This window comes from Macrosteles quadrilineatus, unplaced genomic scaffold, assembly GCF_028750875.1.
Source record: "Macrosteles quadrilineatus isolate MER2022 unplaced genomic scaffold, UCM_ALF_1.0 Scaffold_5__1_contigs__length_97177068, whole genome shotgun sequence".
NCBI lineage: Eukaryota > Metazoa > Arthropoda > Insecta > Hemiptera > Cicadellidae > Macrosteles > Macrosteles quadrilineatus.
In genome coordinates, this window is record NW_026542598.1 from 3,469,580 (window position 1) to 3,541,668 (window position 72,089).

General features: G+C 34.6%; 2 protein-coding genes across 2 annotated transcripts; both read right to left on the reverse strand.

The window, feature by feature from the left end:
- Positions 1-24,119: 24,119 nt before the first annotated feature.
- On the reverse strand, positions 24,120-32,122 carry LOC128994604 (probable malonyl-CoA-acyl carrier protein transacylase, mitochondrial). Its single transcript, XM_054419264.1, has 4 exons — positions 31,193-32,122; positions 30,411-30,628; positions 29,644-29,826; positions 24,120-24,403 (listed from the first exon to the last, which is right to left on the reverse strand). Exons 1-4 carry the CDS (start codon positions 31,893-31,895, stop codon positions 24,179-24,181), a joined length of 1,329 nt encoding a protein of 442 aa, XP_054275239.1. The 5' UTR covers positions 31,896-32,122; the 3' UTR covers positions 24,120-24,178.
- A 964-nt stretch (positions 32,123-33,086) lies between these two features.
- On the reverse strand, positions 33,087-37,217 carry LOC128994210 (uncharacterized protein K02A2.6-like). Its single transcript, XM_054418592.1, has one exon. The coding sequence runs from the start codon at positions 37,215-37,217 to the stop codon at positions 33,087-33,089; it is 4,131 nt and encodes a 1,376-aa protein (XP_054274567.1).
- Positions 37,218-72,089: the final 34,872 nt, after the last annotated feature.

Consider the following 72,089-nt stretch of genomic DNA (forward strand, 5'->3'; position numbering starts at 1 on the left):
GGAGGTTGTGCTATCTTGATTAAAAGTCATATCAAGCACCATGAATTGCCAAAATATCAGTTCGATTTCATCCAAAGTTCATCTGTTGTAGTGGAGTTTGAGACAGGCCCACTTACTATAAGTTCTATTTACTGCCCACCTAGACACAACATTACACACCAACAGTTTAATGATTTCTTCTGCACTTTAGGCTGTAAATTTTTGTCGTGAGGAGACTACAATGCCAAACATCCTACATGGGGCTCCCGTCTGGCAACTCCTAGGGGTCGACAACTATTGCAGTCAATCCAAGAACGGAACCTTGATACTCTATCGACAGGTGAACCGACATATTGGCCCTCTGATCGTCAAAAAATACCAGACCTTCTTGATTTTTTTGTTACAAAAGGTGTATCCCGAGATTTTGTGACAATCGAGCAATCTCTGGACCTTTCCTCAGACCACTCACCTGTAATTTTAACGATCGCTTCAAATGTTATATTTAAACCTATTCCACCACATTTGTGCAACAAAAATACAGATTGGAATTATTTTCGTGAATTAATGGATCAAAATTTAAAGATTTCTGTGTGTTTGAAGAGCGAAGAAGATTTAAATCTTGCTGTTGAACATTTCAACAAAACAGTTCAAGACTCCGCTTGGAGAGCAACTCCAGACCAGAATAAACATAATTTAAAATCAGGAATACACTATCCAATTGAAACTAATAGGAAAATAGCCGAAAAACGCCGACTCCGTAGAATATGGCAAAACTCTAGAGACCAGACGGATAAAAGAAATCTAAACAGGGCCACTCAACAACTGAAAAGGTTACTGTTTAAATTAAACAATGACAGATTTCAAGATTTCACATCAAACCTTTCTCCATCTGAAGCTAGTGACTACTCCCTTTGGAAAGTTACAAAAAACTTAAAACGTCCACAAATTTGCATTCCACCTATTCTAAAAGAAGACGGTTCTTGGGCCAAAAATAACATCGAGAAAGCAGATGTATTTGCTTCATACTTCAAGGAAGTGTTCAAGCCATATAATATTAATTCAAATGTTGAGCAAGAAATTTTGGAATTCCTCGATTCTCCAAATCAACTTGATTTACCAATAAAATTGTTCACACCATCTGAAGTAGCTAAAGTAATAAAAGACGATTTAAACGGCAAAAAAGCCCCCGGTTATGATCTGATAACAGGTAAAGTGTTGAAAGAGCTTCCTAGAAAAGGAATAGTTTTCCTTACAGTACTTTTCAATGCAGTTTTACGCCTTGAATACTTCCCAATACAGTGGAAGGTTTCACAAATTGTTGTTATTCCGAAACCTGGTAAACCTTTAAATCAAGCATCCTCGTATCGGCCTATATCCCTTCTTCCTGTGGTTTCCAAAGTTTTTGAAAAACTTTTCTTAAAAAGACTCCAAATTATAATTGATGAAAAAGAATTGTTGCCTTCCCATCAGTTTGGATTCCGCCGAAGGCATTCTACCATTGAGCAAGTGCATAGAATAGTGAATGTAATCAAGGAAGATCTTGAAAATAAACGTTTTTGTTCATCTGCTTTTTTGGACGTAGCCCAGGCGTTTGATAAAGTCTGGCACACAGGATTATTGTTCAAAATTAAAACTTTGTTGCCCCATACATACTATGGAGTGTTGAAATCGTATTTGTCCAAACGCTTTTTTCAAATTAAATATCAAGATATAGTTACAGATGTGCATGAAATTGAATCAGGTGTACCACAAGGCAGTGTTCTTGGACCTATTTTGTATATTTTGTTCACTTATGACCTTCCAAGTACTCAGGGTATTACGGTTGCAACATTTGCAGACGACACTGCTTTTTTATCATCAAATCAGGATCCTATTCTGGCATCATCAAACCTTCAGGCTGCATTAGACGATTTGTCTCAGTGGCTACAGAATTGGAAAATTAAAGTAAATGAAACCAAATCCGTTCAAGTTACATTTACTATGTCTACAAGAACTTGTCCCCCAGTAACATTGAATAATGTCATGCTTCCACAATCCAACGAAGTTAAGTACCTTGGTATGCATCTCGACAGACGGCTTACATGGCATTCACACATTTGGAACAAACGACTTCATTTAAATTTAAAAACAAACAAACTAAATTGGCTCATTGGTCGAAATTCAAAATTATCTGTTGAAAATAAATTACTTTTATACAAAATTATATTGAAACCTATTTGGACCTACGGTATCCAACTCTGGGGAACCACTTCCAACTCAAACATAGAAATAGTTCAAAGGTTTCAATCGAAAACACTGAGAAAAATTTTACAAGCACCTTGGTTTGTCACAAATAAAGTAATTCATCAAGATACGAAATTACCCTATGTTAAAGAAGAAATAAAGAAACGAAGTGAAAAATACCAAAGCAAATTAGAAACCCATCCAAATTCCCTGGCTGTTAACCTCCTCGACAATAGTGAAGCTACATATAGGCTCAAAAGAGTTAATCCAATAGACCTTCCAAATCGTTTTTAGTTAAACTTTTTAAAAGTTTTTGTATGTTAGTGCACTTGATGGAGTGTAACTAACCCATGTTAAAACGGTTATTGAATTTACTTATTATTCTAGTATTGAATAGATTGTAAATAAATACTTGTTAAAAAAAAAAAAAAAGCTTCCAGTCCGGGCCGACTTCCTCTCCCCTCAATTTTTTCAACAGCTGTACTGCATAGACGAGTATTTAGCACATTTTTATCAGTTTATATAACTTGATGTAGTATAAAACAATCACTTTACCACAATAATACTAGTTACTCTGAATGTTTTTTTTCTTATGACCCATGTATCTCGTTAAGTGTTGATTTTAGGAACACGATGTAATGAACATTATTGTTGGAAATTTAATGCTCTTCATTTTTGTATAAGTACATTTTACCGCTAGAGGGCACCGTTTTCGAGATAATTACAGAAAACCGAAAAATTGTGCATTTACACCCCCCTCCCCCCCATAGCTCACACCCCATCAATCAGAACTTTTAGTATGTTGTTCAGGAGGGTATCCCATACAACTGTGCAAAAATCCGGGACTACACCATTTTTTCCGTTTTTTGCGACCGTGCGACGAGACGAAGTAGAATCCAAATCATTCCAGTAAAATTATCATAGAATCAAACCAGCTACCTTCTAATTACAAGGCGAGTAAAGCAGTACTATAATCACTCAACCACCAAGCTGACATAAAAACTTTTACTCATACCAGTACTCATAACGTTTTTAATGTCGTCGTCGTCGTCGTCGTCGTCGTCGTCGTCGTCTACATTTTTACATTTTACATATTTACATGTTACATTTTAACATTTTTTATGATCAAGTCTTTCCCTTGCAACTGACCTGGTAGCCTCGTCTAGTATGAGGATGGATGGGATTTTCAGTAGAGCGCGGGCGATAGCTATCCTCTGTTTCTGGCCCCCAGACACGGTAACTCCTCTCTCCCCCAGAATGGTACTGTAGCCATCAGGGAACTGTCGGATAAAACTGTCAGCATTGGCCAGCCCAGCAGCCTCGTACACCTGTGACAAAGATTAATTAAATTAGTAATACCAAACTAGTGACGGGTAATACAAACAAAGTAACATAGAATCAAACTAGCTACCTTCTGAATACAGCAGTACTATAATCACTCAACCACCAAGCTGACATAAAAAACTTTTACTCATACCAGTACTCATAACGTTTTTAATATGTTACATTTTAACAAGTTACCTTTAAGCATGTTACATTTTAAAACGTTACAATTTTACATGTTACATTTTTACATGTTACATTTTAATATGTTACATTTTAACACGTTACATTTAAGCATGTTACATTTTAAAATGTTACATTTTAACACGTTACATTTTAACATGTTACATTTTAACTTCTTATATTTCCACATGTTACATTTTTACATGTTACATTTTAACATGTTTTACGATCAAGTCATTCCCTTGCAACTGACCTGGTAGCCTCGTCTAGTATGAGGATGGATGGGATTTTCAGTAGAGCGCGGGCGATAGCTATCCTCTGATTCTGGCCCCCAGACACGGTAACTCCTCTCTCCCCCAGAATGGTACTGTAGCCATCAGGTAACTGTCGGATAAAACTGTCAGCATTGGCCAGCCCAGCAGCCTCGTACACCTGTGACAAAGATTAATTAAATTAGTAATACCAAACTAGTGACAGGTAATACAAACAAAGTAACATAGAATCAAACCAGCTACCTTCTAATTACAAGGCGAGTAAAGCAGTACTATAATCACTCAACCACCAAGCTGACATAAAAACTTTTACTCATACCAGTACTCATAACGTTTTTAATGTCGTCGTCGTCGTCGTCGTCGTCGTCGTCGTCGTCGTCGTCGTCGTCGTCGTCGTCGTCTACATTTTTACATTTTACATATTTACATGTTACATTTTAACATTTTTTATGATCAAGTCTTTCCCTTGCAACTGACCTGGTAGCCTCGTCTAGTATGAGGATGGATGGGATTTTCAGTAGAGCGCGGGCGATAGCTATCCTCTGTTTCTGGCCCCCAGACACGGTAACTCCTCTCTCCCCCAGAATGGTACTGTAGCCATCAGGGAACTGTCGGATAAAACTGTCAGCATTGGCCAGCCCAGCAGCCTCGTACACCTGTGACAAAGATTAATTAAATTAGTAATACCAAACTAGTGACGGGTAATACAAACAAAGTAACATAGAATCAGTAAGATTGAATGGTAAGTAAATGGTTAGGGGAACTTTAACCTATTTTCCACCACTTTTATTTTGTTACAACATATGTACACTTTTAGATTACATGTACCTCTACTAATTTCAGCAATAAAAAGTTTGGGAATTGATATGTAACATAATTTTATTATCCGTCGAATGTTTTCTCGATTTTCCAGAGTGAGCGGTATATAAATGATTAGGGTAACTTTAACCTATTTTCCACCACTTTTATTTTGTTATAACATATGTACACTTTTAGGTTACATGTACCTCAACTAATTTCAGCAATAAAAAGTTTGGGAATTGATAAGGAACATTATTTTATTACCCGTCAAAAGTTGAGTGAGTTCTACAGATTGAATGGTAAGTAAATGGTTAGGGGAACTTTAACCTATTTTCCACCACTTTTATTTTGTTACAACATATGTACACTTTTAGATTACATGTACCTCTACTAATTTCAGCAATAAAAAGTTTGGGAATTGATAAGGAACATAATTTTATTATCCGTCGAAAGTTGACTGGATTTTTCAGCGTACGCGGTATGGAAATGATTAGGTGAACTTTAACCGATTTTCCACCACTTTTATTTTCTTTTAACATATGTCCACTTTTAGGTTACATGTACCTCAACTAATTTCAGCAATAAAAAGTTTGGGAATTGATAAGGAACATTATTTTATTACCCGTCGAAAGTTGAGTGAGTTCTACAGATTGAATGGTAAGTAAATGGTTAGGGGAACTTTAACCTATTTTCCACCACTTTTATTTTTTTATAACATATGTACACGTTTAGATTACATGTAACTCAACTAATTTCAGCAATAAAAAGTTTGGGAATTGATAAGAAACATAATTTTATTACCCGTCGAAAGTTGACTGGATTTTTCAGCGTACGCGGTATGGAAATGGTTAGGAGAACTTTAACCTATTTTCCACCACTTTTATTGTCTTATCACATATGTCCACATTAAGGTTACATGTACTTTGACTAATTTCAACAATAAAACGTTTGGGAATTGATAAGGAACATAATTTTATTATCCGTCGAAGGTTGACTGGATTTTTCAGCGTACGCAGTATGAAAATAGTTAGGGTAACTTTAACCTATTTTCCACCACTTTTATTTTGTTATAACATATGTACACTTTTAGGTTACATGTACCTCAACTAATTTCAGCAATAAAAAGTTTGGGAATTGATATGTAACATAATTTTATTATCCGTTGAAAGTTGACTAGATTTTTCAGCGTACGTGGTATGGAAATGGTTAGGGCAACTTTAACCTATTTTCCACCAATTTTAATTTGTTATAACATATGTACACTTTTAGATTACATGTAACTCAACTAATTTCAGCAATAAAAAGTTTGGGAATTGATATGTAACATAATTTTATTATCCGTCGAAAGTTTTCTCGTTTTTCCAGAGTGAGCGGTATATAAATGATTAGGGTAACTTTAACCTATTTTCCACCACTTTTATTTTGTTATAACATATGTACACTTTTAGGTTACATGTACCTCAACTAATTTCAGCAATAAAAAGTTTGGGAATTGATAAGGAAGATTATTTTATTACCCGTCGAAAGTTGAGTGAGTTCTACAGATTGAATGGTAAGTAAATGGTTAGGGGAACTTTAACCTATTTTCCACCACTTTTATTTTGTTATAACATATGTACACTTTTAGGTTACATGTACCTAAACTAATTTCAGCAATAAAAAGTTTGGGTATTGATAAGGAACATAATTTCATAACCCGTCGAAAGTTGACTGGATTTTTCAGAGTACGCGGTATGGAAATGGTTAGGAGAACTTTAACCTATTTTCCACCACTTTTATTGTCTTATCACATATGTCCACCTTAAGGTTACATGTAATTTAACTAATTTCAGCAATAAAAAGTTTGGGAATTGTTAAGGAACATAATTGTATAACCCGTCGAAGGCTGACTGGATTTTTCAGCATAAGCGGTATGGAAGAGATTAGGGGAACTTTGACCTATTTTCCACCACTTTTTATTTTGTTATAACATATGTACACTTTTAGGTTATAATTTACATATTTACAATTAAAGCTTACATATAGACCTACCTCTATATATATGTATATAATTAATGTATATAATTAATATAATTATAATATATAATAATATAGTGTATATTGAGATTTTGAAATAAAAAATTTATTTATACTGAGTTTTTATAGTTACTTTTATATTTCAAACAGTAGCTTTAGATAGAAACGAGTTTATACATTATTTAGGTAATATATGTATATTGCGATAAAAGTAAATAACTATATAATTTTCCACTAGTATACTTTGTCGTAATACATATATTATTTAAGTATATTCACTACTTAATAAATAAGTATAGCGAATTAGTTTTGGTTTGGAAATCTGTAAATTATCCGTAGTAGGTAGTTGCATATGCGAGGTCTCTTTTTTGAACATCGACTGTACTACTCTAAGCTAGGCGGTATCTGATTGGTCGAGAGGGAGAAGAGGGGAAGTCGTTGTGGGAGGGGAAAAAATGTAGGATCGACAGCTGGCGATAGCTGTCTTCACGGTCGTCCTACGCCAGGGTAATGCAAAGCCTAGCCAAGGCCTAAGTTATTTAAATGTTAGTTAGTTAGCCTAGCCTACACATTTAATTGGCTTAAGGACCATATTTAGTCTACGACATAGACTTTTTTCCAAACAGATAATGGTTTACAGGCTATAGGTTTAAATGTGTCAACCTAAAGATTAGTAGGCCTTTATACAACTCACCCAAGGGTTTCTAATACAAAAGTTACACCGCTTGGTAACTTATTTTTAAGTGCCTTTTACCACACAGCCTAGACAGTTATATAATTATAAGATTTGTCCTTTTGCAATGTTTATGGGAAATGTCGGTACTGTAGTCCTAACTGTGTGACCCTACAGGGGTACAACAGTTTCTTAACTGGGCTACGCTAATATCGATTGGAACTATCGAATTGAAATCTTGATTAATAATCGATATCTTAAAATATAATGTCTATTATAAAATTAATCTGTCATAACCTAACCTAACTTGTTGATGGTGAAAAAATCGCAGTTTACTAATCGAATCGATAGTTTCAATCGTTATTAGTGTAGCCCAGTTAAGAAACTGTATCCTTGTTTTATTTGGACAACACTTGGAACAAAACACAACAAACACTTTTAAAGACTAGGCCTACAGTATAAAAACTAACTTTAACTTACAAGGGTGCACGGGGATGGCACGGTAGAACGCATAACAATAAACACTCTTTTATACACTTAAATCTTAAATCCGACTTCAAAACATATACGATACTTCGATAAAACCTCAAATTATTAAAAAAAAAAAAAACACAGCTTAAAGACTTTGAAAACTACAATCGCTGGGGCACGGCAGGGGCAGAGAGATGATGACAGAACGACAGAACGAGAACAGTAAACAACTCTTTTGCTTCAATTGTGTGAGAGTCGTTCATTTGAGATCAGCTCAATTTTACGGTTTGCGCATGCGCAGTAGGCTAGTCCAATTCCTGCCCCGAAACGCTCGCTTCAATTCCATCCACTAAACATGGGTTTGGACCGCTTTTATTTAAAAGGGTTTACAAGATTTACTTCGTTATACAAAATGTCATTGGTAAACGAATCTAACACAATCCCCTTTATAGCCCAGTCAACAAAGCTCAAAATATGCCCCTCAGCGGGAAAAAATGGTGTAGTCCCGGATTTTTGCACAGTTGTAGGGGATACCCTCCTGAACGACATACTAAAAGTCCTGACTGATGGGGTGTGAGCCAGCGAGCACATAATAATAATAATAATAGAGAGGACAAGGCGTTTAACCAAATGCACTGAAACTGAAAGTGTGGCCAAATCCGCCATCTTGGTCCGTCATACAGCCTGAATCCAAGACCCGCGAGCACAGTTCACATTAAAAACCCCGCGACAAATACACGATCATAAACAACATTATTAGTTGACAAAAAATTCTGAAATTTTGCACACTTGTAGATATGATACTGAGGAAAACTATGGTGTTAATATAAAACTATTAGTTACGATAGTAATTGAGTTATAAATATGTTTAATACTTATGTAGTTTAATTTTTCAATTTCAGACATGAAAAAGTTGTATTGCGAGGAAATTTTTTATTTTTTGGTCAGAGAAATTTCGTCAGCGGGAAAGTTGTGGATAAATAACCAAATTTAACTATACGATTCACCAACAATTTTTATCATGTTCGGTTTTCTAAAAAATCAGGTACAAAAGGGATCCATTGCCGCTGCTCCGCGCCACGCCCGCTGCGCCGCCGGCCCTCTTCTATACATTTAGCGTGCAGTGTTTAAATGTTTTATACTGTTGTACTGTAATATTGTATATATTAAAGAAATTTTCAAATATATTGTCTATGTAGAATTTTCAACCGTTTAGCACAACTTTTTAAGGACGAATTAGCTTTCAATATCATTCAAGATAAACTAAAGATAATTCTGTAAGTTAAATTAAACTTCCTAAATATATTTGTAAAATTACACTCAATTTATTGTCCCAGAAAAATTACAGTTTTATTGAGATTTTGCCTGATTTTATTTTTGTGAAGACTTTCGTTACTTATTTTACAGTAGTAGCGAACTCTAACATTGGAATATTTTTTAGCAATAATTTTAATTAGGTACCTACGAAACAAAAATGATTTTTGTCCATATTGTTTCATATCTGAGAAATGTGTACTATTTGGAAACAAATTTACACCTACACATTGTCCAAGTACTTTGTTCGTCAAGTCCTCAATTACATTGTTTTCCTTTACACTAAAATCATTTAACTTTATATCTTCACTATTCTCATCAAGCATAGCAGACGACTAGCGCGCTGCACACGCCGGGACTACTGTCGGAGAATTAAATATGTGCACTCGAGTTTCAGCCTAAATCTCTTGAGATGAATTATCAGATTTTGTTGAGACAAAAATTAAATATAATCTGGGTTAAATACATTTTACGTGGTAACAATTTAAAAAAATTCCGTTTACCAGAAAAATTTATATAGTTGAAAGATCCTAAAAAGTACCGATTTTTAAGAAACTCTGCACTAACACTGAAGTTTAAAATTTAATTGTAAACAAACTACTCAGCCAATCTTTCTGAAATTGTTATGGCTTATTGGTAGGTTTATTGTTAACAGTTCCATGCATTTTAAAATTTTTACTCACAATAGTCTTTATGGTAATGTTTTTTTTTTTTAAACGTATGCTAACATCGTTAATAAGACGCTAAAAATGTGTCGTGACACAAGAAATAAAATAACACTAATATGACAGATTTATAATGTGAACAAAGATGTTTTTTAAACAGATATGAATTTGTAATCAAAAATTTCTCCCGCGATAAAAAGATCGATTTACTACGGTAAAAACAATCGATTTACTTGACATTTCCAACAATATACTAATACGACAATGTACTTCCAGAAAAACCTAAGTAATTTTTATACAAAAGTATTTTTACATTTCAACAAAGCCTATGTAAACAATCCTGACTCGAAGCATAGCAGACGACCAGCGCGTTGCAGACGCCGGGACAAGGCTAGCGCCGCCATCTTTGTCCGTTTCGTCGGCTAGTCAGACTGCCACGCTCCTGCGCTTCGAGTAGCGCTTCTATTTTGTTATGTGTTCGCTGGTGTGAGCTATGGGCGGGAGGGGGGTGTAAATGCACAATTTTTCGGTTTTCTGTAAATATCTCGAAAACGGTGCCCTCTAGCGGTAAAATGTACTGATACAAAAATGAAGAGCATTAAATTTCCAACAATAATGTTCATTACATGGTGTTCCTAAAATCAACACTTAACGAGATACATGGGTCATAAGAGAAAAAAAACATTCAGAGTAACTAGTATTATTGTGGTAAAGTGATTCTTTTATACTACATCAAGTTATATAAACTGATAAAAACGTGCTAAATACTCGTCTATGCAGTACAGCTGTTGAACAAATTGAGGGGAGAGGAAGTCGGGCCGGACTGGAAGCTGAGAGACCAAACAGTGGTAACTAACTATACAGGGTGACAAAAAAGTCTGGAAACGGCTTAATATCTTTTTAACTAAATTCATTAGAAAATTCAAACCTTTCACATCAACTTATATGTATGAAAACTACTTTTTGCAAGCATTGCCATTTTTGTACCTTCACCAGGGGACGGCCCATGAGGAGTAGGTACATAATCTTTAATGTAAGCATAGGTTGATATGCACATCATTTTAAAGGTCTGATCAAGTGGAGTTCATTGCCGAAAACCACGTTAAAAAAAGGTTCATCCGTTACAAAATGATGGCATTTCAAAGTCCTTGCGGAATATATACCTGCACAGGCCTTAGTAGTGGTAAATACTCATAGTCAAAATTAGCCGGGAAATATGAAACCCGGTTAAATTTGTTTTGAAGATTGAATACACATAGTCTATGGGCTAGTTTACTTTAAAATAGAATTTCAGCTCTCAAGATAATGTTTAATACGAGTATTTACCAATAAGGCCTGTAAAGGTATAATCCACAAGAACTTTGAACAGCCGCCATTTTGTAAAGGATGAACCTTTTGAGACGCGGTTTCCGGTAATGAACTCCACTTGACCAGACCTTTAAAATGATGTGCATATCAACCTATGCTTACATTAAAGATTTTGTACCTACATGGGTCGTTCCCTGAGGTAAAAACATGAAAACGCTTGGAGGTAGTAGTACATGTAAGTTGATGTGAAAGGTTTGGCTTTTCTAACGGATTTAGTTAAAAAGATATAAAGCCGTTTCCATACTTTTTTGTTACCCTGTATATACACTATTATTAAATCAATGAGATTATAAGTTCGTTAATTTAACCAAATAATAAACAATAAATCAACAGCATTTTGATGGTTGTTTGTGAAATCTAAGTTTTTTTTTTACATAGTTTTATTTACAATCTGTTTTGCATTAAACAATAAGTAAATATGATGGCATTTTTAACAATAAAATAAAAATTGGAATGCATGAGTTAGCAGCTAAACAGCTTTAGCACTAACAAAAAATAAAAAAATAAATAAATAAAATAAATTTAAGAGCTGCTGTACAAATCGAGTCGGAAGGTCTAAAACATTTTCTCTTTTTAGTCTGTAGACATGTTGACTGTTGTCTAGCAGGTTGAGGGCCAAATGGTTCGGATGATACTCAAGCTTTGAGATGTATTTTTTACTGCAGCTCGTAGCTTCTTCAGTAACAAATGGAATTTTGCAATCATTGTGAATGGTGACGTTGGATACATACCAAGGGGCTTTCAGGATGGTTCTTAGTAATTTTGACTGAAATTTTTATAATATATCCAAGTTTGATTTTGAAGCTGTTCCCCACAAAGAAATGCCATATGTCCAAATTGGTTTGAAGACAACCTTGTCCAACAATACAAAGGCAGTTATTTCAGAAAATTGCCAACAGAATTAAAGTGTCAAATAAACAGTTCAAAATTTAAACTAAAACTAAAAACTTACTTGGTTTGCAAAGTATTATATTCCATAGAAGAGTATATGAATAATTAAGCAAATGTTAATTTAAATAGCTAAGTTGACACTATTCAGATGTACTAACATGTACTTGTCTTGTACGAATAAAGATATTTTGATTTGATTTGATTTGTAAAGCAATAATTTATTTTCTATTGACAGTTTTGAATTTTTATTCATGAGCCAGGCCATTTGTCGAAACTTTGAATTTAGATGTTGCCGTTTGTTCCAAATATGGCTTCGCCAGGTAAGTTTTCTGTCGAGGTGGATGCCCAAATATTTTACTTCATTGTGGTGAGGCAGAAGTACGTTGTTTAAGTGGACTGGGGGACAGTTTGTTCTGGTGGTGAATGTTATATGTGCAGACTTGCTTTCGTTCACTTTGATTCTCCATTTTTGTAGCCACGTGGAAAGTCTGTTTAGGGCAATGCGTAGTGTTTGAGAAGCTAAAAATGGGTCTTCATGGGATGTTATGAGTGCTGTGTCGTCTGCAAATGTAGATAAAAATAAATTTGGATTTTCAGGTATGCCTGACGTATTTATGAGATAGAGAATTGGTCCCAGGACACTGTCCTGCGGTACACTAAAGAAATCTAAGTTGTTTACTAAAAAATGTAAGCATTAACCTATCAGCTGTTCATATATTATTATTATTATACAGTACAATAGGGATCCCAAAAGACAGGTGTAATAACATTTTCTGCAAGTTTATTTTAGTTTTAATATTACAGTATTTTATTATGGTTACCAGTGTTTGGTCTCTCAGCTTCCAGTCCATGTCAGCTGTGTATTGTTTTATACCATAGTTGTAAATTATTTTTCTCTTGATTATTTTTCAAAAAAAGCTCGGTTTTTATAGTTAGTTTTTGTTTTTATAGTCATAAATGAATGTGCGTTAGTATTCCGTTATGCTCAGTTACTTTCAGACTTGATTTGATGTGTAACGTGGTAACTATTTAGACTTTTGAAATTTCATAACCTGTACCGTGTGATTTGTTTACGTTTATCTATCATTTCTCTTTTGAAATGGCCGACGAAGGTGTGAATTACACCAACTCGCACCTCTCTGACCACAACTACTCCAATACCGAGGGTTCTCTTTCATCTGAAATCATCGATGCTATGATTGATTCTCCTAGCAAGACAAACACGTCAGAAGACGATACAGACAACTGGCAAACGATTCCCAAACGCAGAAACGTTGGAGAAGTTTCTAATAGAAACCAAAAAGGCCAAACAAGACATGAACACGCCTATTGAAGTTAGCAACAGTTTTGAAGTATTAAATGTAGATAATGAAGACATGGACTCTAACATCCAAACAGTTTCTAAAAAATCATCAGAACCTAAGCCTCCACCTATTTTTATTCCTGGTGTGGGTAATGTGAAGGCAATGATTCAAACATTTGAATCTGTCGTTGACACTACTGCTTTTGCCTACAAATGCATAAATAACAATTCAGTTAAGATTCTTCCAACATCTGCTAATATTTATAGAAAAATAGTGAGAAAACTTAACGAGAGTAATGTTAGCTTCCATACATTTCAGCTTAAACAAGATCGAGCATACAGAGTTGTATTGAAGAATATGCACTATTCAGTTGATACAGAAGAACTAAAAGAAGCACTACGACAGATGGGTCATGAGGTAAGAAATATTTCTAATGTACTTCATTCAACCACCAAACAGCCACTGTCAATGTTCTTTGTTGATTTAGAGCCGAGTTCAAATAACAAAGACATCTTCAATATTCAGTATTTGTTACATGCTAAGATAACTTTTGAACCCCCTTATAGGAAAAGGGAAATTGTTCAATGTAAAAGATGTCAACAATATGGTCACACAAAAACCTACTGTAGGCATCCATTTAGATGTGTTAAATGTGGAAAAGAACACGATACAATCAAATGCACTAAAGACAATTCTACTCCTGCAATATGCGCCTTGTGTGGAGGAGATCATCCAGCAAATTACAGGGGATGCATGGTGTTCAAAAATATCCAGAGTCGAACACATCCCCAGGCTCGAGGAAGAACTACCGTACCAAACCAAGCTGAAGTTACTCAATCATCACATTCTGCCTCTTCTGACAATCTAACACGTCCTGACACTTCGTATGCGGAGGCAGTTAGCAACTCACGAGTAAGTAACAAAACTAAACCCAGCACAAGTTCTGATAATGTGAATGCACGCACGCCAAGTAATGCTTCTAGTGATGCATCCACAGAAAAGTTAACAAATACAATAACTTCATTCTTTGATCGGTTTGAAAAACTGTTTATGCAACAATCTCAACAAATAGGTTCCTTACTTGACCTACTTACAACTGTTCTTAAAAAGCTCAATTAATGGTGAAAACCTTGAAAATAGCCTTGTGGAATGCTAACGGCTTGGCACAGCGATGCCAAGAATTAAAACTGTTCATTGCTAAACATAAGTTGGACATTATTCTTATTTCTGAAACTCACTTTACTGATTTAAACTTTTGTAAAATTCCAAATTTCAGTCTATACAACACTAACCATCCTAGCAATAGAGCTCATGGAGGTTGTGCTATCTTGATTAAAAGTCATATCAAGCACCATGAATTGCCAAAATATCAGTTCGATTTCATCCAAAGTTCATCTGTTGTAGTGGAGTTTGAGACAGGCCCACTTACTATAAGTTCTATTTACTGCCCACCTAGACACAACATTACACACCAACAGTTTAATGATTTCTTCTGCACTTTAGGCTGTAAATTTTTGTCGTGAGGAGACTACAATGCCAAACATCCTACATGGGGCTCCCGTCTGGCAACTCCTAGGGGTCGACAACTATTGCAGTCAATCCAAGAACGGAACCTTGATACTCTATCGACAGGTGAACCGACATATTGGCCCTCTGATCGTCAAAAAATACCAGACCTTCTTGATTTTTTTGTTACAAAAGGTGTATCCCGAGATTTTGTGACAATCGAGCAATCTCTGGACCTTTCCTCAGACCACTCACCTGTAATTTTAACGATCGCTTCAAATGTTATATTTAAACCTATTCCACCACATTTGTGCAACAAAAATACAGATTGGAATTATTTTCGTGAATTAATGGATCAAAATTTAAAGATTTCTGTGTGTTTGAAGAGCGAAGAAGATTTAAATCTTGCTGTTGAACATTTCAACAAAACAGTTCAAGACTCCGCTTGGAGAGCAACTCCAGACCAGAATAAACATAATTTAAAATCAGGAATACACTATCCAATTGAAACTAATAGGAAAATAGCCGAAAAACGCCGACTCCGTAGAATATGGCAAAACTCTAGAGACCAGACGGATAAAAGAAATCTAAACAGGGCCACTCAACAACTGAAAAGGTTACTGTTTAAATTAAACAATGACAGATTTCAAGATTTCACATCAAACCTTTCTCCATCTGAAGCTAGTGACTACTCCCTTTGGAAAGTTACAAAAAACTTAAAACGTCCACAAATTTGCATTCCACCTATTCTAAAAGAAGACGGTTCTTGGGCCAAAAATAACATCGAGAAAGCAGATGTATTTGCTTCATACTTCAAGGAAGTGTTCAAGCCATATAATATTAATTCAAATGTTGAGCAAGAAATTTTGGAATTCCTCGATTCTCCAAATCAACTTGATTTACCAATAAAATTGTTCACACCATCTGAAGTAGCTAAAGTAATAAAAGACGATTTAAACGGCAAAAAAGCCCCCGGTTATGATCTGATAACAGGTAAAGTGTTGAAAGAGCTTCCTAGAAAAGGAATAGTTTTCCTTACAGTACTTTTCAATGCAGTTTTACGCCTTGAATACTTCCCAATACAGTGGAAGGTTTCACAAATTGTTGTTATTCCGAAACCTGGTAAACCTTTAAATCAAGCATCCTCGTATCGGCCTATATCCCTTCTTCCTGTGGTTTCCAAAGTTTTTGAAAAACTTTTCTTAAAAAGACTCCAAATTATAATTGATGAAAAAGAATTGTTGCCTTCCCATCAGTTTGGATTCCGCCGAAGGCATTCTACCATTGAGCAAGTGCATAGAATAGTGAATGTAATCAAGGAAGATCTTGAAAATAAACGTTTTTGTTCATCTGCTTTTTTGGACGTAGCCCAGGCGTTTGATAAAGTCTGGCACACAGGATTATTGTTCAAAATTAAAACTTTGTTGCCCCATACATACTATGGAGTGTTGAAATCGTATTTGTCCAAACGCTTTTTTCAAATTAAATATCAAGATATAGTTACAGATGTGCATGAAATTGAATCAGGTGTACCACAAGGCAGTGTTCTTGGACCTATTTTGTATATTTTGTTCACTTATGACCTTCCAAGTACTCAGGGTATTACGGTTGCAACATTTGCAGACGACACTGCTTTTTTATCATCAAATCAGGATCCTATTCTGGCATCATCAAACCTTCAGGCTGCATTAGACGATTTGTCTCAGTGGCTACAGAATTGGAAAATTAAAGTAAATGAAACCAAATCCGTTCAAGTTACATTTACTATGTCTACAAGAACTTGTCCCCCAGTAACATTGAATAATGTCATGCTTCCACAATCCAACGAAGTTAAGTACCTTGGTATGCATCTCGACAGACGGCTTACATGGCATTCACACATTTGGAACAAACGACTTCATTTAAATTTAAAAACAAACAAACTAAATTGGCTCATTGGTCGAAATTCAAAATTATCTGTTGAAAATAAATTACTTTTATACAAAATTATATTGAAACCTATTTGGACCTACGGTATCCAACTCTGGGGAACCACTTCCAACTCAAACATAGAAATAGTTCAAAGGTTTCAATCGAAAACACTGAGAAAAATTTTACAAGCACCTTGGTTTGTCACAAATAAAGTAATTCATCAAGATACGAAATTACCCTATGTTAAAGAAGAAATAAAGAAACGAAGTGAAAAATACCAAAGCAAATTAGAAACCCATCCAAATTCCCTGGTTGTTAACCTCCTCGACAATAGTGAAGCTACATATAGGCTCAAAAGAGTTAATCCAATAGACCTTCCAAATCGTTTTTAGTTAAACTTTTTAAAAGTTTTTGTATGTTAGTGCACTTGATGGAGTGTAACTAACCCATGTTAAAACGGTTATTGAATTTACTTATTATTCTAGTATTGAATAGATTGTAAATAAATACTTGTTAAAAAAAAAAAAAAAAGCTTCCAGTCCGGGCCGACTTCCTCTCCCCTCAATTTTTTCAACAGCTGTACTGCATAGACGAGTATTTAGCACATTTTTATCAGTTTATATAACTTGATGTAGTATAAAACAATCACTTTACCACAATAATACTAGTTACTCTGAATGTTTTTTTTCTTATGACCCATGTATCTCGTTAAGTGTTGATTTTAGGAACACGATGTAATGAACATTATTGTTGGAAATTTAATGCTCTTCATTTTTGTATAAGTACATTTTACCGCTAGAGGGCACCGTTTTCGAGATAATTACAGAAAACCGAAAAATTGTGCATTTACACCCCCCTCCCCCCCATAGCTCACACCCCATCAATCAGAACTTTTAGTATGTTGTTCAGGAGGGTATCCCATACAACTGTGCAAAAATCCGGGACTACACCATTTTTTCCGTTTTTTGCGACCGTGCGACGAGACGAAGTAGAATCCAAATCATTCCAGTAAAATTATCGTCCGAAGGGGGAGGATACCATAATATGTTTTACATACGTTGTTTGTGTTTGTTATTGGTTTATATTATTCAAAGCTTACAATTAAAAGGTTCAGGTTTCTTTCTACCAGGGCCGGCTAAAGGGTGGGGCCCGATCAAGTGTAACTTTTCTGGACAAAGTAAACTTGCTATAATAGTCAAACATTTTAGCATGGTTTTCCAGTTCACTTAGTAATTTTTGAATGGAATTAAGTTGTAACTGTGGGCACGAGAATTAATCAAACTACCATGCATTCTTAATATGTAATGTTATATGTGTAACAAAACGGCACGGAGGCGGCTGGTCACTACATCAGGAAAATAGGGGGCCCGGGATAGCTCAGCCCACTGCCTAGGGGCCCGTGACGGCTCTCACCAGCCCTGCTTTCTACTAACGTTTTTATAATTTTTTTCATAATATTACAAACTCCTCTTTAAAAACTGTTGGAGTGCACTCCCATTGCCATAGGAATTCTGATTCTAATTCGTTCCACTAATTATTTTAATGCTTGCTTTTATGTTCATTTTGAATGAATTTTGGAGTTAAGTTGTTGAGGTAGGCCAGACCATAGATAAAACATACTCCGCCAGACCTTTTTTATTTTATGGTTGTCTTTGTTCTTGATGTTATTGTTCAAGTAGGTGTAGATGGTATACCGTAGTTACACTTGTTGGTAACAAACAACCAAATATAAAAAAATGACTTAAGTATAATACGTTTTTGAAAAGGGCTATGCACATTTTGGAGATAAATCAGATGAATGGATAGACTCTGAGCAAGGATACCAGGATACCTATATATCACAGTTTGCACAACAACAGTATATTGTTACAGTCCAGCTGTTTTGGTGTGTGTGAGTGAAAATTTTGAAACGTACGTTTTCAGGAAAAGCACTTTTAAAATTTGTTGTTTCGTTTTTTGAAACTTTTATTATTATTTTTATTTTGCATTAACATTTGAAGTTAAGGTAAGGCAATGTCTTTGGTGATTTTTTATTAATAGAGCATTTTTGATGGAAAAACACGAAATCCGGTCACGACCATCACGGACATAAAACTGATTAAAAATAGTTAATATTAATTTTATAACTATGTTTTGCTATAAATTAATTTACTTTTAGGGCCATTATACAATAAACAGCTCACTAAGCTTTTAATATATTTGATCTTTCTAGAAAAAAAGAAAAAAAACTCAAAAAATTGGAAACAAAACCAATAAAATCTTATTAAGTTTGTAACTCCGAAAAAACTTACCTGAGACCCGAAAAATCGTTATGTTTTTATAGAGTTGTGCTATACTTTTGTGTATAAAACATTGAAATACAATATTTTAATTTTTGAAATGTGTATGATAGAAATCATAAACGTGATGGTCAGGGACAAGCGGTACGGTAGTGAATTGTCTGGAATAATCTAAATCTTTCTAAACAGTCCTTCAATTATACTGTTAGTTATAATAAAAATAGTTATATTCAGTATCTACGAAGTAAATTGCCATGGACATAAAAACGTATGTTTCAAAATTTTCACTCATGCCTATTCTTCCACTAATGCATGAATAAATAAATGCCTTTAATAATGAGTTGGCACATCAATCAATAGCTCAGACTGATGAATCCTTTTCAAATTTTCAACCTGTCTGGTCCTGGTGTGCTTTTGGAGACAGTTTCGATCGTTATTAAGGCAGTAAATTATTTACCTGGGATCTGGGACTATAAGCTCTATATGTATATATATATATGTTATAGATGGTGTAGTGTCCCAGGGCCAGGGTTAAAAGATGGATCTACATTGGGTCATTCATCTCATAAGGATATCTGAGGAGCTGAATGCAGGTTTAATTTTTTCTGGTGACATATAAGGCTGATTTATACAGGGTGACAAAAAACTCTGGAAACGGCTTGATATCTTTTGAACTAAATTCGTTAGAAAATTAAAATTTTCACATCAGCTTATATGTATGAATACTAATTTTTGAAAGCTTTACCATTTTTTTAACCTTCACCAGGGGACGGCCCATGAGGAGTAGGTACATAATCTTTAATGTAAGCATAGATTGATATGCACAGCATTTTAAAGGTCTGGTCAAGTGGAGCTCATTGCCGGAAACCAAAGTTATTGCCGAATATACCTGCACAAGTGCACATGCCTTAGTATTGGTAAATACTCATAGTCAACATTAGCCGGGAAATCTGAAAACTGGTTATATTTGTTTTGAAGATCAAATAAACTTAGTCTATATGAGCTAGTTGACTTTAAAATACAATTTCAGCTCTCAAGCTAATGTTTAATACGAGTCGAGTATTTACCAATACTAAGGACTTTGATACGCGGTTTCAGGCATTGAACTCCACTTGACCGGACTTTTAAAATGATGAGCATATCAACCTATGCTTACATTAAAGATTATGTACCTACTCCTCATGGGTCGTCCCCTGGTGAAGGTAAAAAAATTGTAATGCTTGCAAAAAGTAGTTTTTATACATGTAAGTTTATGTGAAAGTTTTGAATTTTCTGACGAATTTAGTTAAAAAGATATCAAGCCATTTCCAGAGTTTTTTGTCACCCTGTATAATAATGGGGACGCTTTATTTGAATAAAATCCTTCTGCTGTTAAACTATTTTACATGTACAGCTTGCAGATGTTTATCTAGAAATGAATGTATGAGTGAGTCAATGTTAGGTGCGGGTGTTATTGGATGTGTTCTTTGCCTTAGGAGTTAGTTCTTCAGGACTAAAATGTAACATTGTAATATATGAGTGAAAATTTAAAAACGTACGTTTTCAGGAAAAGCACTTTGCAAATTTTTTTCCCCTTTTTTCAAAACTTTTCTTATTTTTTTATTTTATTAACATTTGAAGTTTCATAAAATGTCCATGGTAACGCAATATCTTTGGTAGTTTTATTTTAAAGAGCATCTTTAGTGGAAAAACACAAAATCCTGTCACGACCATAACAGACGTTTAAATGAATATTAAAAATAGTTAATATTATTTTTATAACTATGTTTTGCTATAAACTAATTTACTTTTATGACCATTATACAATAAAAAGGTCACTGAGCTTTTGGTATATTTGGTCTTTCTAGAAAAAAATAAAAAAACTCAAAAAATTGAAAAAAAGCCAATAAAACCTTTTTAAGTTTGTATAACTCCGAAAAAACTTACCTGAGACCCGAAAAATCGTTATGTTTGTATAGAGGTGTGCTTCTTTTGTGTGTAAAACATTGAAATATGACGATATTTTTATTTTTGAAACTTTTATGATAGAAATCATAAACGTGATGGTCAGGGACAAGCGGTACGGTTGTGAATTTTCTGAAATAATCTAAATCTTTCTAAACAATCCTTCAATTATACTGTTAGTTATAATAAAAATATGTGTTTTAATTGAACTAAACTGTTCAAATTACAATTATATTAAAGTTATTGTCACGACCAAAGACACTATAATCCATAAGGCTGGATTAGTCGTGAAAAAACCCGCGATGGTCGTGAAACTTTGGTCGTGACATTACGTGTTATTTGGCTCTGTTCTGGCGGTAGCCCTGCACCTCATGTTCGAGGATACAAAGTGGACTTATAGGTTAATCTAGCAATTGAAATATCTTATAAACAAAAATTAACACCATGTCTACTTCATCGAATGACTACGTACGGTCATGGACACACCAAAATTACAAAAAACACAACCTTTCCTTTATTAATCTTGTAATTCCTCCTTTCAACTCGAAACGACCGGCACTACAATCCTGACGTACACCCCGAACTAGTCTCTAAAATCAACTGACTCCATCGACGCCAGGCTTGCCAATGTCGTGCTCCAAAGTTGAAAATTTTTCCCAAATGGTCGTGACGCCAAATCGAGGGACAGACTTATTTTGTCATGGTAGTCAGTTTGCAATGACAATAAAATTATAATATGCTCATTTTTTGTAAGTTTAATAACCATTGATGACATAAAAATATGGCCTTATATATTTCGGCATGAATAATTAGTCTAAAATCAGCGTGAAAGTTGGAAAATGTACCCTAGGGACACGTCATGGTCGTGAATTTCGAGACTTTAAAAATACGAAAAAAATACCTAGAACCTATTTAAAACCAAATAATTGTGTGTAACATGTTGCCCCCGTCCCAAAAAATATTAAAACACATAATAATAAACTACAAATCCAGTATCTACGAAGTAAAAGGCCAGGGACATGAAAACGTACGTTTTTAAATTTTCACTCATATACAGGGTGTCCCGGGACTCTCTACCAATATTTTAGGGCATTGATCCTGGGTAAGAAACGTACCTAAATATCATATTTAAATTGTCCGGAAGTCCTTAGTTACTCACACAGCCGCCATTTTGTTTTTTTCAGTTATTAATTGTTTTCTAAAGAATGGTTAAACATACGAAATGGAAACTTTGTACAAACATTTAAGACAACTAGACAAAGCTACAAAAAAATTATGAAGATTTTTCAAATTCATAAAACAAAATGGCGGCCATTTAAATTTTTCTTTCTTAAATAACTCAAAAACCATTGATTTTACAAATATTTTAAATGGCCACCATTTTGTTTTATGAATTTGAAAAATCGTGATAATTTTTTCGTAGCTTTGTCTAGTTGTAATAAATGTTTGTGCAAAGTTTCCATTTCTTATGTTTAACCATTCTTTAAGCAAAAATTAATGACAGAAAAAAACAAAATGGCGGCTGTGTGAGTAACTAAGACTTCCGGACAGTTTAAATATTATATTTAGTTATGTTTCTTACCCAAGATTAATGCCCTAAAATATTGGTAGAGAGTTCGGGGACACCCTGTATATATTTGTAACAGTCTTGATAGTTATGTGCTGGGTTCATGAGCTAGGGGGAGGAGTGCTGTTGACATATTTATTAATTTACTTACTTATTAAAACAAGTTTGCTGCGGTTGCACTTGATGCCTGGCCATGGCTGGGTGCAGGAACAGCTAATGCACTGCATGGATGAGTGTATGAAAACGTGTAAATTTAATTTCATCCAATAGGAGAGGCATATTATAGGCTGTACTGTGATCCAGTTGTTGTGGACGTAGTTTTACAAGAAACCAACAGATAAAAGCACTAAACAAAAGTGCTGTCAGGCCCTCAGTATTGCCAAAAGGAAAGAAAAAGCAGGGCCTAAGTACCCAGATACACCATCAAAAAAGGTGTCAAGCACAATTTTGAGGTTAGGTTCCTTCCACAATGTTACACAACGGTCATTATCGTTATTCTACTAAATCTAAGCCAAAACCCAACACTACACACTGCCCAAAAAGCACTTGGCACTGTAAAAGTAACCGATCCAAAAACGAATTGTACCAAAATGACGTGTTAACAAGTGTTGATATCAACATTATACATAATTTAAAACATTTAACGGGAAATTCCATAGTGACCATACAGCTGTAAAATCCAGCAGTAATTCTCATTAGTCATTAGAAAGAAATTGCATATATTGAGCCATGATACTAGTGATGGTAGTACTAAGTGAATTGTATTGTACTTTGTCAGAGAGCAGTTATAGGATTTGTGGCCAGTACTCATACTTGGGCAAAAAATCTTAAGATAACAATTTTCACTAGGTACACACGTTAGTCCACAGCCACCTTTAAATCCAGGGCGCGCCCTGGTAGATTGTCAACTTCGCAAGTAGTGCTGTTTAGAGCCAGACGTCCGATAAGCTAACATGGCAGACAGGTGACACCCACTCATTTAATGGTCTATTATTAATTTAAATTTTTTGATATAAATATATTAAAAGATTGAAAATAAAACATATATACCCTAGTGTTCTAAACCAGGACAAAATAAATTGAAAATTTATTTCTGTACATTAAAAATGAAGTCAATATTTTCATAGGCCAGTAACCAAGCTTTTGCATTCTTAACAAATATGTACACAAATATGCATTAGCCATCACCAAACAAAACAGCTGTAACAGCACTACTGACAGTGTTGCCACTTTAAAGGCCACGGCCTGGAGTTAAAGGTAGGTGGCCGGTGGCCGTGGTTAGTTACCATGCTAGAAAGACATGCTTACTAATCAATTTGCAGCCACACGTACATTTAGACTATACAGCCTTTCCTTAGGCCTATGTAGAGAGTATTCTTAATCCCCATACATAATATTGTTCAAAAAGGAAAGAAAATAATTACAAAAGTTCTTGGTAGAAAGTTTCTATAACTAAATCAGGTAACTTATAAAAAAACCTATATGACATCAAACAGATGTTGCATCAAAAACACTGAAACAACTATCATATGCTTTAGCATTAACCATTTTCAATACTGTTTTCAGGGTGTTGCCAGGTCCTACTTCATACGTTGTAGGGAAGTGTGATCCAACAGGACGTTCGTACATGATATGCATCATCTGTTCCCATTTGATAGGCTTCACCATCTGTTTGTGTAGGTTTTTCAGGATGTCCTCTCTGTTGCGATAAATCTGGAAATAGTTTTAAAACAACTAATAAACACAAATTAGATAAAATATCAATTAGTAGCCTACGGTATTTGAAGTTAAAACTTTAAATTCTACTTTTTACCTTAAGCATGATTATGCTGCTAAAAATATTAACATTCTTAACATTCTACCAACAAATTACTATAATTGGCTTTAGAATGAAAAGAACTTGCTATTGAAGGTCCTGTTATTGTGGTTGTACCAGGTATAAATGTAATGAATAGCTGGTTCAAGTACAAAAAGGTTTTTATTATCTGCTTTACGTCTCTAGAGATGAGGAAGTGTGGTGGGGAAATCTGTCTCTCTCGTACTACCTTCTCTACATGCCATCCTAAAATGTGAGTTTACAAGCTACTAGCTGATTTTTTAACATGCAGCTTGTAAATTGGAGAGTACTCAGCACACTTGCTTGCTAGCTCCTATTAGAAATATTCTGAAGAATTTACTCAACAAATGACAACTGTATGCCACTAACTGGATGTTGAGCAAATTGTACTACCCAAGTCACAATTGTGTATGCACAAGTGACAAAGTCTTATGATGTCAAAGGAACTGGCTAAGTTAGTAACATGAACCTTTTTCACCATAGTAGTTGACAAGCCTGCTTTTACTCAATAAACAAAATTAGTAAGAATTTTCCCGAGGAAGCAATATTATTGTTTATCACTCTTCTTCCCCTTAGTCTTACACTCCTTTTCACCATCTGGTTATGAACCATAGAGACTAAAATCTTTCTAGTAGAAGTGTGCAGAAGAGCATACTCTCATATATCCATATATGAAGAAAGCTTGCTTACTGTAGGCAAGTTTACATTACAGGTGAAGGTTTCATTACAGGATTCTAGTGATGGCAGAGAACTGTGCTGTCATGATGTAGCCAATAATTTCAACTAAAGTAGACCTGTGGCTTTTTTTCAATGGCTCATATATACTTCATGAGCTTGCAAACTGCACAGTTTTTACAATTTTCGGCGTCTTTCATTTTTTTTATGTTTTTGTTGATGTTGTAGGCCTATGTCTAACTAAGCCTATACCACAGTGTTTTAATACTTTCTTATTAAATGGCGACCATACAAAGTAGGTATTTTAAGCCAAGTATGAATGGAGATGAGTGTAGGATGAGTGGCGCAATCTTGTAGTCTTGTTAGTGACTAAGGCCGACATTCCTTAGACTCAGCTGTTAATTAATAGCCCATACAGCTAATGGCAACTAAGGGACCTACAGTTTATAGTGGAATCCGAACCACATTTTTGCCTTGGTATATACGAATTGGTCTAATTATCAGGATATGTAATATATTATATTATATCACATTACCTGGCTCTTACAATTATCTGAAACATCTGTAAAATGTTTATGTTTACATTTTGTTTCTTCTATGATTATTAAATTTAGTTTTGTTCTCTAACATTTTATAGAATCATTTATTAGTTTTCAAAGTTAAATATGTTTTAGTGGCAACGAGGACGGGATTTTTAATGACTCATACACTTTTCTACAGGATAAACATTGAAATTAACATACTATCATGACTGAAGACCTTTCAACAATTTTATCAACGTTTGTTCAACAACAGGTTATACTTCTGAACAAGTTTAATGAAATCACAGAAACCCATGCACAGAATCCAAAACCTTCAACACCCCAGAACGTAATCACATCATTCAATTTCGATTCATTTGATGAAAATCTTGAAGATTTCAATTCATATAGACAACGACTTGAAAATTACTTTCATTTGAAAAACATTACAGGAAACGCAGATGAAATACAACAAATCAAAGCAAGAATATTGATCAATTGTATTGGACCAAAACATTATCAACTTGTATCTCCAGACCTACCATCAAACAAAAGCTACGACAAATTGATTAAAATAGCTGAAAAACATTTATGTCCAAAACCCAATGGTTTTGTGCAACAACATACTTTTCTATCACGTGTTCAAAGTCCGACAGAGTCCATATCTGAGTTTGTAGCTGCACTAAGAAGACTTACATTCACATGCAATTTCAACTGCCCTTAATTCTTGTGAATCTTCAATGGTAGATTTGTTTTTACGTGCACAATTCATTCGAGGATTACGAGATGAAACAATCAGTGAAAAGATTCTTCAGCATCCAGAATTGACTTTTGAAGGTGCGTATGAACATGTTTTTGTTGTATGGAATAGAGTTCTGGGGCAGCTGCTCAAATGCCGAAACCATTTTCAAAATTCAAAAAAAGATCCTAAGAATTATGACATTTTCAAAACCTAGGCGATCCTGTAAATTATTATTTAGAGAATTGAAAATATTAACACTTCCGTCAGTTTATATCCTGCAAACATGAATTTTTATTTAAAAAAATCTTGAATCTTTTAGGAATGAAAACCATAACAATAATTATTTAACACGACATCGAAATGATTTACAACTGCCCATTCATAGACTTTCCTCACTAGAAACCCTTCCACAATATCTAGGGAAAAAACTGTATAATAAACTCCCTGATAATATTAAATCATTAGAATCTTTTGAAAAATACAAAAAAGACGTTACCAAATTGCTGCTTAATAAAGGGTATTACAAAGTTAATGATTTTTTAAATGATGTATGTATTTGATTTCTTAGCATTTTGTATAGTTATTATAGTTTTATGTATTTTAATTGTACATGACCATTTCACCTGTTTCCCAGCTATGCTGGATCTGTAAAACGTTGTGTGAAAATAAATAATTTACTTTGACTTTGACTTTGAAACAGGCTCTGACTCTTGAAGCATCAAAAAAGGGTTGCAAAACATTTCATGGAACTGATTCAATAAATAAAGATTCAAAAGCTTTTCGTACAAAAAACTATGATTGTGATAACACATCAACAAAACAAAGTCAAAACAATCCAAAGAACTTGTATGAGCGCCTAGGAATTGCAGGACTATGTCTGTGTTGTGGTGAGAGTAACCACTTGGCAAAATCGTGCGACAGGGACATTAACACCTTATTTTGTAGTTTATGCCATAAGCGTGGTCATATCTCTAAAGTTTGCATATCAACCTTAACACGATGACTGCTGAAAACAACGTACAGGCGCTCCCCAGTGGCGGGCGAAGCCCCGGCACGCAACCGAATCAGCGAACGCAATTGGCATTCAAATATTTCAGTCTGACGAATCACAAAAGAGCAGTGGAGACTGTGCTGCGTTACCCCGAGAGTGGATGTAGTTCACTGAATCACCCAAAGGTAGCAGCACTGCACGGATCCGTATCCAGTGTCTTTGTAACGTGGGTTGAAGAGAAAAAACCCCCCAAACCGGGACAAAAGCATTGCCAGACAGGATTTTACAGGAAATTTTAGTGCCAACCTACACCAAAGTAAAGCTCACATTCTAAGCTGGCAGGCTGGCAACGATTATAACGTATTCGTCTGAGGCTAAGCTCACACTGACTCAATATATTTCTGTTGGTCTGGTGCCGACTTTTGTCGGCGCGCGCCACATTGAAGTGCTAGCGACGCCGACTATAGTCGGCGTTAGCAGTCAACGTGTTAACAAGATCAAATCATTGCAATGTAAATACCATAATTCAAGAAGACATAGAACATGATGAGTTTCCTATTGGAAGAATTGTTTCTGTCCGTATTGCGTCCACTACTTCACCAACGGAAAAATTCATGACAACGCTGAACATTGAAAATGGTAAGCTTACCTTTGAAATTGACACTGGGAGTCCAGTAACTATGATCAATAACAAAGACCTTCAAAAAGTTTGCACCAACAGAACTCTTCAGCCAACATCAACAACATTTAAAACAGTTACCGGTGAAATCTTGAAACCTCTGGGTGTCACCAAAGTTGAGGTATGGTACAACAACAAATCTACAAACCTGAACTTGTTTGTAGTTGATAACATTATTAATCCATTACTAGGTCGAGATTGGTTGCAAAAACTGAAAATTCCCTTAGATTCTCAACTATCCACTTCCACCATAGCTCCTTCATCAGTGAAGCCTGCTGTAACATGCTCCTCTCCACCTCCACCACCCTCTGTCAAACCTGTGAGCTAGGGCTACTCTGCAGTTCCGGTTAAACTAATAACCCACGAAATGCCATTGAGACCAGTAACTTACACACCACCCGCCTCGGCTGTCTTATACGAGTACTCTTACCCAGCTGTGAAACGTGTAGTGCCGACAGTTCTCAAAACACCGATTGTACCACTGAAACCAGTCCAGTACATGACTTTTGCTCCCCCATACTCTGAACATTCTACTCCAACTCCACTGAAGACTCTTAACTCTGAACATTCTACTCCAACTCCACTGAAGACTCTTAAGTATTCAACACTAGTGCCTGCAGTTAGCTATGAATATGTACCTCCTGCCCGGGTAAAACCATTGAAACCCAATGTGTACTTACCTCCTTCTCCCCTGACAGTGAGCTACGATTATTCCATTCCAGCTTCAACAGCAGTTTCCAACGGTTACAAATCGACCACATCAATTCTAAAACCCCTGGTTGATTTCCCTCCTATTCAGTATTTAACTCCCGCTCCTATTCATTTTCAATACCCTACTCCAGTTGCAGTCAAAACCTACAATTATTCAACGACTCCAGTAAGCTATTAAACTATACACCGGTTCCAATGAAAAAAAAAAAAAAAAACTTAAGTTTATTATCTACACCACACAAGGATCAGTTATATGAGTATCCCACACCAAGACTTCAACCTGTTGTTATCTTTTTAGAGGGGAAGACTGTAATATATTATATTATATCACATTACCTGGCTCTTACAATTATCTGAAACATCTGTAAAATGTTTATGTTTACATTTTGTTTCTTCTATGATTATTAAATTCGGTGTATCAGATGCCCCCATTGAAGGCAAATCATTGTACGCCTTTTACTAAGGCGATTATATTAAAATTTAGCCACAATGTTAAAAGTTGTTCACGATTCATTGTTTATTGGCAAACTGAGATTTGCAAACACATTCTTGCTTTCTTTGCTGACATTTTCAGGCACGGCCCTAGGGACTTTGCCGCCCTGGGCGAGATCGGCGACCGCCGCCATAGACAAAAAGAAATAAATATAGACTGTCAGCTGTGCTGCGGTTAGCGTATATTCCGGCGCCGACCGCTAGGGGTAATTTGTAGTTACAGCGCACACCGCTGCATCATTCTGCAAGGAACCACTAGAAAATAGAGTGTATTTGCTAAATAATTAAATGTTATTAAATCATACCTTCCCAGTGACAGTTGAATGCACAGCAATCACAGGATCCTGTACATTAGATCGTTGCAGGTACTTCTTGAAAGTCAATGCAGCAGGTTGCATCAAACTCGTTTGATGAGCGCCGCTGATGTTGAGGCGACGGGTTTTATTTATTTTCAACGACTTGTTGTTTTTCTCAATGAAAGTCAAGCACTAGAAAATACAAAATTAGGCTAATATAAAAAACGAATAGGCCTATCCATTATGAAGAGAGAGGGAGATATGTCTAATAATATGAATTAATTTCTCCACCAATCGAACATCATTTGACTGAGTTAAATTTGTTTAACGATTGGAAGTATAGGATAGTCAGCAGAATGTTGTTGAGGTAAAGAAGCTGAAATCCTTTCTGTAGGTAAAGGTGGGCATACCGGTAGTTGTAAAATTGATTTAATATTACAATTTATTTACATGCAGGCTATATTGAAATAGGCTAATTAGTTTGTAGTGTGCCTGTAAAGGTCGACAATATTAAGGCAATTTTAGAATGTTCTGTGGCAGCAAATAGGCTATGATATTAGGCTGATTATTTCAATTAGGAAGGTGAGAATAGATTATTGTTGTAGGTACATAAATTACATAATTATATAACATACCAAAAGGTATCGCTATTATTTTTTTATTTTTCATGTTCTATTGTCTATTGTAGGCGCTTGGCTCTTTTCCAGAACAGTTTTCACATTACTGGTACAAAACAGCATTTCTGGTGTACATTTCAGAGGTGGTATATTAGTTACCTGAATGTGGCCAGCGATTACTTTGCAGTGAGGGAACAAATGGTGAGCAACTTCACAAACTGGCTTCTCAACACCTTGTTCTGCAGCGTACTCCTTAGCTTTCGCCAACACTTCGTGTATTTTGGTGGACGGTGTGTACATCACCGTCAACATGCCTCCAGGTTCCATTTCACTGGCTGTTTGCATGGCTTCTCCTCTTAGCTGAGCCAATCGAACGGCTAAAAACAGTTTTGAAAGAAACTTATGTTTGGATTATTGATAGTGATAAATATAGTATAACTAGGCCTAAGTTAGATCGATGCTAAAACTTGGGAGGAAAATGAAATTGGTTTAGTTAAGTCAAGTTAATTTTTACAAACTGATTTTGTTGTACCGTAGTAGGATACTTATAATGATAAGTAAGTTAGGTATAACTTAATAGCTTAGGGGTGAAAACGGTGAAAGTGCAATAAGGTTAAAGTAATTAGATCTTAATTGGTACATCACCACTATCACACTAAAGAAGTAATTCAGCCAGTTAGGCAAAGAACTAGGCTGTAGGTACCGGTAATGTGATCAATAAAAACCAATTTTTAAAAGTTTATAGGCTATGGTAGGCTACACTTTTAAAGTTTAGTGGGTCCCAAGTATTTTTTAAGACATATTTTTAAGTAAATAAGTTAGTCATTTTCAAAACAATTGTTGTAGTTTCAATTTGATATGTGTTATTATTAAGTTAGGGCCTAATAGCCAATTACTGTTTAATCAAATAAGTTAGACTTTGGACTTAACAGCAAACTTACCTCTTTCAAAAGAGAAAGCACCGGCAAAAGAAAGTGCTGTTAATTCACCCACACCAAATCCCGCGGTTGCAATACAACTGTCAACAGTATTAGGCCTTTCTTCTCTAAGTTTTTCTAACGCAGCGAATGAACACACCATCACAGCTACTTGAGCGTATTTAGTCTCATCCAGTTTTGATTTAGGCCCTTGCATACAAAGAGAAAGAAGATTATACTTTAAGATTTCATTCGTCGCAGCAAATATGTCCTTGACACCTGGAAATACGAGTAAATCTCCTACCATGCCAACATATTGACTTCCTTCTCCAGGAAACAGAATTAGGGATGTCTCCCTAGGATCCACTCTTGGTCTTAGAGAATGTCTAGATTGCAGTCTGTGATTAACTGCACCTTTAGGATAAGGTGATGTTGCCCATACATTATCTGGTGTCAATTCTTCATTGCCTTCATGTTCAAATGTTGCAGCATTGTGTAGCAATTCTTGGACGTCATTAGATTTCAAATCCTCTTTGGTAGGCCTATTTGAGCAGTTTGAATGACACAAGTGCAATTTATTAACAACATTTAGTAAGCTACTTGGATCCACACATTTCCTGTCAACATTGAGCAAGCCATTTGCAAAGGCCGAAAAGTTTAACTTGTTAATATTGATAACCCTATCAAATTTCAGCAAACTTTGAATAAAGTACAAGGAGTGACCCATCGCTTCTTAAACTTAACTATGCCGTACTAGCTGGTTTGTAACATATAAAAGCTCTAACCACGAGGTAATAGGAAAACTATTCACTTTGTGACAGACACATTCGTTGATAACAGTTTAAGTCTGAAAAGATTGCATCAGATAAATTTAAACGGCAATAATATTATTATTTGTTTGAACAGTTCTATAACCTCAAAATACCGACTTGACAATACATTTTTATACAAACACTCAAGTAGTACAAGCAGACGATAATCGACAGACTTGAGACTACCCCCACGGCCCACAGACACTTTTTTCCCTTTCCATCATTTGGTGGTTTTATTATATGAGCCATGGAGCTTGGATATTCAGGGTTACATGTAGTTTTTAATTTGTTTCCTTAGTTAAATCATAGACTAACCAACACAAGTAGACTTCTCATCCCATTGTAAATTTTGAAGCACGTTTTTCGTGTCTAGTTCATGTACGTGACACTTGGGCGCTAGTGTCGACGAAACTTTGTTTCTATTATTTTAGGGTTAATTTCTTGATTTGTGCTTTACTGTTTGGTTATAAGTTATTGTTTATGATTAGATCGTATTATTTGGCTAAACGAAGTTTTAAATGGCTGTAATAACGGAAAACAAATTGTAAACAAAACACGACCTCTACATAAACCATACAGAACTAACAATAAAATTGTCTTCAGCTGTTCCATAAGGATGAGAAATCTACTAAGGGAGTATGTTTTATCCGGGCCGTGATATTTGGAAAGAGTGAGTAAATATACCAGGAAGCGAATTTATTTTATTGTGAAGATGCTATTTGTTGTCAAATTAACTTATTATATTTTGATGGTTGTCTAATTTTCAATTACCGCATCTTAGTGACAATTAAAATAGGGAATATGGACTAAGTGGTAGCTTCTATTATACCGTGTTATGTCTAGAGATGTATAATCAACGGTGGTTGCCCCTTGATATGATAAGCTAGATGTTCCTGGTTCAAATCCGATGTAACGTTATTACATTTAAAATAGAATAAAATATATGAATGAAGAATCTTTTATTGTCAAACATTTATAACAAAAGTAACAAGTAAACAAACATTGTTTTTATGAAAACATCTGATTGAATTAAATTACAGAACAGTATTTCAGCATACATAACATTTCCCCCTTCCTTCTTTAAATGCCTGGAGGACTAATATTCATTATGGTAATACATTGGCTTTCTTATATTCCGACTTGATTTTCTCTGGTTTGTAGTACCAGATGAAGGTGAAGTTAGTTAGTTGTTGTTGAAAAGATAGTTGTAAAGGCCGTATTTGTTGGCGTGTTGAAGTTTGTTGTGTTACAGATTGTTGTGCAGGCTGTATTTGTTGACGTGTTCTTAAATGGTCGGCATGCTGCCTGTGTTCTTTGTCATCAATGTTCACTCTGTATGACAATGGTGCTGTTTTCCTTAACACTACCCCTTCTCTCCAAATTTCATTTGGATTCCGTTTCACCCAAACTTTATCACCTGCATTAAAGTCTTTACGTTTAGAGTGGATATCATGATAAAACTTTTGGCGTTCTGACGACTGTTTCATCTTTTCCTTCACGTCCGGTCTTAGGGTGTCAATCAAAGTTCTTGGGTTTCTTTTCAGGAAAAGTTCAGCTGGTGTCCGTCCAGTCGATGAATGTGGAGTTGTCCTGTATGAGAACAAAAGTGTATGGAGTCTTTGCTCGTGATCATTTATGTCAATCATGAGATACTTGTTTTGAAACGTCTGAATTACTCGTTCAACACAACCATTGGAACGACTGTGGTAAGGAGTGGTTCTGATGTGAATCACGTTATTATTGCGGCAAAACTCTCTAAATTCTTCTGAGACAAACTGATTTCCATTGTCAGTAACAATTTGTTTCACAAGTCCATATCTACAGAAAAGTTCACGAAGTCGTCTTATCACAGTGTTGCTTGTAGCGTTTTTCATTGGAAATATTTCCAACCATCGAGAATATGCGTCTTTTACCACTAACCACATGTATCCGTCAAAAGGTCCTTTGAAATCAATATGTAATCTTTCCCAAGCATTTTCCGATATATTCCATGAATTGAGTGGCGTTTCCACATCATTTTTCCTGAATGTTTGGCATCTTGTACAAGTTTTCACTAAGTTTTCAATGTCATCATCTATTTTTGGCCAGTACACATACAACTTCGCCAAAGATCGCATGGCAACTATTCCTGGGTGTGAAACGTGGAGATAACTAAGAACGTCTCCTCTAAGGGACTTGGGAATTAATATTCTTTCTTGCCACAATAAAATCCCCTCTTCATAAGATAGTTCATGTCTCTTGTCATAGAATATCTTCAAATTGTCCGGAATTGAACTTCGATCGGGCCATCCCCTGACACAATAGGATATAATGTGTTTCAGTTCATCATCTCTGTGAGTGTTATCTTGAAGCGTACGTTTTGTAAGTGGCAAATCTTCAATTCTCATAGATCTTACTTGGTTTACTTCACCAAGCGTCTGATACGTATCAATATTTGTTCCTCCTTCTAAAGGTAATCTACTTAGACAATCTGCCAGAACATTATCTTTTCCAGCCCTGTAGTTTATATCGTAGTCGTATCCACTGAGGATAATAGCCCATCTTGCAAGTCTGGAAGCGGCATGTTTAGGTATAGGCTGCTTTGCCCCAAAGATTCGTTCAAGTGGTTTATGATCACACAAAAGAGTGAAATGTCTACCATAGAGATATTTGTAGAATTTCTCAACACCAAAGATAATGGCCAGTGCTTCCTTATCTATAGAAGAATAGTTCTGTTCTGCTGAATTTAATGTTCTTGAAGCGGCTGCAATTGGTTTCTGACTGCCATCAGGACAACGATGAAGGAGAACTGCTCCTAATCCAATATTGCAAGCATCTGTTGCAAGGATAAGTGGAAGTTTAGGATCATAATGTACAAGTACCATATTGTTTGAAATGTTGCTCTTAATATGGTTGAATGCGTCCTCACAGTCACTATTCCAGTCCCAAGTTGAGTTCTTGTGCAAAAGTCTGTGTAAAGGAAAACAAAGAGATTGCAAATTTGGAATGAATCTTGAATAGTAATTCACAGATCCAAGAAATGATCTAAGCCCAGAAACGTTCTTTGGTGGGGGTTGTTTCTTGATAGCTTCTACACGATCTTCAACAGGCTGAATACCCAGAGCACTAATTTTGTGCCCAAGATAAGTCACACTTTGTTTGAAAAGCTGTAGTTTATCTTCACGCGTGCATAGTCCTGCTCTCCTCAATATATTTAAAACTGTTTTGAGCCTATCAATGTGTTCTGGTCCACTTCTACCGCCCACACATATGTCGTCAAAATACCACGCACAATCATCGGTACCAACTAATAATTGGTCCACCAGCTTTTGAAAAATCTTAGGTGCAGTCTTAATGCCAAAAGGTAATCGATTGAAGGTAAAATATCCTTTATGTGTCGCTACCACTAGATATTTTTTTGATTCTTCGTCCACTGGAATCTGTAGATACGCATCCTTCAAATCAATAACTGAAAAGAATTTTGAACCATTCAACTTAAGCACTGTTTCTTCAAACGTAGGGATGCAGTATTCGTCATCGATTAAATGAGGGTTGATTGATACCTTGAAATCTGCACATAATCGTACCTCACCATTAGACTTCGGTACAACAACTAAAGGAGAAGCACAAAGGATCGGAGTCGTAGCCGGATCCACAGGTTCTAAGACCCCTGAGGACACTAAACGATCTAGTTCCTTGCTAGTTGCACTGTGTAATGCAAACGGAACAGGTCTCGGTTTGTGTATTGGCAATTGTACATCATTAGCTACTCTAACCTTAGCTTTGAAATTTTTTACTGTTCCTAGGTTATTGGTAATTATGTCTTTGAATTCTTTATATATCTTACGTTTCTCCCCCTCTTTGTCTATAATGTCCGTGTTAATATGATTGACGCTATAAGAATTTTGCTTACATACATGTTCACAGTTAGGATCTAGATTAAATGCTACAATCCAATCTTTACCAAACAAAGGTGTCCCTGAAACACTGTCAGTGACAGCAACACTTAATTGCAAAGTAGTTGAACCTAACGAAACAGCGACCTTAGTCTCGCCGAGCATAGGTATCCTAAATGACGGATAAGCACCCAGCTCCTCCGTAGGAGTCAGTGCCGGTTCACCAATTTGTTTCCACGTAGATTTACTAATTATAGTTCTTGCAGCAGCAGTGTCATATTCCATCGTTATTGGAACCCTATTTATTGTTAAATGAACAACGTAACAAAATTTCTCTACATTATTAATTTGACTTATGTTCTTTACCAAACCGGGAGGCTCAGCTCCTAGCTCATCAGATATGTCAGGACATCCGTCATTATTTTGATGGAAAAAGTCTACATTGCCACTATAATCACTCATTCCAGCAAACTTATCAATTTGTTTGACAAAACGTCTTGAAAGATTTTTCTCAATGATGACATTATTGGATTTCAGACAAACTCGTTCAAAATGCCCCATTTTCCCACAAGCTCTACATTGAATATTCATTGCCTTGCAATACTCACCTGTTTTATGTTTTGCTAACCCACACCTCAAACACTGTGACTCAGGATTCAAGTTGATTCTAGTACTGTCCCTTTTGTTAGTAGTTCGTGTAGCCCCTACCTTATTTACCTGTGCGTCACATGAAAATGTCCCAAGTGTTTCTATTTGTTGTTGTTGAGAATGTGCCATTTCCATGAGGTAGGCGTCTTTAACGATGTCGACGACAAGTCTTGCTTTTTCCTCAGGATGTTTTCTGATGAGCTCTTCTTGCATTTTAGGATCATTTAAGCCCAATAAGAACTGGTCTCGCAGTCTTTCGTCAAGTGTATCTTTAAACTCACATTCCGTGGCACCAGCTCTCAATTTGTTTACAAATATGCGTATAGATTGATCTTTGTTCTTCACGATTTTTCCAAATTTTAGTCTTTCGGCCAAATAGGATGTTTTTGGTTTATAGAAATTCGAAATAAACTCAACAATTTCCTCGTAGTCTACTGTTAAAATAGGTGTTGGATAAAAGTTATCAACCACAATTCTATAATGTTCAGCACCAATCCATTTCAGAAGTAAAATTCTTTTAGCTTCTTGATTGTGTTGTAATCCACAAACAATTATTTCCAACTCAAACCTTTGGTAGTAGTACTTCCATGTTTCTTTGGTAGCATCAAACTTCTCGAACTTGAAATGTGTAATACTATGTGTAGTAGGTTGTTCCACTGTTAATGTAGATGATGTGTCGTCATTGTCATATTCCTCATGTCCGTGCAGCGCCATTATGTAACGTTATTACATTTAAAATAGAATAAAATATATGAATGAAGAATCTTTTATTGTCAAACATTTATAACAAAAGTAACAAGTAAACAAACATTGTTTTTATGAAAACATCTGATTGAATTAAATTACAGAACAGTATTTCAGCATACATAACATCCGACTGCCTCCAATATATCTTTGTGGTCAACACTCACTGACAATGAATACAAACCTAGCCTTTTCTTTATGTTTGTTTTCTAATAGCACTTCACTGTCTTTAAACTAGGTGGCGTTCGCAGAGGCATCCACAAAATTGAGCGGAGTCATCAAGGGTTCATATTATATTGTTTTTGTCATACTGCATTAAAAACAGTCGTTTTAATGCATGCGTTGCGGGTTTAAAGAAGCATTTTTACTCTCTAGGGAGTAAATATCGTTTTTAGCCTCTGTGGAGTAAAAATCGGCGGTTGTCAACTCAGTTGCAAATTTCTATTGTAAACGATTGCATGTATCGAAATAAGTATCGATTCGTGCTTCGTAATCATTTTAACCTACAGTCTACAGTCTCTTCCCATAGCATTTTAGCATTGCAGATACATTAATCCATTCCCACACTCAACACTACTCATCTTTACTACTTCCATCACCACCCCCTACGCCACCCCCTACGTCGTGGACCTTTTTCCCTCTCTTCCCATAGCATTTTAGTATTGAAAATACATTAATGTAATTGCCAAAGACAGTTCCCACACTCTGCACTGCAAGCCTTACTACTTCATCACCATTTCCAACGTCATAGACCTGTTTCCTTCCCATCTCATAGCAAAAGTATTAGATACATTTATCTAACTGCCCAAACGGTTCCCCCACTCTGCACTTCCAGCCATTACTACTTCCTTCACCACTTCCTACGTCGTGGGGCCTGTTTCCTTCCCTTCTCATAGCATTTTAGGATTGAAGACACATTAATCTAACTTCCACAGACGGTTCTCACACTATGCTCATACTTTACTACTTCCTAAGCCACTTCCTACATCGTGGACCTGTTTTCATCGCTTTCCATAGCATTTTAGTATTTTAGATACGTTAATCTAATTGCCACAAACATTCCCCACACCCCACACTGCTAGCCTTTACTACTTCTTTCACCATTTTCTATGTTTGGGCATGCTTCCATCCCTTCTCATAGCATTTCAGCATTGCAGATTCATTAATCTAACTGCTACAAACGGTTTCCAGTTACCATACACTCCACACTGCTCACCATACTACTTCCTTAACCTCTTCTTACGTCGTGGACCTGTTTACATCTCTTCCCATAGAGTTTTAAGATTTTTGATACCTTAATCTAATCGTCATAAACAGTTCCCACACTCCAAACAGCTCGCCTTGATTACTTCCTTCACCACTTCCTACGTCTCGGACCTGTTTCCCTCCCTTCCCATAGCATTTTAGGATTGCAGATCCCTTAATCTAATCGTCATAAACAGTTCCCACACTACGGACTGCTCGCATTTACCACTTCATTCACCACTTCCTACGTCAAGGACCTGTTTCCCTCCCTTCCCATTGCATTTAAGGATTACAGATCCCTTAATCTAATCGTCATAAACAGTTCCCACACTCCAAACAGCTCGCCTTGATTACTTCCTTCACCACTTCCTACGTCTCGGACCTGTTTCCCTCCCTTCCCATAGCATTTTAGGATTGCAGATCCCTTAATCTAATCGTCATAAACAGTTCCCACACTACGGACTGCTCACATTTACCACTTCCTTCACCACTTCCTACGCCACGGACCTGTTTACCTCCCTTCCCTTAGCATTATTGGATTGCAAATACCTTAATCTATTGGTCATAAACAGATACCAAACTCCGAACAACTCGCCTTTACTACTTCCTTCACCACTTCTTTACGTCACGGACCTGTTTCCCTCCCTTTCCATAGCATTTTAGGATTGCAGATACCTTAATCTAATCGCCATAAACAGTTCCCACACTTCGCACAGCTCGCCTTGACTACTTCCTTCACCACTTCCTACATCGTGGACCTGTTTTCCTCCCTTCCCATAGCATTTTAGGATTGTAGATACCTTAATCTAATCGTCACAAACAGTTCCCACAGTCCGGACTGCTTGCCTTTACTACTTCCCTCGCCACTTCCTACATCACGGACCTGTTTCCCTACCTTCCCATAGCAGCATCATAGGATTGCAGATACCTTAATCTAATCGACATAAAAAGTTCCCACACTCCGGATAGCTCACCTTTACTACTTCCTCCACCACTTCTTACGTCGCGGACCTGTTTCCTTCCCTTCCAATAACATTTTAGGATTGCAGATACCTTAATCTAATCGTCATAACAGATTCCACACTCCAGACTGCTCACCTTTACTACTTCCTTCACCACTTCCTACGTCAAGGACGTCAAGCTAGTGTCGTCACTTAAATATACCCTATTTATGATCCATACCGTTGCTGTTCTAATATCTGTGGAATAATGCCACCAGCTATTTCTTTATCTACTGCATTCAAAAGTCAACAGCTGATCATATGTCTTTGTTTATGTGTCAAATACTGCTTCCATAAGGATTACATTGAAACTTTGAGACCCAGTGGGGTGGATTCCTGAGAGACTTTTTTAACGCCATATAGATGTTGGCACTCACCGATATGGTCTTTATCACCATACAAAATTTGAAAACGATTGATTCAGCCGTCTAGGAGGAGTTTGCGTATTACGAAATGCATAAGAGTCGACGTATAAGAGCTTCGCTCGCTCCGCTCAATGAATGGCCACAGACATATGGCCTATAGATGATCATAACACGGCAGTTCATAAAAAATCCAGCTTTCCACCATTTAGTTGCGATAAAAAACATTTATTGACTGGGATATTAGTTGTAATTCTCTCGTAACGGTGTAAAGCTATACTAGGAAGCATTATACGTTAGCCTAGCTTTGATCAACCAGAGCAGACCTAGGGCGGGAGCGGGCGCTGATTTGAGTTTTGCAACCGCAGAGGATTTCAACAATTTCTTTTTGGACTCTGTGGATGGTATTGTTGACTCCATTCCACTAAAGGATAACAATTATTTTGATTGTATTCCAGGGGTACATAATAAGTTTGAGTGGAAAATGGTTAGTGCATTAGAGGTAACAAATGTAGTCAGTAGTTTTAAGTCCTCTAGCAGTAAAGATGTTTATGATATGTCAACTGATTTTATCAAAAGGGTTGTACATGTAATCGCTCCTTTATTGGCCCATTTGTTTAGCTGCTGCCTTCTTGAAGGCGTCTTTCCTGATGTTCTTAAAACAGCCAGAACAGTGCCTGTGTTTAAAAAGGGCCCTAGAAATGTACTAGCAAGCTATAGGCCGGTGTCCCTGATACCAGTGCTAGGCAAGATATTTGAAGCCTTAATGTTAAGGCAGATAAGTGATCACTTTGAAACCCATAACTTGCTAGTCCCTGCTCAGCACGGATTTCGCAGGGGCAAGTCCACTGTAACTGCGGTGGGCTCCCTTTTACAGGTTATTCTTAATGCTTTTGAAGACAAAATGTCAACCTCTGTTGTGTTATGCGATCTGTCACGCGCTTTTGATTGTGTGCCGCATGACCTACTTGTCAAAAAGCTTTCAATGTATGGTGTTGGAGCCTGTGCGCTCAAAATGTTTGAGTCCTACCTCGATAATAGGTTCCAGGTTGTATCCTGGGCTGGGGATAAATCAAACTCTCGAATGGTAAAGCATGGAGTCCCACAGGGCTCAATCCTTGGTCCCTTCTTATTCATTGTTGCCATGAATGACTTGTATTATGGTGTCTCAAATGATATATTGATGTATGCAGATGATACCACTATTTTTGCTACACACATTGATCATATTATGGCAAAAAATTCTGCTAGCTCATTGTTAAATGAAACGTCTCAATGGTTTGATGGAAATAAATTGGCCTTGAATGCAGGCAAAACTCAAGAAATCATGTTTAGCCTTAATAAAAATGTTTCCAGTGATGATTCTGTAAGACTGCTGGGTTTCACCCTGGACTCGGAGCTTGCGTGGGATGACCACATAGATGCACTCTGTGTAAAATTAAGTAGAGTAAGACATCTTTTGAGGAAGTTGACCTCTGAACTACCTTTTAACTTTTTGAGACTGGCTTTCTTTTCTTTTTTTCAGTCCCATATTGTATATGGCACGCTCCTGTGGGGTCACTCCCCGCATGCTCAGAAAGTACTGCTCCATCAAAAAAAGGCTATCAGAATAATATGTCAGGTTCATTATCTGGAGCATTGTAGGCATTTGTTTGCAGAACTTCGCATTATGACTGTTGTAAATGTATATATTTATCAATCTTTGTTAGCTATTAAGGACATGGAAGAAGATCTGGTTTGTAACAAGGATGTCCACTCATATTTTACAAGAAATAGAAACAATGTACATTTAAGTAGCAATAGATTGAGTAAAACTAATAACTGTTTTCCTGTTACAGGCAAAAAGTTTTACAATGCTCTCCCGGAAAGTGTACGGTCATTGCGGAAGTCAAAATTCACAATAATTGTAAAAGATTGGCTTGAAACGAATCCTTTTTATGAAACTAAAGAATTTTTTGATGCTCTGAAGGCTGGCCATTGTTTTTAGTTTGTAATTTTATTTTTACACTCAGGTATGTGTCACAGTTGTCATTTTCTTTTGTTTGCCATAACTGCATGGTTTGCTGTTTTGTTTGCTGTGAAGATTAACCATTTTTTATTTCAGCATGGTTTGTAATGATGAACTTTTGATTATTTATATGCATTGGTTTGTTATTTTAGAATAGTTTGACGTTACCTATTGTATTCATTTACTTAATGGTATAATAAATCTCTTGAATCTCTTGAATCTCTCTCTTGAATCTCTTGAATCTCTAGCTTTAAAGAAAGATATTTTTTTAAACTAAGAGGTCCAATGAAATGTTTTTCCTGAAATCAAAGGTGGATTTTTTACAACAGATTTAGGCTAAACGTCAATATTTTCTCTTCAGGGTCCCTTCCGTTGCAAAGCACGGGTACAGCAGATAGTAGTAAATATTTCATTTCAATTAAGTCAGTATTTTTTTTGTAGCACATGTCTCCTTAAATTGCATAAAATATATTAACAAAAATTCCAGCTGATCATAATGTAAACAAAATATGTCCCGTCCCTCATAAGGATAACATTGGAACTTTTTTAAAAAGCCACTCGGGCAGAGACCAAGGGCTTAAAAAGAAATTTAAGGTCAGTTTGCAAATCTACACACCCAGACGAACATTTTGATATATAATATGTACCGTAGGGTTAAATCTTAAAACAATAGTTATGTGCAACTCAACTGATAAGCTCACTGATGAGCGAATTGGCCACTTTCGTGCCTTCACGTTGCAAATCTGGAGTGAAACAAAGTAATTAGAGTGATACAATTTAACTTTGTCTCGGACCGTGTACTTTGCCAACGTGCAGTCAGTGTTGCAGTATGGTATCCTGGCTTGGGGTGGTGCCCTTCCCACTGTTCTGGAACCACTTTCTGTCGTTCAACGATCTGTTATAAAACTATTTTAAATAAAAACTATAGATTTTCTTCCTTGCAACTGTTTTGCGATTTTCAGTTTTAAAAATTCGCCAATTGTTCATAAAAAATCTTCTTATTTTCATCAAACTTAATAAATGTTCGGGGTTTTCTCCTGTTCAACATCGTTATTTGACTAGAAGTACTGTAACATTAACTTCGGCTTTTCTTTTCCCAGACTTTCCCATTCAACCCTTAAAACTATACCTTTTTACGTTTGTCATACATTACATTGCATAGAAACGTGCCTTCACATACGAGAGGTGGAGAGTGACAGCGTCGCTGTGTTTAAGCGTAGAGTCATGAGCTGGCTTTTAAATCTCGGCAGGGAGCAATCAGAAGGATTACTCAAATCGTTGTACTCATAATTTTGTGCAGTTTCATGCATCACCAAATAACTTTTTTCCTTCATTGGTAGTAGCTATTTACATTACAAGTGTAGTAAGAGCGTTTTTACATCACGCAGGTGAATGTTGGGCAACGAGCGGAAGCGAGTTGCATAATTTACCTAAGTGATGTAAACACGCTCTTGCGTAACGTGTAACGTCCAAGATTTTACCTGACCTGACAATATACAGGAGGTTACGAGAAATATTTTTTATTATTCATTTCACTCATCTTCTAACAGTAACGTTCATTTACAAACAAAAGCTAGGTTAGGAAAATTCTTCAAAGCATAACAATAAAATTCAAGTGCACAGCTGATTTCTAGCGTTGAACGTCGTTGGCTCCATAGAGGTATATATTTTAAGTAAAACACTCAATTTTATTTAAATGGGTTTCATTACCTCACCGAGTGAGTTTTTTCAACTTTACATCACTCGAGAAGTAAAGAAGTTGTATACACCACGCTTGGGATAGGGAAGTTTAACATGGCGGGTAAGGTAAATACCATTTACAATCACAAAATTTGAGTTTTGGATGTTTTGATGCAATTAGGGGGTTTCTTTCTCTTCATATTGTTAATATTTTTTATTTACTATCATGATTAAGTGTCTAAGTGTCTCCTGAATGTTTATGGACCTGTGTATAACTGTATTAGCAATTCATTTCCAAACACAGACGAATAGTCTACTTGAGAATTATGATTCCTGTACATACACAATTTGTAACAAACATGTAACATTTATTCAGGAAAGAGATTTTGATTTGATTTGTCTCACCGATAAGCGAATTGGCCACTTTGCTTTCTCAAATCAGTGAGAGAACATGTACATTGTTAGGTAACTGTAGGAAAAAAGCCTTATTGTTCACGATGTTTCATGTAGCATATTAATAATTGAAGTTGAATTCAAAGCAAGACTAATAATTTTTATATAGTTTGTTTTGTCACAATTAACTTAGAACCAGGTGTGAAAATACAAAAGGAATTTCCACTACATATAGTCAATGGTTGTACTCTGATAGACCCAAGGTTGGATTTTTCTGTGAACCAATATAGGTGTAAATCTGGGGAATAAGCTTTAGTTTGATAACAGATAGGCCAACGGATAAGTCATAACAGTTGACAAGTAAAAAAATTATCAATCAAACAATTGAACTACACAGTTTATTTGATAGATATTTTAACAATTTTTTTCTATTTTAGATGACAATAATGCATTTGTTCAAGAAATCCGTTGATTTACATATCCGTTTTCGTAAACAACCATGTGAAAAGGGTAATGTTAGATTATTTGTAGAATCCAATCTTTTAGCTGAATCAACAGGATGGTAACGTGGAGAGGTAAACAGATACCTTACTCGGGAAATATTAATTCGTGCATAAAGTAGTCTTTAAAACTCATTTTCTAAATGTCCCCTTCACCAGGAAATGTAATTCTGGAGGTATTACGTGTCAAAAGAGTCTCTCAGTAAAAAATGATTAATTTTTTTAACAATTCAACAGTTGTGTGACAGTTTATTACTGATTATTATACAACTCGAGGCTCTAATATGTCGTCAACATGTTAACATTAAAGGCACACGTTTTATTTCTTGATTAAATGTTTCTCCTTGACAACTGTAGGTGAAAAATTCATGAACAAGTTCGTAATACAGTACTGGTTTTAATACTATAGACAAACGGATCTCATTACTGTGAAAACGTATAATTTTGACTAACCTACAGAGCTATATATGAATATTCTATGAATAATAAAAAAAAAAAAATGTTTCAGCCTAATGAGTTGAACTTTTATACAGTAGTTATCAAAATAAGTGTTTATTTGCACCCAGTAAAATTGACGGGAAGAGCCTACACAATGTTTTCTGAACAAGTTTATTAAATTATGCATTACAGTATAGGAATCCGTGTAGGCTATTATTTGAGTGAAAATAAAAGTAAATTAATTCCTGATATGTGACCAGTCTACCAGTTGATAAAATCACAGTTACAGTAACTAAATGATCTAGAAACAGTTTTCTAACCAGTTTGGCTGGAGGTGTATGATTGGTGCCGTCTTATCGGTAAAGTTCAGCCGTGTAAAGAGGTTTCACTAAATAAGCGCTGTAGTGATGAAACTTGTCTAAATTTCATCTTGAGATTTTTATCAGTAAAATCGTACAATATTGTTACTTGGTTTGTTGATATATTGATGAGATGAATAATTAAAAGAAAGAATATCATCGTCGCAATGCCAGTTTAAATTAATACAACACCGATTAAACAATAAAAAGGGTAATCGTTTTGTTTTTGCAAAACCTATTTGGTCCATCTTTTTTAATATCACGTTAATTGCTCGAACAATTCGGATATTTAGAATAGGCCTACTTGGAAAACATTTTAGAAATAGTAGTTTAAGGATATTTAATATTACACAAATCCAAGCCGTATATGAAGTTGTAATTTTTTTAAATATACAATGTGCTTACTTTTTGCAGCCATTGTGAAATCTGTCTCTGAATACGTATGTTTGTTAATGTAAAAGATCTCTTTAGACAAATACTTTTTCCACACAACTCCTATAAATCTGTGGTAAATGTGCTGTAAACTAGCTGCTTATGTTATCTGAGATAATTCTTTTTGGAATGGATTAAGGGATCTGAAACCCTTTAGAAAGTTTTACGACTGGGTGTATTTTATGGAGCTATAAACTATTCCATCCCATTAACAAAAAAATACAGTAATCGTTTTGTCGATCGTAGATACAATCATTTGTCTAGGTTTAGAGAAAAAAAATTCTTAGGGGATGCTAAGTAATTCAATTTATACTTTACTGAGATCTTACCCTAGAATGTAAATTATATCATATTTTTATATTTAAATTATTTATATTGTTACTTAATTTATTCAAATAAAATAGTCCTAATGATAATTAATTGTCTTACTAGATATAGGGTAATCTAAGGTTTTCATTAAAAGTGACATAAAAAATTAATTAATCATTGATTGTAGTTAAACCTTTTAACAATATTTTCAAGCTACTGGCAGTAACAATGAATACAATCCAATTACATCCGAAACGTTCCGAGCTAGAACTAAAATAATATAATAGTTTTTAATTTTCAATTCCCTTGAATTTTATCTAAAGTAGTTTCAAAACGAAAGAATATTTATCAAAATAGCTCATATAAATTAAATCTAGAAAAGAACCCGATTTACAGATGTTTTTTAGTTAAAATACATAATGTATGTTGAACATGCTATTTTAAAAGGCTTCTTGGGTAATGACCTGTTCTTTTTCCTCTTTATGATCAAAGTCTTATGATGAACAAAGAGGATCAAAGAGGTGAAGGGATGATCATCATACTTTGATCGCTCGAGTGAATCTGATCGACTCAATCTGAATCTAGCTTCGTATTACACGGTGGCTTCCCTTGACTCGATTGTCAACACAATTTTATATCAGAGTAAATCTAAAATTTGTTCAGGAGGGATTTTGTGATAATGGTAAAAAAATGTTTTGTAATATATTATATATTTATTTTATTGCATCGGAAATATAAGAGTTGGTTGGCATTTTCCCGCGGGAATATGGACTACATTTAAGTTTTGTAAGGGATTCCAAAAACTTAAAATTTATTAAACAATACTTAACATGGCTTTCCCAGAAATTTGCAAATATCCGGCTAATGCCTTCCATTTACTTGGCTAATGTCTTCTTATAAATATTGATTTGTTTATAAAATATGCAAATAAAGTTTTTGGTTTTAGCCGCTATACTTTGCTTGTTAGTATTTGTGAAAGAATAATGTTAATAAATTGTCTTTTTGACACTTCGATTTGTTTGTCCATTAGTATGGTTAAAAAACCAATAAGTCCACAAAAAATATAAGTAATTGTACATAATTAATTAAACGTAATAAAAACGTAAATAAAACGTAAATTGTATTGATGATTTATTGGTACAATAATAACACATCACAAAATAATTACATTGGGAACTAACTTAGTAGTAAATGTTTGGAGAGTGTAGTAGGTTTTTGTAACAATTTACAGTTGAACCAGCGTCCCAATATCCGGTTGGTTTTCTCGTGGGGAATTGTTTCATCTTTATTTACAACATCAAGATTGCACTTGGACCACTTCCTTCCCTTAGGCATTCTTTAATGAATGAAAACATGTTATTTGGCGTTCTTCCACTCCGCTAGAATTGTCGCTATTTTGTAGTAAGGTTCAACAGGAAAATTTTGATCAATCGAATGCCAATTTGTAAATTCAATGGGACCAACAGACCTAGATAGATTCCTTGTTTCACACACCTAGATAAAATTTACAAATACAAAGATTTGCCATAAACTAGAACAGTTTCATTCCCAAACATCTTCACAAGTACTTTATACACGTGGAATAGTTCTCCTGAGACTACTAAAGCCAACGTTACACCCAGTGTAGGACGTTATACAACTAGTATGGCATAGTTTAAAGGATACTCCAGTGTTAATAAATCACAATATATACCTTGTAGTTTGGGACCGTAAAAGAGGTTGACGGATTAATTAATTAAAACTTCTGTCCAAGAAACACGAGTCTAACTCCTTTGGCTTGTACTTACTATGTGATAATTCTGTTAACCAGTGCTTTGGAGCCCACCTTAAAAAAATATATGAGTCCTTTATGAGAATAATGTATTTGTATTGAATTTTCACAGCTAATTAATGCTGTATGATATAATATATTTCAATAAAATAACCTTGAAAATCAGAAAACTTTGGGTAAACAAACTTTGCTAACCATCTTAGTTTGTAGATGAATTAGAAATTGTATATTAATAGAATACTGCATACACTGTTATATTTTAGTTAAACATATTTTACACTGCATTCCTTATAATTTATGGTTAATAATTTATAACAACTAGTAATAAGGAAATAAATAAGCCATTAAGATGTGTTCTATAATTTTAGTTAATTTATAGATCCCTAAAAGTAATTATTACCCTAAAAGTAATTATGATCCTTAAAAGTAAGATTACGTCTGTCATCAAATACGTCCCCGTCTCAAATAATTGATAAATTATACAGCAACATAAGGGTAAAACATCAGACAAGAGTTAACAAAGATAATGTGTTACTGAAACCTTAGCATTACTACTTAATTGTTTATCTCATAAAATGAACACGGTGCTGTTCTATAGAGAGCACTTTAAAGTTGAAACCCTACAACTTTAGTTTTGTTAGAGTATGACAAATTTGATAGTATATAGAAAAAATATAAAATATTTATTTAAAAACGCTGTCTCGGATATTTACTGTAAAATGGGAAATCCAGAATTCCAACAAAATTGTTGTGTATTGCATTTTAAACAATATCAATTAGTTTCCTGTAATCAATCAACTGTTTTATGGAAATAAAAATTATTATCATTGATTTGTTTAGTTTAATATAGAACTCCTGAGGGTTTAGTGTCCACCTTAATCTGGGAGTTGCCTATACTGTATAGCAAAAATATGGTTTAGGCTAGGAAAGGAAATTAGTATAAAAGTTAATAATACATATAAACGGTATGCTAAAAATGTAAACTACGGTATACTCGTTTATAAAAGTTAATATTGGAAATTAACTTTTGTGTAAATCCACAAGAAAATGTAGGGCTTACTGTAAAAATGATAATTTAAATGCATTAAATAAAATAATAATTTTATTTGGATAAATTAATTTATTCTCTAATTTTTTTTTATTTTTCCATATATAAAATAAAACTTTTTATTATTAAAATAATATTAATAGGATTATTGTTGACGGGAAAACAACAATTGAATTGAAAAATGAGTTTGCAGGTTGTGAACTTGCTAATACCATAAATAAATTAATAAGTAAATATTCAACTTAAAGGTGCGTAAACGAATGTTATTGAAGTAAATTACAGTTTCATGACTCTGGGTAAATTATTTGTCATTTATACTTTATACTTTTAAATCAAATGGCGACCATACAAAGTAGGTATTTTAAGCCAAGTATGAATGGAGATGAGTGTAGGATGAGTGGCGCGATCTTGTAGTCATGTTAGGGACTAAGGCCGACATATTCCTTAGGCACAGCTGTATAGCCCATACAGCTAATGGCAACTAAGGCACCTACTGTTTATAGTGGAATCTGAACCACATTTTTGCCTTGGTATATACGACTTGGTCTAATTATCAGGTTAGTACTGCGGATAGTCATTGTACTCACTCGTGCGGACGTTAATCCACACCAGTGAGTATCGCATCCACAGTGCATGCCTATAAATATCCACAATTCGTAACCTCCTAGTAGCTGGAACACTGGACGACGCCATCCGTCATTAACAGCCTCCTCACAATTCGTGGCAAACTGGAGTTAATTTATTCACTAATTTAAGTTAGGGTTGAAGTTGTTTGGATCCGTGGTGTGCAAGTGATGGCAAGAATAGTTTAAATCACTGACCTATGGTGTTTTGTTAGTTTATTGCAGATTTTTTGCTTTTTTGGGTTGTGTTCTGGCTAATCAAGCTGCATATCTTCTTGGTTAACCCTTATTATTGATAAAGCATGTTGTGGTTACCCCTTTGACATCACTAACACTCAACGATTTGTATCTTCTATGTCAATAATTTATTGACATAGAATGTTATATTAAGACATACCTATTGTAAAATATATCCTTAGTAAATCCTGAAATGGTTTAAGTGCTATAAAACTAAGGTAATACCATTTGTAAAACAATATTCATAAACACGCATGAGTAATTATGGATAATACCCATATTTTAACAAATGCGTACAATATCCAGATTAGTATCATGGTATGCAACAATTTACCATGAGCAATTTAATATAACCTTTTATCACTTCTCTGTACTGCTACATGGATTGTATGATGATCCCATACAATCAAGTTCATTATGTAGCTAGTTCAACTAGCTCTCACATTGCAGTTCATTATGATTACATCATATTATATTATATTCAATTTTCGTTACACTACTGTGAAATGACCTGTGTTCGTTACATGTTCATTGTTCATCACCTACGAAGATTCATTAAATTGTTTATTACGGAAAAAGAATGTTTACTATGCGAAAGTAATGTTTAATATATTCCTAACTGTAATAAATAAATTTCCAATGTCTGTTTTAATTAATAAAATAATTAGTCTTTGTAGTGTAGCGAAAAGTGACATTCAAAACACGAGTGAAAGTGGGTGTACACATATTCTCGACCATTTAAAGTGCTCGATAAATCTCGCACTTCAAACATATGGTATCAAATATGTAATTATTACTCACTTTCTTGTTGTTATCTAATGTACTATTACACGGCTCTGACACATTAGAAAACTTATTTAAAGGTAAATATTAGTGTTTAATTGAGACGGCATCTATTTAATAAGATCAGATGTTTTTTGGTCTGGATTAGCTATTTAAATCTCAGTAATTAATTAGGTATAATTTTTAACTACCAAAGAAATTTAGCTTTTCTCAGGATCAATCCAGTGGTCTCCCAATTTCTAGACAAGGGGAATTTCCACCCAGCAAGTTTAGATAACCAAATTTAGTCTAATATTAGTTTAAAAAATCTTATAATTGAATATATAAATTTTATAACGAATCTGGCATTAATGTAGACGGGATGTATGTCCTAAAATCCAGAGCTTAAATTAATGCCAATATTTATCGATGGCTTTCAGCTATTTATTCCATGATACGGGTTCCTAATTAAGTTGTTCTCCTATTAGTTGTTTTTTAGTGATTAAACTACTATAGTACTTGGTAAACATTAAGGTGATTTAATAGGTAATAAAAAAACCTAATTTGGAATTTATATAATTACCTCTATAGTTGTTTAATCAAGTTAGAGAGTAAATATGAGCAATTTAACTCAATCTGGTTTGTATAAATTACGTAGGCCCTGACGACGGTTATCAAAGACGGCACTGCAATGGCTTCTTTGTTGGAAATAATAACCTTTTTAGGTAGCTTATTTACAGAAGTTTTAATAAAAGCAAAATACAACACAAACTGCGTCACATATTTGCCAATAACAACCATATTTTAGGAATGTAATTCGATAAGCCAAGACTCGTAACAGACCTCTAAAGACGTAAGCCCATTGTAGATTCTAATGCAACAATCTTATATTGTGTCACTCACCATTGTTAAGGTTACTGAATACGGAGGTATAAATAGGTAAAACCTTCAAACCTGCGTATGAAGCATTTTTATTCAACGTTTAACAAACTCTTTTCGGGGTGAAACTCTTAGTTATAATTGATTTAATTGGATGTCATTACCTGTTATGAAATAATAGTTGGTATTACTAGACTGGTGCTTATGTTAGTTCAATTTTTAAGGATTCGGTTATTAAGGGGGTACAGTTAAGTAAAAAATGCAATCAGAGCATGAAAACCAATTAGGGACAAATTTATTATTATAACACTATTCCTTGTGGTGTAATGGAATGATGATTTCTCAGAAACTGGCTTTTCTCGATTATTATTCCTTAAAAGAAAATTTCCAGGAATACTAAACAAATTAAATGCATTACAAAAAATATTGTGCAGCAATTTCCTTTATAGGACATTTTAAGCTGTAATTATGTTCCAGGAATGCTATACCCGGATGTTTACTAATTTCTCAAAAGTGGAACTCCCTTATAGTAGCTGTAATCATCCTCATTATGAAATTAATGCATGTCTCCTTAAAATCAAACAACGTTCATTTTGTAACGGAAAATCAAATAATATATTTTGAAACCAGAAATTTTATTGTATTAGAGCAGACAGAGGGAAATACATTATTTACCGGTTGGATCTCAAAGGAATAATGTGGATTTGTTTAACACAGTTTCATTTCTTTTTATCCGTTTTACGATTTAACTATACGAAACGTACATTCGTTCTATAAATTACGCCAGAATATCTTTCAATAAGCATATACGTATAAACTATGTCATATGTTAGTATTCTTATCCACCCCGTTGCCCTTTTAGCTGAGTTTACAGACATGTAAGTATCTGGCATTGTACATATTTTTCAAAAATATATTTTTGTGTCTACGTTTCCACAAATCGTATTTAATCCTGACATTTTGTTACTGCACGTAAATAAGGTAGGACAAAAAAGAATGCAATTAATTGTCGGTAAAAATATCATTTACAGTATGCTAAATACTTAAACTAAAAATCTAAGGAAAAATACTATAATTTAAGTTCACATAATAATTCCATTTAGATAAGGCATTTTCATGGACAACATCATACATCTATTTCTAAAATTTTGGTTTTTCTTATCCTAATTCCCAATCTAAACATGATCAAATATGAATCTAATCAATCGAGCATGTAAAAACTAACAATGTTTTAGTTTCTCAAAACTGTTTTATAAACTTATAACATTAATCTGCTAAACGTGCTTCACAATAGGCATGTATACAATTGCCCCAGCTTGTGTGATTTAATAGTAATCAGTAGAAGCGTAACCACACATATGCAGTTACCCTTGTCATGATACAACAGTAATAACCAAAACTATGCGGTTATGTTATCAATGTGTGTGAGTAGAGGTAATTATACAGATTCTATTATGTGGTTAGGCCAGTACGATTACGTTCTATAGCTTGAATGTGTTTGGTTATACCAATATAATACTAGATAAATGCAATTCCTAATCCAAAACTAGATTAAGGTGTAAGGTTTTTAGGCTTTAAAAAAAACCCCTGTCATCTTGGTAAAAAAACAAAAAAAAAAACATTGGACTTACCCACCTACAGTTAATAGGTCAGATCTGTCAAATTCCAAAGCGTTGGTCTGACGCTCCACACGGCCGAGCCCCATTCTGTCTAACTCCTTGTTGAGCACGTCAGCCCATACGAAAGTATAGACGGGACCGCAAACATCAAGAGTCTTTTAAGCCTATGCGTATAATTTTAATTTTCCAAAGACGATACAGGAGACACAGATTTTTATTGCCAGATCATGATACACACTAGTATTTTTCAAACTCCATATACAAGGCAACTTGTTAGATTTGTCGTATAACAATAATACAGTTTGCAGATGTTAATTACACAACAATGAGGATATTTTTACATTATTACGAGTTTCAATCTAAGCACCAAGCAATATAAATTTGCTCTAGTCAAACCAAGAAAATCATATCTTAAACTAATATTAATTTTCGTCAAAGTTTTCTTAAAAAAGACTTGACGATGTCACTTCAAAACTGACGTATGATATCAATATTATTGAGTTCATGAAAACACCACATTTATGTTTGGTTTTACATATTAGCCTTTTACCCTTTTATAAATAAAAAGCTGATAATAATTATTTTTATTCAACATGTATTATTCATTTATACAATTACATGGTTAATGCTGTTTTAATTAGTGTAATCTGTTTCTTGAGTACTATCAAGACAAAAAGTTTTTTATATGGTACTTTATATAACCATGATCGGCTGTATTTAATATTATTTAAACTACTATGCTATATTTAATACAACACGTGGAACTGAACAGCAACAATTTCCGTTGGGATTTTCATGTTTCTAATTACTTCTCGCTCTTAATGAAATTCCGAGACAAAAACAATTGAGGAAAAACGCTAGTAGACTACGCTTAATACTGATTGAAAAACTGCTGAAACTGGACGAAACGCTAACATTACGTTCCTTGTAATTTAAACGAGTAATTGTGTTCATTTCAGCACTGTTGTATGTAAAATATTTTTACCGAAAAGTAAAAAAAAATAAGTGGTTGAAACCAAAATTATGAATCCAAACCTCCTTAAAAATTCTATAAAATTACGTTAAACACAGCGTTAAACTATCGTTAAATTTTCACTTTCACGATAAGCTAATGCGTACCAAAATGAAAAATGCGGTTTTGTTTTAGGCTCCCAAATAGCGTAGGAGTTTATTAAACGTTTAGGTGTATGGACTTGAATGTATTTAAAACATTTGACGTTGTACGGAAACATTTATTGACGTGTTTTCAACGATTTAAGTAATTTAGATTGTTATTTCGCTTTCCCTGTTAGTAGTGGATACATAGGGCTGCTGAGGAGTGACGTCACAAGAGCCATGTGGTGCTTAATTGACGGTTAAGCATCTGGTGGTAATGGTGCGTGACCTAGCACGTGGTGTGGTGGGTTACGGTATGGTGACGTCATGATGACGACATGCTGAGGTGTGAAAGTTAGGTGGATCGATATTTTCAAGGTTATTGTTGTGGTTTAAAAAAAACAGCATATCGGTAAAGGGATAAGTACCGATATGCTGATTTTTAAATTCTTTATTGAAAAATCAAAATTGACATACGAGGAATATAATTGTTTTCAAACTTAAACCTAATACAGATCTAAGCTAAACTAAACATTTGGATCATAGAGTTAGGTCTACTACAGTAACAACAGTTGTCAAATTGTCATCCACACATGTCGCAAGCGAAACAGTGTTTGCATTGGTAAGAAGAGTAAATTACGATTTTTTTGTCCATGCATATTATACACTCAAAGTTTGCTTCTTTTATTGGAAACATAGTAGGAATTTTGTTAAATTTGAGAAATTAGCTATATATACGACATAAAACTGTTGGAGATAACTATTTGTACATGTTACCTTTGCAATGTTTGCGATATAATTTGTTGTTAATGAGATGTTGTCTTTAGCTAGTTCCACTACAGACTAATGAGAGACCCATCATACACATTCTTTTATGCTGTTTATGATTGCTATCTGGTATACAGCAAACATTCGCAATTGAAATATTTCCACTTTTGTCTTTGCATTTTATAAGATCGTCAAGTGAAAAGTTTGTTATTATGTACATATTACAAAAAGTGTTTGGATTTTTGGTTTGCAATGTTTCTGTGAGAAAACTTATTAAAAACCACTATTTTATTATGTCACCATTATAAACATAAATCCAGAACTAAACTAAAATATCACTTTAATCCTGCAAGGTGTATCAGCTATTTAACTGGTATGGAAAAGTGATGTACAGAGTTTCTACTTCGTGAACAGTTGGCGGTACATGCGGGCAGAGCATTGTTCCACTAATTACAACCATATGCCACATTTGCAACATAGTACCTTATATTTCTAAGACTTGTTTATTCATTCAAATCGTTATGTTTTTGAATGATTTTTTTAAAATAACAAACATTTGGTATATTGCACATTGCTTAATGTTAGACGTACAAACGATCAAGCTATAAAAAAACAAATTCCCCACTCTTTACCCTGTAATTTACTATTTATTTAAAGCAAATGTTGACTCTCATTAAATACTCTTGGTTGTATTGTAATCCAACGTATTTCTGTTTATCGTTTGTCCTTTTGTGAAACTGTTTGAATGTTTTTTTATTGCTAGTTGTAGTACAGAAAACTATTCAATTTAACTAATTCCACTGTTAAATATGTTCAAATGTTAGGTAAGGCTTCTTTCACCGTCAACCAGTCTTTCTAATATATCCATCACTTCCTTGCTAAATATGGATCTTTTTACACTAGATGATATTATATTTATTTGTTCTGGAATGTCTTGATGTAATGCTCTATTGTAGCTCAGATAAGGAATATTATCTGTAGTGGATGAAATAGTGTTATCTTGTATGTTGTTATTATTTAACTTTGAATTGTTGGATTCCATTTGTCTGTCTCTAGTGAAACCACTTTATGCGAGTTTACCAATCAGATAATATAGATGTACTGGTACATGTATAAATAATCAAGGTGTATAAGCTAAAAATACCCTCCTCAATACTGATATCTTCAATTAATTTTAATACAAATTACTGATTTTAGCAAACAATCTTTTTTAATAAGATGTTGTCTTTAGCTAGTTTCACAACAGACTGATGAGAGACCCGATCTTAAACCTTCTTTTATAGTTTTTTCTAATGGCTACCTAGAATCATTGTTTATATACAACAAACAGTCGCAATTGAACTATTACCACTTCTGTCTTTACATTTTATGAGATCGTTAAGTGAAAAGTTTGTTATTATGTACATATTACGAAAAAGTGTTTTTTGATTTTTTGGTTTGCAATGTTCCGTACATAAAACTTAATATAACCACTATTTTATTATTTTACTATTACAAACATAAAATTCAGATCCAAACTAAAACAACACTTTAATCCTGCAAGGTGTATCAGCTGTTTAACAGTTGGCGGTATGCGGGCAGAGCATTGCTCTACTAATTACAACTACGTGCCGCGGTTTAAACATAGTACCTTGATATTTCTATTTCAACAAGACTCACCCATTCATTCAAATCTATATGTTTCGAATGGTTTTTTCAAATAACAAACACTTGGTATACTACACATTGTTTAATCTACAACAAATAACCACTCATATACATAAAAAAATCGCTTCAATACAAAATCAACAGTAATATATAGCAATGAATGTTCCAGTAAAAATTGTGAATAATTCTTATAACAGTTTGTGACACAATTGGTATTCAAGTTTACCAATCAAATCGTAAAACATATAATGGTAGATGTACAAAGCGATCAAGCTATATAAAAAAAACCAAATTTCCCACTATCTACACAGTTATTTACTATTTAATAAAACAAATGCCAACTCTTATCAAATATTCTTGTTTGTATTTATAAAATTCAATGTCCAGTTCTGTTTATTGTTTGTTCTATGTTTGTCCTTTATGCGATAAAAATTAGTGGAAAGTGGTTTTTGGTTTTGTATTGCTACCTGTGGTACAGAAAGCTATTTAATTTAACTATTTTCACCGTTCACTATTTTCACTGTTAACTACGTTCACATGTAACGGTTTCTTTCACCGTCATCCAGTATCTCTAATACATCTAACACTTCCATGCTAAAGTCGGATCCATTTAAACTGGATGATATTATATATATATATGTATATATATCTGTTGAATATATGAGTGTCTTGATGTAATGGTTTGTTGTAGATCAGATGAGGAATATTATCTGTAGTGGATAAAATAGTGTTATCTTGTATGTTGTTATTATTGTACTCTGAATTGTTGGATTCAATTTGTCTGTTTCTAGTGTAACCACTCTATGCGAGTTTACCAATCAAACAATATAGATGTATTGTATAAACAACCAATGTGTACAAAATAAAATCCCTTCCTTCAATACTGTTATCTACAATTAATTTTAAAGCAAATTTGCGTTTTTTAGCAAACAATCTTTTACATTATATAAACCTACTGTGAGATATTTATATTAACACTATCACGTAAGCTACAACGTGTCATCAAGAGGTTGTGTACAATCCCTAACAAAATTGTTGACTTGCAAATTGTTTGTTATTTTAAAACCAATTCGGAAAAATATCCTTTTAATTCAAATGAAAACAAAATGAATTGACAAAGCGTGTAGACCAAAACTAATGCGGGTACTGGTAATTTCATTGTTTCAACGGTAGCTTCTCCAGTTAGTGAAGATCCCTGTAACGCCCGCATGTGTTTCAACGGTTCGTTCTTCGTGATAGAACATAGAACATCTATGCTCATCTATGCAATGTTCCAATCCAGAGAGCTGAAACGTTCAATCACCCCACTGTCATTGAGAAAATACTCTTTACTTGGTTCTTTTACGTCGAAGTAAAAAACATCGCAGCAAGCTAGATCTTTAAAGTTTTGTATTCAGAACGTTTCTATCTGGAACATTATAAAGTAAAACTATTTGACCATTGCAAACATTCATTAGTTAATTGTTAAATAGTGAAAGGATGGTAAAAGTAATATTCTACAGTTAGCCTGTTTGCAGCTAGATTCAGTCGTATATTTCAGTTTGAATATTTCAGCAGTTCTCAAGACATTTCATTATCACAGGTAAATATTAATTGTATATAAATATACATAAGGTATAGTTTGATTCTTTTTAGCTAGAAGCTTGAAGATTAAGGCTGGTTATTATTTATTCTACATAATCTAGAGGTTTTTCATATTGCAATGCTAATTTATATTTGAGTAACGAGCATTTCACATGTTTATTTTCTGTAGCTCTATTCCCTCCTACTACGTGAAGGCGATTTCTACGAAACACTAATCCTCTGTTAATAATGAACGAATTTTTTTACAAACGATGTGTCAAAATTAAGCATTTTTTGTTTATGTAGACGCCCTTTTTCACAAATTCCTGTAATAAAAGTTCTCAGGCTTTACCCCACGGGTCATCAAAAAATCTCAATGTATTTCTTATGAAGAAAAGATTATTTTTTACTTAAACAGATGAATAATTCGTAATACTAATTACAGCTGTTCGTAGTAAACACGTGATACACACAAAAACGTATGTTTTCAGTTTTGATAACAACTGTATCCGAGTGATTGATTACAACATTTTTGAGTTGGCTCTTTTAAGTAATTGGAAATTACGACTATTATTCGTTTTAAATTAAGGTTTGGAATACATTGCAATTTCTCGAATTCGGTTTGTTATGCACGCCATTTCGCTTTCCCATGTGTATTGCCCCCCCCCCCCCGCATTTCATTGGTTGAGTAGACCACGCCCACACCTTGGGTGTCGTCTGCGTACTGAAGTGCCCCTCGCATTAATTAGTAAAACCACGCCTACTGTCTATAAAAGAGACTGCGCACGCCATCATCCTTACACAGTTCATTGTTTGATAGTTGAGGTCGAACATCAAAAGGTGAACTGTGTAAAATGTAAGAATTATTGCAATGTCTGACCAACATTGTAATACTTGCTTACTATTTTACTGTTAAGTTTAATCGTAAAATATTTATGGCTAGGTTCTAAATTTAAATAATGGAATTGTACACCAACCATTCTATCTTAAAAGTTTACGTAAACTTTAGAATTCGAAGCATAGGGTTGTTATAATTCATGTGGAAAAGATTTTGCGGAAACGTAGCTCTAGCAGCTTGTACATGACCTACGATCTTTGAAAAATGAATAGTTCCAACTTACATCAATAGTTAAATTATTTTTGAACGAAACAGTGTCAATCCTTGTCTAAAACCCAGCGGATCTAAAAAATCCTTAACGATTTTAAGTGACCAGTGGTTTATCAACATGGAGAAACACTAACATATCTTTGAAATTGTTTAACAAAATTAAAAAGTAAAACAGTGTTAATCTTTGTCTAAAACCCAGCGGATCTAAAAAAATCCTTTTAGCGATTTTAAGTGACCAGTGGTTTATCAACATGGAGAAACACTAACATATTTTTGAAATTGTTTAACAAAATTAAAAAGTAAAACAGTGTTAATCTTTGTCTAAAACCCAGCGGATCTAAAAAAATCTTTAGCGATTTTAAGTGACCAGTGGTTTATCAACATGGAGAAACACTAACATATCTTTGAAATTATTTAACAAAATTTAAAAGTAAAACAGTGTTAATCCTTGTCTAAAACCCAGCGGATCTAAAAAAATCCTTGGCGATTTTAAGTGACCAGCGGTTTATCAACATGGAGAAACACTAACATATCTTTGAAATTGTTTAACAAAATTAGAAAGTAAAACAGTGTTAATCCTTGTCTAAAACCCAGCGGATCTAAAAAAATCCTTAGCGATTTTAAGTGACCAGAGGTTTATCAACATGGAGAAATACTAACATATTTTTGAAATTGTTTAACAAAATTAAAAAGTAAAACAGTGTTAATCTTTGTCTAAAACCCAGCGGATCTAAAAAAATCTTTAGCGATTTTAAGTGACCAGTGGTTTATCAACATGGAGAAACACTAACATATCTTTGAAATTATTTAACAAAATTTAAAAGTAAAACAGTGTTAATCCTTGTCTAAAACCCAGCGGATCTAAAAAAATCCTTGGCGATTTTAAGTGACCAGCGGTTTATCAACATGGAGAAACACTAACATATCTTTGAAATTGTTTAACAAAATTAGAAAGTAAAACAGTGTTAATCCTTGTCTAAAACCCAGCGGATCTAAAAAAATCCTTAGCGATTTTAAGTGACCAGAGGTTTATCAACATGGAGAAATACTAACATATCTTTGAAATTGTTTAACAAAATTAAAAAGTAAAACAGTGTTAATCCTTGTCTAAAACCCAGCGGATCTAAAAAAATCCTTAGCGATTTTAAGTGACCAGTGGTTTATCAACATGGAGAAATACTAACATATCTTTGAAATTGTTTAACAAAATTAAAAAGTAAAACAGTGTTAATCCTTGTCTAAAACCCAGCGGATCTAAAAAAAATCCTTAGCGATTTTAAGTGACCAGTGGTTTATCAACATGGAGAAACACTAACATATCTTTGAAATTGTTTAACAAAATTAAAAAGTAAAACAGTGTTAATCCTTGTCTAAAACCCAGCGGATCTAAAAAAAAATCCTTAGCGATTTTAAGTGACCTGTGGTTTATCAACATGGAGAAATACTAACATATCTTTGAAATTAAAATTCTTGCAATGTTTCAAACTAATTTACCTGTATAAGTAAAATTTCAAATTCTGTTTAAAAAAATCATAATGTTTGATCATTCTTACGTATATCTCAGAGGATTAGAAACCTTAGCGTTTTCAATGGCCAGTGGATTGTTGCAAGACAATTTAAAATAAATTAAAATTCCATATACCAACCATACCAACCTCTCATCCTGTCTTATTCTTTGCATGATAGAGCAATTGATTTTTGTAGTAGGCTATCATAGTTTGTTTTTCCTTTATTACTTTCACGCATGTTAAAAGAATACAGTTGTGCACTTGGCTTTTTAGTACTTGGCTTTAGTAGTTTGTTTCTTTACTCCGTGTTTTTTTCATGCATGGTAAAACAAAATAGTTATGCACTAGGCTTTGGGGTTTTTTTTAATTTACTTATGACCTTGACCTAGATTCGTTTTATAGACAAAAGAAACACATAATGTTAAACTAAACTATTACATAAGTTAATAAGTTAAGTTAATTCTAATGTTTTGATAAACAATGATTTCTGAAAAATGTGAGTTTTAATCCTTACATTGTATAAAAAACACTTTGTGTTGTCGGTGGGGGAAGTGAGGGAATCATATATAAGACAGCTGTGGTCATAAGTGGGAAACATTTGTAGAATACACTTAAAACCAGATCAGCTTTGAAATATGATAAACTATTTACAAGAAATATTTATGATATGTAACTGTTAGGTACGTAATCTATGAGTTGAGTCTTTTAAACTCATGGGAAATTATGACTTTTAATCGTTTTTAAATAAGTTATTTGTTTTTAAATAACTACTTTACTTCTTTGCAATTGTTCGATTTCGAGCAACATGTACACGTTCGGCCGCTTAGAAAGCGACCTCCTTTAGCATTGGTTTATCATTAGCGCACAGGTCGTTTTCTAAGCGGCCGAACTATAGTTCATTATTACTTTAGTGATATCAGGAGTAAGTACACATGCAACCCTGGATGAGGAAACTCTCATTCGTATTAGAGACCCTCCTCATTCTAAGTTTTTATTTTTATTATTATTGGTTTAACCCTGTCATACATCCCAGCTCCAAGAGAGATGGGGAAGGGAGGGGGAAGTTACTTACATTGAACATACTTTTTTTATATGATAAATAGTAAAAAGTAGTGGAGAGTGGCTATATAAGAGAGAGATTCTTCAACGTATGTCAATCGCACTTCCATTTCAACTCGAAACGAGTGTTCCAAGATGAGGAAAGAGGCAAGGAATGCTAGAGAGAGGAAAAGAAATGAAATACTTAATATTGCATATGAACAATTGCGAAGTAAACTACCTTTTGTAAAAAGAAGTGATTCCAAATTTAAAACTCTACAACTAACCATAAAATACATTAGAATCCTAGAATTGCAATTGGAGCAAGCTGTATCACTTGGATTGTCTGAAACTCCACTTACAATAATGGGAATATAAAAAAATGTGTTTTAACTTCTTACCACACTAAAAACCGAGTGAAACAGTTGTAATGAGAACAATAATGTAGTATATAAATATATCTCATAGCAAAATGATCAATCTTTTATACTTTCACCTCTTACTCCAACCTTCCTTCTCCCACCCTTTTTAATGGATATATAAGGAGGTCCGTCACACTATAAGTCATTCACATTCTTACCATCAGTCACTATTAACCTTCGACCATGGCACCCAAAGAGAATATCTTTCCTAACGTACTGAATATGTTATTTAATATTTCTCAAGAAAACGATAGTGAAGAAGATGAAGAAATTGAAGACGAATTTGAATTGGATGTTTCATATGAAGAAGATGCTAATGAACAAAATAATGCAGAAAACACATTTGAGGAAGAAATTGAGTTGAGTAATTCTAAACTAATGAATGGAAATCCAGACTCTTTGGACATTTACAAAAATGTATGCTTAGAAGAAATGGAAAGTTTTAACCACCAAGAAACTCCAAGATGTAGCAATATAGAAGAACTAATTTCGAATGCTGCGAGAGGGGTTTATCCTGTTTGCCGTAGATTATTTCCTTCAGATTCTGATGATGAATCTGAATAAATTGTATTAAAGACTAGACTTAAAAAATACAAAAAAAATTAGAATAGTTCATTTTATGGTTATTATAGTGAATCATTTAATGATGTATTCTTGTTAAAAAAAATTATCATTTGACCTTGACCTACTTACAAGCTATTGAAGATAATTGGTTTGATTTTGAAAGTCACACTTTAAAACATAAAATATCCTAGTTTATCCCCTTCCACTTAGAGATATTATACCCCCTCCCCTACCTCCCTCCACCTTATTTGGTATAAAAGAGAGACGATTTCGTAGGGTGTCATTATTAACGGATGAACTATTGTCGAGTTAATACCCATACCATGTTCCGTTGCAATACTTGTGAAGCATTATTTAAAGATGAACTGCTTTTAAACATTCATGAAGAAATCGAACATAATATAGACGTAATAGAAATTGATAGGAATGAAGAACAACTGGAAGCAATAGATCATATATTAGCTCAACACGAATTTTCAAGAACTATTGGTAAAGATCCTACCTACAACATGTTTCGATGCAATACTTGTGTAGCATTATTTAAAGATGCGTTGCTTTTGGCCATTCATGAAGAAATTGAACATAATAGAGTTGGAATTGAAATAGATCAAAATGAAGAAGAACAACTGGAAGCAATAGATCAAATGTTAGCTCACCACCAAGTTTCAAGACCAAGTGTAATTCATTATGCACCAGCTCCACCAGTTGAGGTAGAATTACACGCCCATGCACTACCTGGTAGTGTTGTAACACACTTTAAGATTGATAATGCGAAATTGAAACTTGAAGAATTTATGAAAAGTGCAAAAAGGTTGGTAGTAAATACTTTGCAGAGTGAATTAAAAAGATTAAATTTTATAAAGTTTGGGCTGTTACTAGATGCTACGTTTACAAACACGCAAAATGAAATTTCTCCAAGAGGCTTCCTTACAAAAAATAGAACCGCTATGTTTTCAACAGACATTGAACAAGTTGTATCTGAATGTTTTGAGGAACTCTTGACTAAATTACAAGAACATGAAGGAAGAGGTTCTGGATGGGGTTTGTTAGACATAACAGGACTAGACATCAGAGTACACAAACATGGGTATGGAATTCGAGGAAGCAGCTACATCCCTCTACCAAAGAAAATAAGCTCAACCAAATCTTGTATCAACGTGCAAAACGAAGATAACGAATGTTTTAAATATGCGATGCTTGCAAAATATGTTAAGAATACTCCAAAAAATCCTAGCCGACACTATCACAATGTTCAGCATAAATACAACTTCCAAGGGGTAACCTACCCCGTTTCTTTATCATGTATCTCCAAGTTTGAAAAACAAAACCCAAATGCATCCGTAAACGTTTTTGCTTTAGATTCGTCTAACAACGTGTACCCTCTGCGAATTACAACGTCTGAACGTGTAGATCATACGGACTTGCTCCTTATAAATAAAGGAGATATAAACCATTATGTATATATCAAAGACTTTGCAGCTCTTGTATCTAAACAGTTGTCTAAATATAAAGGAAGAAAAACAATATGTAAAAGGTGTTTTTGTTATGTAAATAAATCTTTGGAAAGAGGAGGTTCACGATGGCTATTGGAACATCAACTTCTATGCACTCAAAAAGATACTGTAAAAATCAAATTACCAGATCCTAGTAAATCAAACATTGTCTTTAACAATACTGTTCAACAATATCGCATACCTTTAGTAATCTACGCAGATTTTGAATCGACATTGATTCCCATCGAGCTTTCAGATTGCGAAGCTAATAGACGAACCAAGTACCAAGCACATAAACCAAATAGTTTTTGCTTACTTATAAAATCAACATTGAATGAAGAACATCTACAACGCTTTGGTTTGACATCGCAGCCGCAATTGTATCGAGGTGAAGACGCCGCTAAGTTGTTTATGGATACCCTCTACGATATCGCTAAAAAAGTCGAAAAGTTGTATAATGGTATAATACCAATGAAGGTACTTGAAGAAGAACAGCTCGTACAACACGAATCAGCAGCATTATGTTACCTTTGTAAGAAAGAATTTACTGAGGATAATGTGAGAGTCCATGACCACGATCATCTCAGTGGCGATTATAGAGGACCTGCTTGCAAAAGTTGCAATCTAAACTATAAGATACCACGGTTCATCCCTGTAGTTTTACACAATCTTAGTGGGTACGATGCACATTTCATAGTTCCAGAACTAGGAAGAGATGATGGGCCTATCGATGTTTTAGCTACCAGCACGGAAAAATTCATTAGTTTCTCTAAAAAGATTGGAAAAATGAAACTTCGATTTATTGATTCTTTCAGGTTTATGCCATCAAGTCTTATGAAATTATCGGAAAACCTAAAAAGAGATAATCTAGTAGAAACACTTAAGATTGTTCCTCCTGAGAAGATTAATTTAGTGCTGCGTAAAGGAGTGTTCCCGTACGATTATGTTGATGGGTTACATAGATTCAATGAGACTTCACTTCCTGCTCGTCATCATTTCTACAATAAGCTCAACGAATGTGAAGTTACATCGGAGGATTATGAGCACGCTTGTAGGGTATGGAACGAACTGAATATGAGGACCCTTGGAGAGTACTCTGATTTCTACGTAAAACTAGATGTAACCCTTCTATGCGACGTAATGGAAGAATTTCGAAACACTTGTTTGAATGCATATGGGTTAGACCCACTCCATTCTTACACGTCTCCAGGTTTAGCTTGGCAAGCCATGTTAAAAGAGACACAATGCAATCTAGAACTGCTTACAGACATTGACATGTTGTTAATGATTGAATCCGGCGTTAGAGGTGGTTTAACTCAAAGCGTAACCAGACACGTTAAAGCTAACAACAAACATCTTCCTAACTATGATGAAAAAAAAGACTCAGTATACTTAGGGTACTTTGACGCGAATAATCTTTATGGATGGGCTATGTCCAAACCGTTACCATATGGCGATTTCAAGTGGGTTGATCCAGACTCCATCGGCGATATATCCCTCATTTCAAAGTATGGCGATACCGGATATATTTTGGACTGTGACTTTGAATATCCAGAAGTCCTGCACGATCTTCATTACGACCTTCCGCTCCTAGCAAGGACCGAGGTACCTTCAAATGGAAAATTTCCTAAATTAATGATGACACTTTTTAACAAACAACGTTATGTTGCTCACTTCTGGGTGGTTCAACAAGCTATCGAACTCGGTCTTCATCTTACAAAAGTCCATCGAGCCATTCAGTTTTCTCAATCCTGTTGGTTAAAACCATATATTGATTCCAATACAACACGAAGAACAGCAGCCACGTCGACCTTTCAAAAGGATTTTTTTAAACTAATGAATAATGCAATTTTTGGCAAAACCTTGGAAAACAAAAGAAAACATAAAAATGTAAAACTAGTTACAAATGCACGGAAATTACAAAAACTAGTTCAACAACCTAATTTTAAAACGTCAATTATTATAAACGAAAGCCTTGTTGCGGTGTGTATGAATAAAACAACTGTAAAGATGGATCGTCCTCTGTATGTAGGTATGTCTATACTTGACATTTCTAAAACGCATATGTATGACTTCCATTACAACAAAATGGTTGCTTACTACGGAAGGGACAACATTGGTATTACATACATGGATACCGACGCATTCAACTATTGGATAAAAACCCTGGATATGTATGAAGATTTAAGAACCTTTCCACACAAGAATGACTTTGATTTTTCCGATTACCCAAAGAATCATTCCAACTACGACGAGAAAAATAAGAAAGTATTAGGCAAGTTTAAGGATGAAACGAATGGTATACCTATGGAAGAACATGTTTCTCTCATGTCAAAATTATACGCATTTAAACTATTTAATCCTAACATTGTTGAGGACGATAGGATTGTCAAGAAAGCAAAGGGAATCAATAAGCTTTATTTAAAGAAGAAATTGAGCTTTGAACAGTACAAGAAATGTTTGTTTGAAAATAAAAGCGTCACTGCAACCTTCAACACCATCAGAAGCTTAAACCATAATCTGTACAGTGTCACAGAAGTGAAGAGAGCATTGTCTGCAAATGACGACAAAAGAGTGATTCTCGCTGACGGTATTCACACTTTACCATATGGTCACTATTCCCTTATGCCTATTACCAGATAATGTTTTCCTAATGATTAATATCAAACAGGCATGACATAAATAGTTTGACGACAGGTAATCTTCAGTTGCACTTTGGACCTAAGGGAGTAAACATAGAACATGGATCTAAAAAGCAAGATTGTAAATGAGCTGCATAAACCCGCAAGAATAAACTTTCCAAGAAGAAATACTGTGGTTAAGGGAATAAATGATTTGTATCAAGCAGATTTAATCGAAGTTAGACCGTATAGCAAAATAAATAAAGGATTCAATTATATATTGACAGTTATAAACTGTTTTAGCAAGAAAGCCGATGCCTTTCCGCTAAAAGACAAATCGGGCTCAACAGTTGCCAAAGCCATGGAAACTATCATTCAAAGAGATAAAAACACAATAAAGCATCTACAAACTGACGATGGTAAAGAGTACTTCAATAAACACTTTCAACAAATAATGAAAAAACATAACATAAACCACTACTCTACAAAGTCTGAGAAAAAATCGGCAATTATTGAAAGATTTAATAGAACCCTTAAAGGAGCGATGTACAAGATGTTTTCAAACAGAGGTTCGCATATTTGGTATGATGTTTTAACAAAGCTAATAAATGATTATAATAACAACTACCACAGAACGATTGGTATGACACCGAATGAGGTAAACGAGGACAATGAAAAACTCGTTTTACAAAACATTACTCACAATACTAGACCGAAGATAGAAAAAAGAAAGCCTGCAAAGTTTTATGTCGGTGACAAAGTCAGAATAAGTAAATACAAAGGAGTGTTTAGCAAAAAATACTTACCGAATTGGACGAATGAAGTATTTACTGTCTATAAAGTGCAGCCAACTCTACCCGAAACATATATTTTGAAAGATAATAGAGGACAATTACTGCAAGGTGGGTTCTACGGTCATGAAATGTTAAAGTCCACAGTCGGGGATGTTTATCTCGTTGAGAAGGTGTTAAAACGAAGTAAAGACAGAGTCTTAGTGCGTTGGTTGGGTTTTAAAGAAAGTGAAGACTCATGGATACCCAAAAAGGACTTGATCTAGACCAATCAACCAGTCAATCTTGAACCATCAAAGAGGAACATGGAGATAATACATCATAAGGAGCATTTCGACATAGACAATGTAGACCGATTGACTGTTGATAATGTTAATAACAACGAGGGTAGACATGGTCTGTTGTTTCCTAATACGGTTCGTTGCATTGTGACAGGTCCATCAAACTGTGGAAAAACAAATGTGGTGTTTAACATGATTACCAATCCAAAAGGATTAAGGTTCAATAACATATATATATTTTCAAAGTCTTTACAACAACCAAAGTATCAACTTTTAGATAAAATCCTATCCGAAGTACCAGATGTCAAATTTTTCAAATTTAATGCAAGCGAGAATATAATGCACCCGAACGAAGCTAAACCATACTCTATCTTTATATTTGATGACGTATCCTGCGAAAATCAGGACGCAGTTAGAAATTACTTTGCTATGGGTAGACATAATAATATAGACTGTATATATATAGGCCAGACGTATAGTAAAATTCCAAAGCAATTGATCAGAGATAACGCTAACTTTATAGTTATATTCAAGCAAGATGATACAAACCTAAAACACATTTATAACGATCATGTTGGTGCAGATATGAGGTTTGAACAATTCAAAGAGCTTTGTGGGAAGGCTTGGGCAGATAAATATGGGTTTTTAGTTATTGACAAAGACGAACCTGTGAAAAACGGTCGATATCGAATCGGATTTGATAAATTTGTTTTAATACACTGAAAAAAATTGAGATGGACATTATTATACCTGTGTTCAAGGTGCGAACATGGTTAAGCAAGAAAATTTGTTAAAAGAGATTAAATCTCTCAGTGATGCTATTAGGCGAAAAAATAGAGCATTGAGGTTGGGTATAAATGAAAGGGATGCATTTTTAGAATCAACATTTAAACCTGTTATCGAACCCATAAAAGAGATGACGCAAAAGCTGAGAAAACTTGGACCTTCTACAGAAGGAGAAATTATTCTTCCGTTATCTAAATATGAAGAGGAACAACATGAAATAGATCGTTATGAGGATACTGAATTATCCGAAGAGTCCGACGCATCTGAACCGATGGAAGATGTTAGGGATAAAGACATAACGGAAGAGGACGAAGAAGTCTCAGAGGTCGAAAGAAAAGAGGAGGAAATAACCAATCCATCAAACATAAGCAAGTTGGGCACAGAAATAGCATCCAAAGGTGAACTTGGAAGGAAGTATGTATTGAAAATGTTACACTCAACACCAGCTAACAGGAATTATCATGTTTACGGAGCGAGGCTAGAAAGAAAAGGAATGATGATCGGTAACAGTCTACTCGATGTGGATGAGGATGATAACATTTTAATTGGTGATAAGAAGTATAAAGGTACTCTGGGATTGTTTGAATTAATATTTAGAAGCAAACCGAGTAGATACAGTGCAAGAGACTTGAAACATTTCAAAACTATTTGTCACGATACAAACACTCATAGAAAAGGATATTTACCAGACAACCCGATATATAGAAATCGATCGGAAAAGTATAGAAACGTAATATCTGACCTGTTTCCGTCCAAAAAAAATCCATTAAAAAGAAGAGCTATTTCTTCAGCTGAAATAAACATACAACACAAGAAAATAAAAGTGAATAGTCCAACACCTTCAGGCGAAGGACTGTTAAAAAACACTTACAGCACAAACATAATCTATTACAATGATGCAAATAAATTAGTAGATCGTATGAGATTAATACATGAAGCAATAGAAGCAGGCCACACGGGTCTAGAAAACGAATGGGTGGCTTTAATTGATGAACTACGAAACAGACAAATAATAGTATAGAAGGAATGTATAAACACATTTGGTCAAGCAAATAATTAGCAGTTTAATTATGAGTGTGGATAAGTTTGGACGATATTCCGATCAAGGCATTAGATCGAGGTCTAATGCTAAAGGAGACAGGTTACCTGTAACACCGAATGGTGACTACGATATCGGTAATAAACGTTTACAATTTGTAAACGACCCTATTGAGAGTAAAGATGCTGTCAATCTACAAACATTACTACTGGAAACCTCAAACAGTCTTAAACTTAACGATGGTAAGGATTACAACTGTGGAAGTAGAAAATTAACAGAAGTCGGTCCTCCGGAACATTTTGATGACGCTGTTAACGTAAACTATATTGTAAGAGTTTTAAGTGAAATATTCTTTGATTTTTATAACCTTTTGGTAGTAAACAAACCGAAGATTGAAAAAAACAAAAAAGAAGAGTGGATCAACACGTATATTGTGCAAAAGTACTTTATTGATCATAAAACGATGAAATTCCGAACCTCTCTTTAAAATATAAAACAACCAGAGATCACCAAGAGTTAAACATTCCTTACAAAGAACCCGTATAGTACACTGTACTTGATATATCGCTATTGTGCTATAAATACCGATGATAGAGGTTACTCGTACCAGTCATCATCCAGAGCTATATAAGGAAGGAGGAGGAGTTGTGTCTTCAGCACTATCTCTACTGACGAAGCCTTTACGACATATCCCTTTCGGATCAATAGTTAATAAATCAATTGATTTACTGCCTGTTGAATTGCACATTCCTGGTTATCAATATTGCGGCCCGGGTACTAAACTGAAGAAACGCTTGGCAAGAGGTGATCCTGGAATAAACAAGTTAGATCAAGCGTGTAAACAGCACGATATATCGTATTCGAAGTTTACGGATTCCACAAACAGATCGATAGCTGATAGAGTACTTGCTGAAAAAGCTTGGCAAAGAGTAAAATCGAGTGACGCCAGTGTTGGTGAAAGAGCAACAGCGTTAGCGGTCGCAGCAGCAATGAGGGGAAAAACAGCAATAGGAGGTGGAAGAAGAAGAAGAAGAAGAAAAACATCTACAAAAAAACGTGGAGGTAATATAAGAAGGAAGCGAAGATCTAACACTGGCAAGAGAAAATCTAAGCAATCACTATGGTCAATGTTAAAAAAAGGTCAAGGACTGTATCTAAGACCGTATCGTGCGTATTAAATAAAAAGAACCAATTAATCATTCCTAATAAAGCGTTGACTAATAAAGACTTATTTCAATATGCATCTTGTTTAAAGATTCCTTTCTTCAGAGGAGTTTTTATGAAGGACGGGCTACCTAATAAAATGTGGAAAAATGAAACCGGAATAGTAAATTTGGATAATAGCGATGGACCCGGTACACATTGGGTTTGTTACAAGAAACTCAATAAATCCGTCTATTATTTCGATAGTTTTGGAAATTTACCTCCACCAAATGAATTGCAGCGATATTTTCGAACAGCAACGAATGTATTTTACAATTATGAAAGAGAACAACCTGATGATACATCGATTTGTGGGCATTTATGTTTGGAGTTTTTAGCAAAAAGTGTTAGTAACACTTAAGATGTCGTCCTATACCGTCTCGATAACGAGTAACTCATCTATAATGCGTAGTATACTTTTTCCTGCGTTACGATTGCAGAAGGATAAAATATGGGAAGCGGCTTTGTTAGATCTTACTACGTATAACTCTATTCCTAACATTGTTGAGGGGATAAACAACAAATTGCATTACTACAAAACGAAGGACAGTAAAAATGAATATTACGACCTTGAAGAGTATTCCCTCCCTACAGGATCCTACGAAATCGATGATATAAACGACTTAATACAGAAGAATTTGGGGAAAGATAATATTGCGATATTAGGAAACAACAACACAATGAAAACGGACATTACTTCAAAATATTTTTTAGATTTCAGTAAGGAGCAGACAATAGGTGAATTATTAGGGTTTACTAAATCAAGAGGTATATTAGAAGCTAACAAGCCACATACTGGAGATTCAACTGTAAATATCTTAAAAGTGACCACAATAGATATTACTTGTAATATTATACAGGGATCATACAGAAACGGAGAAAATAGTCATATATTACATACGTTCTACCCGTCTGTTCCTCCAGGGTTCAAGTTAATTGAAAGGCCTAATAATCTGGTGTACCTACCGTTAAACACCAGTTATATATCAGACATCGTTCTGAACATATTGGATCAAGACGGAAATATCGTAGACTTTAGAGGGGAACCTATAACTGTAAGGTTACACATAAGATCTACATCTTAAAAATGGGGTTGTCTTTTAAAAAGAATCCGCATCGCCAGGAACACATCAGTAGTTCAAGAGCAGTAGAAGAGTTAACAAGTGATAACCTACGCTTTCTGCAGAAGCTTGGATTTAAAGTTGTCAACCATGGACATACTGGATATAACTCACGGTCCGACATTCGA

Coding starts and splice junctions, on each gene's coding strand:
- LOC128994210 (XM_054418592.1), bottom strand. CDS start 37,217: ATGGCGCTGCACGGACATGAGGAATATGACAATGACGACACATCATCT.
- LOC128994604 (XM_054419264.1), bottom strand. CDS start 31,895: ATGGGTCACTCCTTGTACTTTATTCAAAGTTTGCTGAAATTTGATAGG. Junction 30,629..31,192: donor TGCTTTCTCTTTTGAAAGAG/GTAAGTTTGCTG, acceptor AACTGTTTTTAG/CCGTTCGATTGGCTCAGCTA. Junction 24,404..29,643: donor ATTCAACTGTCACTGGGAAG/GTATGATTTAAT, acceptor AACTATTTCCAG/ATTTATCGCAACAGAGAGGA.